The following is a 72089-nucleotide window of genomic DNA, read 5'->3' on the forward strand; positions in this document are numbered from 1 at the left end:
ATATATGTATATACGTACATACAGTATGAAGTAGAACAATATAAGGAACAAACAAATGTAAGACAAATAAAGTTACAATTGCAACAGTGAATAATATGATAATAACTGAATAAAGATAACATTGATTCAGAGGTTTTTTAACATCCATCCATCCATCCATCTTCGTCCGCTTATCCGGTGTCAGGTCGTGGGGGGAGCAGCTCCAGCAGGGGACCCCAAACTTCCCTTTCCCGAGCAACATTAACCAGCTCCGACTGGGGGATCCCGAGGCGTTCCCAGGCCAGGTTGGAGATATAATCCCTACTCCTTCACTTGGGGTAAGTGAAGGAGTAGGGATTATATTTCCCTACCTGGAGTAGGCACTCCATCGATTTCCTGCTGAGAACCATGGCCTCAGATTTAGAGGTGCTGATCCTCATCCCAACCGCTTCACACTCGGCTGCGAACCGATCCAGTGAGTGCTGAAGTTCACAGACCGATGATGCCATCAGGACCACATCATCTGCAAAAAGCAGCGATGAGATCCCCAGCCCACCGAACTGCAACCCCTCCCCACCCCGACTACGCCTTGATATCCTGTCCATAAATGTTACAAACAGGATTGGTGACAAAGGGCAGCCCTGGCGGAGGCCAACCCTCACCTGAAACGAGTCCGACTTACTGCCGAGAACCCGGACACAGCTCTCACTTTGGTCATACAGAGATTGGATGGCCCTGAGAAGAGACCCCCTCACCCCATACTCCAGCAGCACCTCCCACAGTATCTCCCGGGGGGACCCGGTCATACGCCTTTTCCAGATCCACAAAACACATGTAGACTGGTTGGGCATACTCCCAGGCTCCCTCCAGGATCCTCGCGAGAGTGAAGATCTGGTCCATTGTTCCACGACCAGGACGGAATCCGCATTGTTCCTCCTCAAGCTGAGGTTCGACTATCGGCCGAACCCTCCTTTCCAGCACCTTGGAGTAGACTTTACCAGGGAGGCTGAGAAGTGTGATATCCTGTAATTGGCACACACCCTCTGTCTGTCTCTGGCCACCCCGGTCTGCCACTCCTTTTGGCAATGTCCCAGACTTCCACGCAATGTTGAAGAGGAGTGTCCTGCTCCTTGAGGACCCTAAGACCACAGCTCCCAACCGCAGCTTCACCAATTGAAACTTTGAATATTGTCCACTCAGATTCAATGCCCCCAGCCTCCACAGGGATGCACGAAAAGCTCCGCCGGAGGTGTGAGTTGAAAGTCTGTCGCCTACTCCTGACATTACCAGTGTACCCGCACTATCCGTTTGGGCTTACCAGGTCTGTCCAGAGTCTTCCCCCACCCCCTGACCCAACTCACCACCAGATGGTGATCGGTTGACAGCGATCTTCACCCGAATGTCCAAAACATACGGCCTCAGATCAGATGAAACGATTATAAAATCGATCATTGACCTTTGGCCTAGGGTGCTGTGGTACCAAGTACACTTATGAGCATCACTATGTTCGAACATGCTATAGACAATCCATGACTAGCACAGAAGTCGAACAATGAACAACCACTCTGGTTTAGATCAGGGAGGCCGTTCCTCCCAATCACGCCTCTCCAGGTGTCTCCATCATTGCTCACGTGTGCGTTGAAGTCCCCCAGCAGAACTAAGGAATCCCCCACTGGAACCCCATGCAGGACTCCATTCAAGTTCTCCAAGAATGCCAAATACTCACAGTTTTTGTTTGGTCTAATGCACAAACAACAGTTAGAGTTTTCCCCCCCACAACCCGTCTGCTGCCCGATTCTGGTCCATCGAGGCACCCGCCCCCAGCGGTTGGATGGAGAGGAAGGTGCCACATTGCTTTTTCGGGCTGTGCCCAGCAGAAAGATGAGAGCTAAGGGGCTTCGGTTAGGGGGGTTGGGTTAAGGTATAAGGGTTAGGGGGTTAGGGTTAGGGGGTAGTAGTTAAGGGGTAATGGGTAAGGGTTAGGGGGTTAGGGTATGGGGTCAGGTTTGGGTTTAAACGCAACACCCGGGATGGGCGCTGCGAGGGGCACAGGCATAAGGGGACCACTGGTGTGAATAAAACACTTAAAAACCTTTTATTTCTAAGTTTGGTTTCATAAAAGCTGTCCAAAAGAAGGCCAGATATTTAAAAAACACTTGACAGGACAGACAGCGGGAGATTAAAATTTTAAGTGAAAGGTCACCTCCATACATGACCTGGCCTCTCTCCTGGAGACATTACAAAATGAATAAATCAAATATATATGGCCCGGCATCGCAATACAAAAGAAATTCTATGCCAATATTAAAATCATATTTTTTAACCTTGAAAATAACTAAAAACATTTAAAGGGGTTAAAGGGTTAGGGACACGTTAGAGACCCCCACCCTGACTACAGAGCAACAAGAAACACAATTTTTTCACCAATGTTGAGACTCTGAAGCTGAGTTTCATTTTCAGGCTGTGACAGAGTTGCTGTCAGTCAATTTTTTTTGTGTGTTAAGTTCTACCATGGCTAAGGAACATTTTTAGGGCTTTATAGGGCACCCATTGTGTTTTAATCTTTGCAGCTTGTCAGGACTTTAGATGTGTTGTAAAAGCCATATCTGTAAGCTTAGGAGAGTTAAAGGCTCTGTTGGGGACCAAGAAGCTGGTAAAACAGTGATTTGGCTCAGATTGAGTTGACTGCACAGACAAAGGGATCTTGGCCTACATGTGAATCCCAAAGGCAGTTCACCAAAATCCTACAGGCTGCTACTTAGAAGCAGAGTCCCTAAAATAGAGGTTTTTAATTCAACACATGGGGGCAAAGCAGACTGGGGATGAGACAAAGAACTGCTTCACACCTGTGACCAGGTTGCAGTTTTCCCATTGGCTGTCGGGCCCTTGAATGCACCACCCCGCCACTAGGAGGCGGAGGAAGGATAAAAGCTGTCCGCATTTGTGCTTCTTTGCTCTTTCCACGGTGACGTAGGTCACTATAGGAGGCACTCTAGTCCGGACTAGCTATCTAGCTAACCAGCATCACCTCGCTGGTCGAGTTTTGAGCTGGGACAACTTTATATCGGTCTGATATACAAAGGGGATCCAAGGAAATACTGGCCGAGTGTTTTCCCTCATCTGCAGCAGGTTTAATCAGCCTGGATTCAAGAAAAGGACTGCGTTCTGTTTCTTGTTTTGGTCGACCTGGATCACGTTCGTCTTCTGCTTCGGACGAAACGGATCATTAAACTCTGGCCAGAGTTTTAACTGACAAACAACGCACACAGTTAGGAGGTTTTTACACAGTTCTGGGCAGATATTAGGACTAGTGTGTTTTGGTTTGTTATTAATGAGCAAAGGGTTCGCTACCATTGTTGCCATTAATGTGATCTGATTTAATCATGTACTGTTCCATATGTGATTATATTGTATAACTGATCCATTATACCGTTTGATTATGTTGTGTTGAGTAGCTTGGTAAAACTGTAATTGCTACCTGCTTAACCACTCCTTTCGTGGAGTTAGTTACTGTCTGCGATAGAATCGCGAAATCAGCTGTTAGCAGCTGGAGTGGTTATAATGACCAAAGTTTCCCTCAGTAAGTCAAAAGTCTCAGAGTCTGTCCTAGCCCAGACCTGAGTGACTGAGGGGACTGGGTCATTATCGATAACTAAGATCAGAGTGTTTCTTTTCTTTCCCTCCTTTATTCTGTTCCTTTTACTAACCCACACACACACGGACACAAGCTAGCCACGTAGCTCCCGAGCCAACGTGGCTAATTTTAACCACGTGGAGTAGGCTTACGTTTGTATAGAGCTAACACAGGAACGACCATACCGGCTAAGCGTGCGCGTTGCCTAGCAACCCCTCGGCTTCTTCAGCCCTCTCCGCGCACCCAGCACCACTACCGCCCTCTTGAGGCTAAATAGTTTTGTGCAGCTCACAGGAGTAGCCATTTTGGTAGTTTTGTGTTAGAGCTATAGAACTACTACTCTCTCACACACACACACACACAAACACACACACACGCACACACACACACGGACACAGACGTGTCCATGCTGCCTTGTTTTTGCTTTTGTTTTTGGTTGTGATATTGTAAAAAGGTATAGAAGTTTATTATGGAAGGATTATTAATTAGCTACTGATAATTGTGACGTATAATAAATCGTATTATACTTAATTAGCAGTTGCTTGTGATTATTTGTGTATTTATGTTGTAATAATTGCTGGTCGATCAGGTCCGTGCTTGGAGTCACCCCTTCCTTTAGTTCCTTTTTAAAGGATTACCACAGAAATGAGACTGATCCACAGTTGATTATTGGTCCCTGACTTGCAGGGTGGTGCCCCGTTTTGATTGTTTGTCGATTTGATACAGTTATTAATAACCATATTCATAACTTTATTAATATTGATAAAACATCTTTTGATAATTTGCCAATGATCAAATCTGTACCCTAACGGAATCCTACACTCAGAGGAAGACACTGTCTGGCATGTGCCCTCACAAGTTTTCTCTCGCCTTACACAAAACCGGTTTGGTGCTTTATCACCAAAGTCATCCATGCAGAACAAGCTCTCGTGGTTTAGCTTCCAGTTTGAATAACTGGTGAAGAACAACAGAGAGAGTTTGTGAGGGAAGAGATGATATCAGAAAGAGTAATTCATCGGTTAATTTAATGGCGGTTGGATTGCTGCAGAGCTCTCTTGTCATGCCTCAAAACAACAAACTTCAGCTGATTAAAAATGACGCAGCCAGGCTCAGAACCAGGTCCAACAGGTTAAAACACATTTTAACATCACATCTGAGACTGCTTTCAACATTTACATCAGCACTTTTAATGGGACTGAAAGTAGACACTAAACGACTGAAAGCAGACACTAAATGTCTGAAAGTAGACACTAAATGTCTAAAAGTAGACAGTAAATGTATAAAAGTAGACATTAAATGTCTGAAAGTAGACACTAAATGTCTAAAAGTAGACACTAAATGTCTAAAAGTAGACACTAAATGTCTGAAAGTAGACATTAAATGTCTAAAAGTAGACACTAAATGTCTGAAAGAAGACACTAAATAAATGTCTTAACTTTAATAAAAGCTTAGAGAAATTAAACATCTAATCTCCTCCTGTACAGATGATGAGTCACTATCTCTAACAGCTTTTATATAATAATATAAAGAGATGTTAGATATGTCAGAGTAAAGTCTCTAACAGCTTTTATATGATAATATAAAGAGATGGTAGATATGTCAGAGTAAAGTCTCTAACAGCTTTTATATGATAATATAAAGAGATGTTAGATATGTCAGAGTAAAGTCTCTAACAGCTTTTATATGATAATATAAAGAGATGGTAGATATGTCAGAGTAAAGTCTCTAACAGCTTTTATATGATAATATAAAGAGATGTTAGATATGTCAGAGTAAAGTCTCTAACAGCTTTTATATGATAATATAAAGAGATGGTAGATATGTCAGAGTAAAGTCTCTAACAGCTTTTACACAGCCTGCCACACACACACACACATACACACACATCGATGCAGACAAACACACACACACAAACACACACACACACAGACACACACACAAACACACACAGACATACACACACACACACAGACGCAGACATGCACAAACACACAGACACACACACAAAAACACACACAGACACACACACACACACACACACACACACACAAAAACACAAACACACAGACATACAGACACACACAAACAGTTACAGACAGACGCAGACAAACACACACACACACACAAAGACACAGATACGCACACACACACACACACACACAAACAAACACACAGTTACACACACAGACACACACAGTTACACAAAAACACACACGTGTCTGTGTGTGTGTGTTAGGACAACAGGTCCTGACACATCTTTCCCTCCTCAGGTATGAGGAGATCTCACAACTTTTGTAACAGTTGAGACGTTATCTGTCTCTTCCAAAGAACATTCCTTCACACACACACACACACACACACACACACACAAACACACATACATATACAAACACACAAACACACACACAGATGCAGACACACACACACAAATACACGGATGCAGACACACACAAACACACCGACACACACACATACATACACACACACAAAAAAAACACAGACACACACACACACAGACATACAGACACACACAAACAGTTACGCACACACGCACAGACACACACACACACAAACACACAGTTACACAAACATACACACACACACACACACAGTTACACAAAAACACACACGTGTCTTTGATTGTGTTAGGACAAAAGGTCCTGACACATCTTTCCCTCCTCAGATAGGAGGAAGTCTCACAACTTATAACAGTTTAGACGTTAACTGTCTCTTCCAAAGAACATTCCTTCACACACACACACACACACACACACACACACACACACACACACACACACACACACACACAAACACACATACATATACAAACACACAAACACACACACAGATGCAGACACACACACACAAATACACGGATGCAGACACACACAAACACACCGACACACACACATACATACACACACACAAAAAAAACACAACACACACACACACAGACATACAGACACACACAAACAGTTACGCACTACACGCACGCGACCAACACACACCCAACAAACACACAGTTACACAAAAATACACACACACACACACACACATATACAGTACACAAAAACACACATCGTGTCTTTGATTGTGTTAGGACAAAAGGTCCTGACACATCTTTCCCTCCTCAGATAGGAGGAAGTCTCACAACTTATAACAGTTTAGACGTTAACTGTCTCTTCCAAAGAACATTCCTTCACACACACACACACACGCACACACAGACACAGACACACACGCACACACACACACACACATACACACACACACACACACACACATACACAAACACGCACAATGCCAGTATTTTCTCCTTTTGAAATCTCTGAGGTCCGCTCCAGGTAGGAGGTTTAACAAACTCTGAGTCTAACCCTGAACTCTGAGTTGTTTTACCCTGAGATGGAAACTCTGAGTTTTTGGTTCCAGAACAGCTGATTTGAGTTGGTTCAATCAACTCAGAGTATGTTCACTCAGGGTTACGCGCGTGCACAAAAGGCAGCATGAATGGAGCCATGATTCTACGATTCACCATGGTAACAACCACAAACAAAAGGGTCGGCGGAAATACTCATGCGCACAAACAGCGAGTTTGAACATGTGTTTCGTTAAAAAAGCAAGACAGCGGCTGCTGCTGCAAAAGAGAGAGAATTGGTGTGGGAGAAAATTGCTGCTCGAGTCAATGCGTACGCATTAACAGTGTATTAATTTCATATTTAATCACAGCTAACTTATAATATTACTGGTGAAAACTGGAATTGTGGGCTACACCTATAATTTTATTCAGGTGCAATCCTGCGGGCGAAAATGTAAACTATACTATTCCCATTCTGAGGCTGTAGCACCATGATCATTAACAGAACTATAAGTATGATCATTTATTTCTTTTTAATGGCTCTCACTGGTTTGTGTCCAGGGAACACGTTTAAAAAACGTTTCAGAGCGATCACACTTTTCTGACGGCTCTACATACAGTGGCTTTACTATTACAGTATGATCCGCTGCTGTTATAAAGAAAACTGCCGTTTGCAAAAAACGTAATGCGACACAAAGAATCTGCTGGGATGTTAAAGCCTGTCCACGATGTTGAACTAGTGGAAGGATAAGGTATCTACATATCTAATAGACTGTGATAAAAATACCTCTCAAATCGGTTATGTGGAAATGAAAAAACATCTATTCAGGACTCAATATCATCTCCCGACGTAAACACTCTGAATTAATACAGCTTTTCCATCAACGGGACCGTCGACAAAAGGACATGACATGTTTGAGAAAAACATTATTTTATAGTCTGCCTAACATAAACCAATACGTTTTTTTTATTCATGCAGATAACAAACTGCATTAAAATGCGCCTGATACAGACTGAATGAATGAATGAGGAAATGAGTTTCCCCTCCCTTTGAGAGGGAGGAGACTGAGAGAAACTCGAGGTTTCTTGAAGAAAACCTGCTCCTGACCAGGTTAGGTTTACAGACTCAGTTACCATAGTAATACTTTTTCTGAATACGTAAAACCTATTTTTCCTCATCTCAGGGTTAACCAACTCCGAGTTTTCACTAAACCTGCTTTCTGGAACGGGCCTCTGTTCTATGACGTAATGTGTGTTTGTGTTTTGGTCTGTGTGTTGGTATCAGCTGCCCAGTTTGACAGCCAGCCGGGTTGCCAGATATACCTGTAAACACGTAAATCCAGCACGCTACAGCTGTAACGGTAGTACCGCCATGAAACAAACAAACAGGATCAACGGAGGTAGATTCTACCCGACCTAAAAAAAACAGCATGTTTCTAACAGTTGCGTGACCAGAGACGTAACAAACCCCGGGTAAATATTGGAGATGTATTTGAAAGATGGAGACAGCTTAGAGCCCAAAAGGACGCAGAGTTGGCTTATTTCCTCCTGAACAGGTAGCTAAGGATTAGCTTTAAGCTAATTCATCATTGAACATTGAATTATATACTGTAGCTAGAGTACCCGAGTTGGTTAATCGCAAAAACAATTGAGACATGGCCAGGAAAGTGATATCGACTGGTCCTGGCTAACGCCGCCATGCTAACCCTGTTAACTGCTAACATTACCGGGGGACCAGGCAAGCAGGCCACGGCTGTTTACAACGTGTAGCCTGTTCAGCATCCATAGCCGACAACGGTGAATGATTTTAAAGGGGTGATAGAATGCAAAACCTATTTTATAGTTGAATAACGACAGTTCGGTGGGTAAATAGGACATACATAGAAGCTCAAAGTCCCACTGACACCCCTTTACTATGAAAATCTCATATTTTGAAACTGCCGCTGAAAACGGGCGAATCCCAACAAAGCTGAGTTGCTTACGCAAGCATCTCCAAATCCGGAACCTTAAGAGAACAGTCACGCCCCAACATTTACATAGGCTACACAACTGACCTGAGATCAGGTAGTCTTCTGAATCTAACTAGGTCACGCAGATCTCTGCTATTCCATTACAAAATTCACTTCTGAAACTTTTTTATGCGAGAAATCAACTATATAAAGCTCAAATATGGGCCGCTTTACGAAAATGGATGGCTAATTGCAAATTTTCTCTGACTGTGTGTCGGAGTTTAGTGCCGGTGTTGGTGCTGCCTGGGTTGCTACATCGCCACCCTGACCGCAGTGTCAGCGAGCTTGTTACGGCCGCAATCTTTTACCGCAGCCCGCAGGTTCCAGTTAATCTTATAATGGGTATGTGTGTTGAGTTATTTAAACAAACAATCGGGGAAATAAACGCCTCTTGTCCGCGAGTCTCATTGTTAGAGCCGCGGTGAGATGGAGTCCATCAATGAGAGCTAGCTAGCCTCCTCCTAACTCTGACATTCACAAAAACACATTCAATTGAAATACTAAATCGGACAAGTGTTAGCTAAGCTTTGTAAGACCTTGAGGAACCTGTAATATTCATGCCGTGACGAAATTCAAACTTTAAATATACTTTAGTTATGCGAAAGTGAGCAAGCTGCGGTATTTCCCCATTGTAATGAATGGGACATATAGCAAGCAGCTGTTTGTCCTACAAAGACGCCTCGCGTTCATAAAAATGCCTTAAAATCAAATCGGACACAACGGTTAGCTTTATAAGACATTGGGGAATGATGTTATATAAGTGGCGTGACGAATTTCAAACCGTAAATGTATTATTTATAGATATAGTTATGCCGGCAGCTGGCCGTGGAGCCCCGTAGTGCAGTATCCACAAAGGGTGACTTTGTCCTGGGTATGGAGCCCAGCAGGCTATTGCTTCCTCGTCAGACTGTGTGGAGCTCCTAAAGTCCGACACGTCTTACCAAATTTGCAATTAGCCATCAATTTTTGTAAAACGGCCCATATTTCAGCTTTATATAGATGATTTCTCACTTAAAAAAGTCTCAGAAGTGAATTTGGTAATGAAACATTGCAGTGTCTGGAATATGAGATTCTGTCGCTTCTCTAATGTGTGTGTATTGGGGATTCGCTCAACCAATCAGCGCGCGTCTCTAATGTCTGTGTATGGCAAGTCGCTCAACCAATCAGCGCGCAGCTCATCTAAATATTCATGACCATACCATATTTGGAAGAAAAGCTCTTGTTACAAATAGGGCCAAAACACAGGGATGCATAAGGGCCAATAAAATATCAACCAAGCCATTTTCAGCCCAACCAATGTTACATACCCCATTAGGAGACCATAAGGAACAGTGTGAAATACCCTATATAATCATTCTATCACCCCTTTAAGCCAAGAGAGGTTGGCTGTAAGTCAGGAAGAGAGGGCCGTGAGTTTGCAGTGTGTTTACCAATTGTTGCCGTAATTCTAAGCCAATAAAGTGTGTTCAGTCTGGTGGAGAGGACTGCGAGATTGTTGTGTTTTTAGCAGTTCTCCCCACAATTCTAAGTCAAGGAAGTGTGCCTGTCCGTCGGGTACAGTGCTCCGCGTGAGCAGGGGCTTCTATGACTGTCAATATAGCCAGCATCTAACGTTAGCTACTCCGCTGAGCTGTGGAGTAATGTCTGGCTATGTGAGACTAGCATCTAACGTTAGCTACTCTGCTGTGCTGTGAAGTAATGTCTGGCTATGTGAGACTAGCATCTAACGTTAGTTACTCCGCTGTGCTGTGGAGTAATGTCTGGCTATGTGAGACTAGCATCTAACGTTAGTTACTCCGCTGTGCTGTGGAGTAATGTCTGGCTATGTGAGACTAGCATCTAACGTTAGCTACTCCACTGAGCTGTGGAGTAATGTCTGGCTATGTGAGACTAGCATCTAGCAACATTGTTGGATGCTGCGGTCTCAACCTGGTAACCAACGTGAACTTGGAGTCTGGGGAGACGACTCTCTCCAGTATTTTGAATTGGTATTGCAGTAACTATTTTAAACACTATCTGTCAGTACTGCATATTGCACCTTTAATATTGCCCAAGTTGTAATAGTGCTTATGTGCCAGCTGATAGCAACCTATCAATAATGTATAATCTTGTATCAATAATAAGCTATAATACAACAACAACACTATCAAAACATTGCTATGATGCAGATGTAGATATTCATCAAATTCAATTGAATTTGACTTTTTCCATAAGTCATTTCCATTCAATAATACTTAATATGCATGAATACGTGTGGATGGAAACATGGGGAGCAATGACACAAGAAGATTCTAATCAGAAAAACAAGACAGTCTAGTTCTGAGAAACGGGAACTTGAGTTGTCTGACACGTCTAGATAAGATTATATCAGATTCACAGCAGAGTAACTGTGCCAGTATTGTTCCTAAACATGAGACACAACTTTCAGCTGCATTACAACACTTCTGGCATTGCCAGACCTTCCTCCACAGTGCTGCGGAGGAAGGTCTGACTAGTCCACAAAGCATTCTGGGATGGGAGAAAAACATGCTCTGTGTGACTGGTATTTCTTTAAGCCAATCACAATCGTCGTGGGCGGGGCTAAGCTCCAGACGGAGCCACAGTGCCTCTGCTAAATAATCTCAGGAAGGAACTTGTTTTGGTGGAACATGTGTACGTTCAAAAGTAGTTTTAGTCGTGCAACAGAAAACTCAGATTGGACAGATAGTCTAGCTAGCTGTCTGGATTTACCCTGCAGAGATCTGAGGACCAGTTAACCATAGTCCTCAGAAATCCACCAGAGGTGTGAACGCCAACACAGAGACAGAGGAAGGGGAGGACATCCGGGGGAAATGAGGGACATCTGGCGGCACCGGAGCAATCCCGGAAGTGAAACGTGGTCGATACAGACTAACCCAAATGAAGCATATCTTAACTATTAACCACATACGTTCTGCGTTTGACTCTGAGGTAGAGCGGTCACCCCATCACCTCACCTGGGTACTACTACTCAGTTACGTAGCATGAGTTGGTAAGATGGAAATCCCTCCCCAAGCTCCAGCTCTGGTACCTGACAGGGGGAAGAGCTCCTGGCGCTCCCTGAATCTTTTAGCTCGACTTTACTGTCTTTGAGAAGCTTTAGCGAGCTCTGTTATAAAGCCAGAAAGAAGATAAAGTGGACATAGGAATCATATGAAAATAATGATTCCATTTAGTTCCAACCATGCCGTGCTATAGCTGGTTGGGAGGGAGGTTAAATAACGGCCAAAAGTTAGGCTAAATCTTGTAGAGGGAAAAACTTGGTATTAAAAAGGGTTAAGTTTAGGTTTAGAGGTTTGTTGACCTCTGAACCCAAGATATCTGAATGACAATGGTTGTCTGGGTACCAAGGAGTTTCCTCTAAACAGACCAGCACACTTTATGACAATGACATGCAGTTTTCCTTCAGCTACCATCATGTTTTGGCAGGTTCAGTCCCAGGATCCTCCACATGTCAGAGGGTCCCTGAGGAAGGACCCTGATGCTGTCCCCAGATGCTGTCAGCTGTCTGCTGCTCCTAACAATAACGTTTATTTGTTTACATAACAGTAACTAAGTATAGTATCTTTTGGGTTTAATACGGCAATATGTGCAGTTTCTAGTTAGAGCATAGTGTAGGTGTTTAGTGTCTAATTAACTTGCTACTTAAGATCACATTATTTCTAATGGTCTTACTACGTCATATTAATGTTCTGTAAAATAAAGTGTGATGAAAGATTCTTATCAGAAGATCGTCTCGAGTTGTAAGAAACAGGAGGTTGAGTTGTCTGTTTACCATATATGGAGATGATATTCAGCTGTTTGTTTCAGAGACAACCCCTCTCTGTGGGAGGATATAAGACTGCAGATTATTTAATTTCTCAGTCTGAACATTCTTCAGATTTGCATCATGTCAGAGTTCTGCTCTTCTTCTTCATCTTCAGACTTTGTGCAGTTTAGCTTTTAACATTCAATCCTTTCTATTGAAAACAAGTCGACCAAAGGACAGCAGCTCCTTCCAACCTTTCTCCACCAACTCTAAAGTAAGAAAAACGCTGACTCTGTCTCCTAACATTCATTTTTGTTTTTGATGTTTTTGTCAACTTGTTTGTTGACTTTTCAGTCACTCAAAATTCTTGTAATTTTTTCCGACGTATTCTTCAGCGTCTGTAATGTTTTTATGTTTGTCACTCTTTGACATTTTTGTCGACGTTTTTAGTTGCGTTTTTGACACTTTGTTGACCCTTTCTAAAGAACCTTTAAGTTAAATGTGATGTAAATATAATTCAAATCACGTAGAATTATGTTCTATTCTTGACCCTTTTGATACTTTTTTCGGGGCTATTTTTACCCATTTTTTGGCACTTCTTTGACATTTCATTTTTTGACAGTTTTTCTTGCTGCTTTTTGACAAGTTTTGTCATCACTTTTTTAGTTAACTGTGATGTAACATAGTGTGTTTGTTATTGTGATATTCCAGGTATCTCTCCTTCTCCTGACACTAGAACTCATCTCTCTCCTGTCATTCAGGTAAATATACTTTATTAAACATTTGTGTGTGTGTGTGTGTGTGTCTGCAGACACACGACACACACACACACACACACACAATCACAAACACATGTCTTTGTTTCTGTTGGGACAACAGGTCCTGCCACATTTTCCCCTCCTCAGGTGTTAGGAAATCTCACAACTTATGTGACAGTTGAGACGTGTTGTTATTCTCTCTTTTCCAAAAATATAAAACAAATAAATCACCACATGAACACATCCCCCCCCCCCCCTTCGTCATCACCACCCACCCAGACACAAATCACTCACACACACACACACACACACACACACACATACACATAAACACACACACACACACACACACACACACAGAGGCAGACACACACAATCACAACCGAGTGTCTTTGTGTTGGGACAACAGGTACTGCCACATTTTTCCCATCCTCAGGTATGAGGAAATCTCACAACTTAATGTATGTAACAGTTGGGACGTGTTGTTATTCTCTGAGGTAAACTGTCTTTTCCAAAAAAACATTCCCTCACACACACACACAAACACACATCCATCAATCCATCTTCGTCCGCTTATCCAGGGTCGGGTTGCAGGCGAAGCAGCGCCAAAAGGCGACCCCATACTTCCCTTTCCCCGAGCCACATGAACCTGCTCAGACTGGGGGACCCCATGGCGTTCCCAGGCTAGATTCGAGATATAATCCCTCCACCTAGTCCTGGGTCTTTCCCGAGGCCTCCTCCCAGCTGTTAGGGCCTCCACTTAGTCATGGATCTTCCCAGTTCTCCACCCAGATGGACGTCCCTCCACCTAGTCTTGGGTCTTCCCGGGGGCCTCCTTCCAGCTGCACTTCCCTTCACCTGATGCTGTGTGGTCTTTAGTGTTTTATGCCCCCAACGTCTCCTCCCAGGCAGCCTAGTAATGGTTATGTTTAGGGTTAAGGTTAGGGTTAGCTGCCTGGAAGGCGCTGTTGGAGGCAAAAAAAAAGACAGCTTCCCTGAACACCGGTGTGTACCACGGTCTTTGTGGGTTACTGCCCCTTGAGGCACCTAAGACCCTAAGACCACAGCTTCAGCAATGGAAACTTTGAACATTGTCCACTCGGGTTCAATGCCCCCAGCCTCCACAGGGATGCACGAAAAGCTCCGCCGGAGGTGTGAGTGGAAAGTCTGTTGGACACGATTATAAAATCGATCGTTGACCTTTGGCCTAGGCTGCTCTGGTACCAAGTACACTTATGAGCATCCCTATTTTTGAACATGGTGTTTGTTATAGACAATCCATGACTAGCACAGAAGTCCAACAACAGACAACTACTCTGGTTTAGATCAGGGAGGCCGTTCCTCCCAATCACGCCTCTCCATGTGTCTCCATCATTGCCCATATGCGCGTTGAAGTCCCCCAGCAGAACTATGGAGTCCCCCACTGGAGCCCCATGCAGGACTCCATTCAAGGTCTCCAAGAAGGCCAAATACTCACAGTTTTTGTTTGGTGCATATGCACCAATTATATCTGCAATCATTCTTATTCTGGCTGCATCAGGACTTTATGGATTTCTTCTGCAGAAAGATTTAAATTATACTCCTGATGTTGTTTAACAAGTTCTTACTTTATAAAAACTAAAGACATACGCTATGTTAGGAAGGGAAGAGATGTTAGATATATCAGAGTAAAGTCTCTAACAGCTTTTATATGATAGTATAAAGATATGTTATGTATTTATATGATACTAGAAAATGCATTTCCTGCAGAAAATGTGTGTGAATGCTGAATAGCTAAATTGCTAAAGCTAAACTGGGTGAATAGCTTAAATCCTTAAGAAGTTGAAGTAGTGAGAATAGTTGGAAAAGTATGAATGGTTTTAATAAACTTGAATTTCATTGACAAGTTGAATAATACCACTAATGTAAAAAAGATGTGGAATAATTAAAAATCTTTTTTTTGAAAAGCTAATGCTAAAGCTTAACTGGATTTCTGGTTAAAATGTGTAAGAAGAAAGTGAAGTTGTAAGAAATGTGGAAAAGTGATAATTGTTCAAATTAATATAATTGTCTTTCAAAAGTTGAATAATAGCTTTATTCTATGAAACAGTGGAGCAGCTGTAGTAAGTGAGTGACATCCTTTCGGCACACCGTGGCACCACAGTGGTAAACGTCCGCAGACTGCAGTTCAGTGCGGCAGCGGCGTAGCACAGACCTCTCTTTTATTTTAAAATGAGTGGTGAAGACAACAACAATGGCCATCTTTACTTTAAATGAAATCAAACAAAGAGAAATGTTCTCACCTCGTCTTCAAATATTAAAAAATCTATAGATTAAATTACTTCCTTTTCCAGCTGATGTAATAAATATGCAGATGAGTAATCAGAATGTAATCACTGACGAACCATCATCAAATAGCTTTATTTCTCTCTCTCTCTCTCTCTCTCTCTCTCTCTCTCTCTATCTATCTCTACTGTACAATGACAATTTCAAGTAGCTACGTAGCAGTTCTGCTGGTATACAGCTGGACAGTAGTGTGTGTGATGTTAGCTGTTCACTGGACATGCTAAAACTTAAGGTAATTGTTAAACGTTGCTCCCGGGTTCAGCCACGTTATTTCTGAATTGTCATACCAGGGATATACTCATGCCCGGATAGCTCAGTTGGTAAAGCGGGCGCCCATATATAGAGGTTTACTCCTCGACGGGCCTGGGTTCGACTTTGCTACATATCAGTCCCCCTTCATGTCTTTGGCTGTCCTGTATAAATAAAGGCCTAAAAATGGCCAAAAAATTATCTTACCAATGCTGCATTAAACTTAAGGGTTTGCAGTGGTGGTGTAACTGGGGATTATGTTCTTTCTCGTTGGGGCATTTTGGGGGAATAAATCTGCTTTTGCTTCAGCATCATTCATGCTTTGTGTGGGACAGTGTTTGTGCCACGCTGTGTGATACACTCGGATACAGATATCAACTGACTGATTTCATTTTGTTACAGTTTTTTTCGTTTGCTAAACGACAGTGGGCACAACTGGAGTCACATGTGCAAATCTCTAACTCCAGTCTGCACAGCAGCAGTTCATGTGGACCAAACTCTAGTTCATTTTTCATTGCTTGAACACAGTTTTCAAAACTCTACACACTTATCCCATGACTTTAACCACAACGTGCAAAACACTGTAGATTTACAGCACTTTGTTCAAATGCTAACACACTGCTGTCAGAACTGTTAACCACACATTCAAAACAGAATAGATTTCAGTCTGGTGCCTATCAAACACTGCTGATTGCAATTTTAGCTGAAAGCCTAAGCAGGTGTCTTGTTTTAGACTAGTTAGTGAACATATACGGTATTTATACAGAGAAAGATCAGAAATACTTTTTTTGTATACAAACACCAAATAAGAATGAAACAATTCATATAATGTTCTGTTTGGGGGGAAAAGGTAAAAGAAAATACAAAATGTAAAACAACCAGGTAAGATGTCTGAGGTTATATACACAGCTATAAAAAAGTGAAAAACACTAAATCTTTACAATAGTAAAACTGCGTTCTTACTGTTTTTCAGAAAGTAATGGAGGTGAAAGCAATAGAAACACCACATTCATTAGTATTTAGAGATGATGCAGACATCCAATGTGATGAAGAAACCTTACCACATGATGCTGGAGAGAGGCAGGATTAGTCACACTATTCGTTGGTACTGTTATAATGTACCTTTAGTTTTTTTTTTTTTTTTTTTCAGTAATTCCATAAACTACTAGAGACAAAATACTATATTGAAGAAAACTGCAGATTTTCATTCCTTCTTGTTTACCTTATGTAAAAATTGGTATGCTATACAATCTATATTTTTTCCTTAAATAAACTGTTGAGTAGTGTCAAGTCACTCAAATTGTTCAAACTGAGAAAGTTTGTAATTTGTGTATTGGTGTTTGATGCTAGTGTTTTTACTCTCAGTGTGTTCTGAGTGACAGTGTGTGTTATCTCAGCGAGGCCTGTGCATAGTGTTTGAGACGTGTGTTACAGTTTTTTCCGATTGCTAAACGACAGTGGGCACAACTGGAGTCACATGTGCAAAACTCTAACTACAGTCTGCACTACCTACAGTCACCTGAGCTAAACAGTTCACATCACCTGCACAACTCATTCACAGCAACACAATTCTTAACACACATCTCAAACAGTATGCACAGGCCTCACTGAGATAACACACACACACACACACACACACACACACACACACACACACACACACACACACACCTGTCACCCAGAACACACTGAGAGTGAAAACACTAGCGTCAAACACCAATACAGAAATTACAAACTTTTTCATCTTTACAGTTTGAACAATTTGAGTGACTTGATACTACTCAACAGTTTATTTAAGGAAAAAATATAGATTGTATAGCATACCAATTTTTACATAAGGTAAACAAGAAGGAATGAAAATCTGCAGTTTTTTAAAATAAAGTATTTTGTCTCTAGTAATTACTGGAAAAAAAAAACTAAAGGTACATAACAGTACCAAAGAATAGTGTGACTAATCCTGCCTCTCTCAGCATCATGTGGCAAGTTCTCTTCATCACATTGGATGTCTTCATCATCTCTAAATACTAATGAATGTGGTGTTTCTATTGCTTTCACCTCCATTACTTTCTGAAAAACAGTAAGAACACAGTTTTACTATTGTAAAGATTTAGTGTTTTCACTTTTTTTTATAGCTGTGTATATAACCTCAGACATCTTACCTGGACATGTTGGTATCTTTGCTCTTTTACCTGTTTCTCTCTAACAGTACAGTGTAGAATTGTTTCATTCTTATTTGGTGTTTGTATACAAAAAAAGTCTTTCTGATCTTTCTCTGTATAAATACTGTATATGTTCACTAACTAGTCTAAAACAAGACACCTGCTTAGGCTTTCAGCTAAAATTGCAATCAGCAGTGTTTGATAGGCACCAGACTGAAATCTATTCTGTTCTGAATGTGTGGTTAACAGTTCTGACAGCAGTGTGTTAGCATTTGAACAAAGTGCTGTAAATCTACAGTGTTGTGCACGTTGTGGTTAAAGTCATGGGATAAGTGTGTAGAGTTTTGAAAACTGTGTTCAAGCAATGAAAAATGAACTAGAGTCTGGTCCACATGAACTGCTGCTGTGCAGACTGGAGTTAGAGTTTAGCACATTTGACTCCAGTGGTGCCCACTGTCGTTTAGCAAACGAAAAAAACTGTAATTAGGACACACGTGTACACAATAATTAATTAAAACGACACGTTTGCTGTGGAGTCAAACACAAAGTGGCTCTGTGGTTATTTCACAACTGCCTGATGCTGGTATTACAACAATTTAACTAGTGGATCTGCTGTGCGTAATTGTGGCTTATCAGTGACTTATTCACTCCTGTTTGACTTTTTTCCTGTTGAGGCTTCATTTTTTGGTTCATCCTGACTATCCTGTTATGATGAAGTTACCAGCTTGGACCTTTATTTAAAATCAAAATCGCAAATCGGAATTAAACCTGCAGCCTCTGACATCAAGGACAGAGCGTCTACCACTAGGCCACCCAGGCGCACATGACCAGTGAAGTGTGTGTGTGTGTGTGTGTGTGTGTGTGTGTGTGTGTGTGAGACTGTGTGTGTCTGTCTGTCTGTGTGTGTGTGTGTGTGTGTTTGTGTGAGATGTTCTGTTAATGTATATATATATATATATATATATTACTGTCTGTAATTGCAATTTGACTGTGTGGCAAAAATGCTGCGTCATGCTTACTAATCAGTGGCGATGTTTTTAATCCCACTGGGACCCCCCCACCTTTGTCAGCTATATAGGAGGCTGGGACAAAGGCAGCAGACGTCAACCTAACTCAGCTCACAGAGAGGAGGGCTATATACACTTCCAAGGTGAGGATGACATCCACGGCAGATCGACTGGCCCGTCAGCAGGACAGGGAAAAAGGCATTGGCACAAACAAGAAAGCAGTGAAGTTCTCCCAGCAGGATTATGAGACTCTGCGCCAGCAGTGTTTGAAGAGTGGACGCCTGTTTGAGGACAACTGCTTTTCAGCTGAGCCCACATCACTGGGCTACAAGGAGCTGGGACCAGATTCATCCAAAACCAAGGGGGTTGTTTGGAAAAGGCCAAAGGTAGGAAGCCTCTAAGAAAAAACACAGTAATGAAAACTAACCAAACAAATAAAGAACACTGTTTTTAAAATGATCCTATGGTTGGTGAGCTTGTCACTGACTTGACATTAAGTATTGTATTTCTTTCGTTTACTGAATTATGAATATTTAATCTTTTAAACTAAGACTTAAGTAAAAAACAATATACAGTATATAAAAAAAGAGAACCTGTACCCCGTTACTTTCTGCATCGCGATCAAAACACTTGAAAGCCACAGAAGTTTAAAGTTAAGATTCATACTGTATTACTATTCACCATAGTAATAATCTCTGGGAGAGAATTTACCTAAATGTGTTGAATCATGTGCTTATGAATTATTTTCATAGGGGTATTCTTAACTTGCAGCGCAGTCATCAAATCTAAATCATTAAACTGTATTTCTTCCTATTGTCTCTGTAGTGTGATACTGGAAAATCCAAAGAAAGATTTCTCAAAACTGCTCTAAAATGTTCAACTCTTTGATTGTTTGGTGCTCTATATAGGAGCTGTGCTCAAACCCAAAGTTCATTGTTGATGGAGCCACAAGGACGGACATTTGCCAAGGATCTCTGGGTAAGTGAGGGGAAAGAATGAATGGATGGATGGATGGATGGATGGATGGATGGGGTGTTTTGGATTTCCCTGGTCTATACCCCTCCACCCATTCGGCCACTAAACTTGTGGTGGTTTGTGGCCACATGCTGTTTACAGCGTCTTCTACACTACGGTAAATGCCACATATTGCTGAATCTCAGAGCATCTCTGATTTTACTGTGTAGGTGACTGCTGGCTTATGGCTGCAATAGCCAGTCTGACTCTAGACCAGCAGATCCTGGCTCGTGTAGTGCCCCAGGAACAAAGTTTTACTGAAGGTTACGCCGGGATATTTCACTTCCAGGTCAGACAAATACCCTTCTTATCTGACTTCTAACTTTTTTCCTGCCATGTCCGACCATAAAATGATGGCTCATGGTAATAGGGTAAAAAAAGCAATGAAATAGTGTACTTTTGTGTTTTGTACTAAGTTGCCCTTATTGCTTGTAAGAGAGTTTTTCAAGGATAAGAAAATAAGAACTTTCAATGCGTCACAATCGCTCATGAGTCATAAAAGAATTTGACGTTGAGTTTACTGATGGGAGTATTTTCTTCTCAGATCTGGCAGTTTGGTGAGTGGGTGGATGTGGTGATCGATGACCGTTTACCAACAAGAAATGGAAAGCTGCTGTTTGTTCACTCAGCGGTGGGCTCAGAGTTTTGGAGCGCGCTGCTGGAGAAGGCCTACGCCAAGTATGGATCGTTCTTTATTTGCTTCTTCCAAACGTTAATCCAGTGAAAATGTACAATATATAGTTGGTAAATCTGGTCACATCCCTCTGTGTCTGACAGGTTGTATGGCAGCTATGAGGCCCTGACAGGAGGATTACCTACTGAGGGTTTTGAGGATTTCACAGGAGGGATTGCAGAAGTATACTACTTAGACAAAGCTCCACCGACGCTCTTCCAAATCATGCAGAAGGCCATGAGCCTGGGTTCACTACTTGGTTGCTTTATTATTCAAGTAGGTCTTATTTTCATACTAATTTGCTTATTTTCATACGGATTTGCATGGTTACCTGCAAGCCAACACACCAACTGTAGTAAAGTACTCATGTCATCAGATTGAAGTGTTGTTCTTGGTGTTTTCAGAAGACCAGTGCCGAGACAGAGGCAGTTACACCTCTCAAACTTGTCAAGGGACATGCATACTCAGTCACTGGTGCAGAGGAGGTATATGATTATCTAAACTGTCAACATTATGCTGTTCTTTCAACTGCATGCAAATGACATTGCCTGCCGTTGCTCTCTCCCAGGTTCATTTCCAAGGTAAGCCGGTTCAGCTGGTTCGCATCAGGAACCCATGGGGTCAGGTGGAGTGGACTGGGCCTTGGAGTGATGGGTAAATAATTACGTTCTAGATCCATTAACCATTAGCTACCGTTATTTCCAGGATTATCCTAAAAGCACAATTTTACTTTTTTTTTATCACAATTAGGTCCATTGAATGGAACCATATCAGCAAAGATGAGAAATCAAAGTTGAACCATGTGGCTGTTGATGGTGAATTCTGGTAAATCTATTGGCTTTAACCATTCATTTACATGAGAATAAATGTAATATTTTACTTATTGCAACTATTTAAGCTCAGACTAGAAAAAGTGATGGACACAATGTTCTTTGTTGAGAAATGTGTTTCTCTCCTTAGGATGTCCTATTCAGACTTTATCAAGCAGTTCCTCAGGCTGGAGATCTGTAACTTGACCCCAGACGCGCTCACGTGTGATAAAGTGGGCCACTGGAACCACTACCAGTATGAAGGGATGTGGAGGAAGGGATCTACTGCAGGCGGCTGCCGCAATTTCTCAGGTAACAGAGAAACCATATGTATGTCTGAGCAAGATGTTCTGTTACACTTCATATAAAGAATTACACTTTTGTCTGTTCCAGCCACATTCTCGTCCAACCCTCAGTTTGTGGTGTGCCTGGAGGATGTGGATGATGATCCCCTGGATGGGAAGGATGGATGTACCTTTCTGGTTGGGCTCATGCAAAAGGATGGGCGACAGCAGAAGAAGCTCGGCCGCAACCTTGAGAGCATTGGCTTTGCCATTTATAAGGTGCCATAGAATAATTTGATGTTTCACTATCATGAAATCGGAGCTCTGTATTTGACTTATTTTTAAACAAAATAATTCTCCTGTCTGTTTCCTTTTTACAGGTCCCAGATCAGGTCTGTCTTTGTTATATCTCTTACTTGAAAAATTTGAAATGCAAAACACGTGTCACGAGTATTGCTTAATTGCATTGTGATTTTCTGGGTGGTTTCTTGACATTTCATTTATAAAAGGCCTTTTCTCCTGTTAATCTTCAGTACAAAGGCCAAAGCAATCTTCACCTGGGTCCAGATGTCCTGCTGCGACAGAGACCTGTGGCCACGAGCTCCTTCGTCCCTACACGGGAAGTGTGCAACCGCTTTAAACTTCCTCCAGGAGAATATGCCATTGTTCCCTCGACCTATGAGCCTGACAAGAATGGCAGCTTCCTGCTCAGGGTGTTCTCTGAGAAACCGGCTGCAGCCAGGTATTGTGTTACAGTAACATACAGACTGATTGATGTCTGCAGGCTGATGTAGACCTCAGAGCTTTGCTGTAATACAGCCATCTAGTGGACAAAGCTCAGAGACCAGCTCCTTCTCTGGTCAAAGAAAAGTCTTAAATTCACAGTCAAAACTTACTGTTAATGTTATTTTCTTTCACGCCAACAGAGTGTGTTCAAGCTATGCATTTCTTTTTTCAGTCCACTGGAGTTTCAGTGCACATTTTTTTCTGTCTCTCTACCAGAAATGTTTAGGGCTCTGGAGAGAGCTGACACAGGGGAGATTGAGCTGGATATGCAACAGGTGTGTAAGACGATAAAAAAGCTGCTGGTTTGTTGGCACTTCTAGTTTAGACAGCTTGCTGTATAATGTTGTTTCCTCTTACAGTGGCTGTGCCTGGTGGTCCTCTGACTCTGGAGACAAGACAACCGAGATGATACCTGCTGGAGGATTAACAATACATTTATTGAATTCACCAAAAAATCACATTTATTTTTTACAAACTAAGTATACTCAATGACAGTTCACATGCATTCTATAAGTTCCAAATGCTTGAACATGGCTAAAATGTGTTTGTTAATTTGAATCATATTTGCTGAACATAAACATGGGGACATGTTGTATCAGTCACATGTATTATTCCATTTTTAAATCTTTTTTGTGTGCAGCGGGAACAATTCTGTCTTGTTAGTTGGTGTTTTTGCTCTTTTAGGTGTTGCAAAACTTCTGTGAAATGCAAGAAAATAAAGAAACTAACAAACTATGGCCTCTGGACTATCAGACTATAATTTATAAAACCTTGCACAGATCAGACACATATGGTTAAAATAGTCAGAGGTGAATTAGTTTTCACTGTTTATTGATGGGGAGAGATTATTGCAGTATTGCAATTGCAGTAACTATGGTGTTAAGTAGGACCAAATGAAGTATAAATATAATTGTGATTTCATTCCACCAATCTAATCTTTTGTGGACCAGCACACGTTTCACATTCATCCATCTGGGCCAATCACGGGCCACCAATCACAGCCAGAGGCAGAGTAATGAGACAGGTGAGCAAGAGATCATGTTTGGCATGAACAATAAAGGGTGTGAAGACAGTGGAGCTACACATACGGCACAGAGCCTGTCTAAACACACACACACACACACACAGACACACACATACACACACGAGACAGTCGTAAATAGACATAAAGTTTTAATCTTTTAAAATGTCCAGCATTGCAGCTAAACTTCAGCCCAGCTGAGAGAAATTGCAGAAGATAGGATCCAACTCTCAGGCGGCCAAATACCTCAACCAGGAATTTGAATTTCTGAGAAAAAGCTGTCTGGAGAGAGGACAGCTGTTTCAGGGTGACTGCTTTGATGCTCTGCCCTCCTCCTTAGGCTTCAAAGAACTTGGACCAAATTCCTACAATGTTCAGGGCATCACTTAGAAGAGACATAAGGTGGGTACAATACGTAGATGGAAACAAACACCAAAAGATTCAACACAGTCTCACTCCCTACTCATCAAATGTCTGACGCATGGTCAAGGACCCCTGGCGTCAAGTTCCAACAAAAGAGGTGTACCTTTTGCGTTGTTTTTCGACGTGGGCGTCCGTCAGATAGACATTCATGTTAATCCCTCTCCGTCGGATATAGACGAAAGGAAATCAATGTCCATCAACGGTGATGCCATCACTTTATGCGACTATTGACTATAAATAAGGACACTAAATGTCTGATGATGTCATAGTTTATGTGACACATAATCATTTGTGATCTCACAGAGACATTTCATGATGTCAAATTACTGTGACTCAATCAATGACACAATAATGATGTCACTAGTGATTGAACTAAGTTTTTGTTGCAAAGGATCTGTGATATCATCACTGACATCACTGACTCGTTACCTCACCCCATGTGAAGGCAGCATGTTACATCATCAATCACATCATGGTACATTGTCTCTATGAGATCATAAATGATGATGTGTAACATAAACTGTGACATCATCAGTGACATCACAGAGCATTGTCTTGAGAGTTTATGAATAGGACCCGTTACTCCCAAGTCAATACGTAATTGTCCATACAACTCAGGCGTAAGAAACATGCACTCTTAGGGCTGCGTGGCATTGTCAAAAAACAACCTGATGGGAGTAGAGGGTCCTATTCATAAACTCTCAAGACAATGGTCTGTGATGTCACTGATGATGTCACAAATCCTTTGCAACAAAAACATTGGTTCAATCACCGTTGTGTCATTGATGGTGTCACAGGAATTTGACATCATGGAATGTTGTCTCTGTGACATTCCATGATGTCATTCCATGATATCATTCCATGTTTACAGTAATTATAATTTTATATAGAAAAAAATATATTTTTGCTAATATACTGTATCTTCATTAGAATTTATGACAGTATCTTGTTTTATGTTGATCAGACAGCTGTTTGTGTAGGATATTAATTGTAAGAATGGCTTTGTAAATTCTTCATATCATCTATGAGAGGCAATATTTAGATTTATTTTATACAATGGTCTCAGGTTGACGTGTGTCATCCACCTCGAAATGAAAACTGGCTGAAAACACACACAGACACACACACACACACACACACACACACACACACACATACACACACACACAGACACACACACACACACACACATACACACACACACACATACACACACACAGACACACACACAGACACACACACACACACAGACACACACAGACACACACACACACACACACACACACACACATACACACACACACAGACACACACAGACACACACACACATACACACACACACAGACAGACATACACATACACACACACACACAGACAGACAGACACACACACACAACAACACAACACAACACACATACATACACACAGAGACACACACAACACACAAACACACAGACACAACCGCGACACACACACACAACAATACAAGCATGATAACGCACGCTTATGTTGCACGCTGAAGGAAACTGAAACTAAAGTAACAAACACTCTGAAAACTGACTCAAAGTAAAGTGAAATGAAATCTAAAAGTCTAACGTAAAGATAAAGCTGATAGATTAAAGTCTCCGAGCTGAACATGCAGAGTCTAAATTAAACGCTATCAGTGGTGCTGACACGACAGAAAAACACAAAAGTCAAACGTCTTGTTCTGAGAAACAGGAACTGAAAGTAACAGTTGCTGAATATGTTTTAATACACTTAATACATATTAACTGTATTACAGTTTTTCTGAATTGCTAAAACACTAAATCCCATTGTAAAAACTAAACTGGCAACTGCCAAAACTCTATTATCAAATCAATCACACTGTTGTCAAAATCTTAAACACTATTCATCTGTTGAATCGCCCATTTACCAAAACTCTAAACACTCTCTCAAACACAGAACACAACTTTGCAGTGTCATACACTTGTACCCAGAATGGTGCACACAGGCTACAGAAGTTAAACACAACTAACACAATGTTCTCATCCTTTACACACTACCACTCAAAATTGAAAACACATGTGTCCAATCAGTGCACACAATTAGAAAACAGTATTTAAGCCTAGTCAAATGCAAATGGAATGAGTTGATCCAACAATGGAGCAGAACAGAGGAAGAGGTGGAAGAGGTAGAGGTAGAGGTAGAGGTAGAGGTAGAGGTAGAGGTAGAGGTAGAGGATGAGGAGTCTGTGTCAGAGGTGGTGGGCGAGGACAAAGACCAAGCAGATCAATAATTTCAAATGACATTCGAGCAACTTTCATAGATCATGTTCTGGGGCATGGCATGACTATGAGGGAGGCAGGGCAACGTGTGCAACCAAACCTAAGCAGGTTCTCAGTGGCTTCTATAATCCAGACCTTCAGAGAAGAAAACAGATAAAGTATACTTGTCTCAGAAAGGGGACAATGAGACATAACTTTTCCATGGTACTGTGTTTTTAAAACATTTACTGAATATATATGTCAATAATGTGTGTGTATGTGTATACTTCTAACTAAATAAGGGTTCTTTTACATAATTGAAAGACGGCCCGCCGAGGGTGGAGGAGGCACAACGATGTTCTCACAACACCAGGAGACACTTATCGTGGATATGGTCCGTCAGAACAATGCAATTCGACTGCATGAAATACAGCAGCGGATTGTAGAAGACAACGTAGATTTCGAGGGAATAAATAGTGTGAGTCTGTCAACAATTGATCGTCTCCTGCAACGCAACAAGATATGGATGAAACAAGTTTATCGGGTACCATTTGAGTGAAACAGCGAGAGAGTGAAAGAGCTACGATGTCAATATGTGCAAGTAAGTAAACTCAGTACTTGAAAGTACTGTGTAGTTTGGGAAGCAGCACATGTATACATCTTACTGTGTCATTTATGGAACTAAATGTAGTTTTCACTGTGTACAGAGAATCTTTGAGCTTGACTCAATGGCTATGCCTCATGAATACATTTTCATGGATGAAGCTGGATTCAATCTAGCCAAAAGGAGAAGAAGAGGTCGCTATCACTATGGGGTTCTCAACAGTCATGTTACTGTTGGGTCATACAACACCGAACTGCTACTAACATTCCTGGATGGTCTACGGGGTGCTCTGCTCGAGCAGAGGGAGCGCGAGCAGGCGGAGCGTCCCATGTATGTTGTCATTTGGGACAATGTGAGCTTTCACCGTGGTCCGAGAATACGCGACTGGTTTCAAAATGAGCAGCATTTTATTAATGTCTTTCTTCCACCATACTCTCCCTTCTTAAACCCTATCGAGGAGTTTTTCTCGGCATGGAGATGGAAAGTGTATGACCATAACCCTTACACACAGGAGAACCTAATTCAAGCAATGACTGGAGCATGTGGCGACATCAGCGTGGAATCTTGCCAGGGCTGGATTCGGCATGCTAAAGGATTCTTTCCCCGTTGCCTTGTAAGGGAGAACATAGCATGTGACGTGGATGAAGTCCTGTGGCCTCACCCAGCAGAGAGGCGTGATCCTGAGGCAGAATAAATGCTGTAAACAGGTCTTATTTTTTTTTTTCGTTCCATAACTTTTGTTTCTCTTTTCTGCTGCAGTTTTTTTTAAAGCTTTATTTTATTTCTTTTTGTTTAAATCTGAGTACAAGAATAAAATTATTCCTGCTATCCCACAGTGTTTTGCATTTATTTATGTAGTGTGTAATGGTTGCTAAGTTGTGTTTGCACATTAGCTGGTTTTGTGTGGGTTTGATTAAAGTTAAAATGGTTTTGGGTCAAATGTTTGGTTTTGCAAGAGGAGTCAGAGGTTTTGTGAATGTAGCTTGAAAATTGGGTTTTGTGTTCACAGTTTAGAGAAAAGGAGAGCAGGTTTCAAGAAATGTGTCTTAGCAATTCAGAAAAACTGTAATACACTTTCCTGAAAAACACTTACAGTTTGTTTGGATTGCTTACACACTAAAATTAAAAGTAGTACACTATTAGCAAAACCTTACACTCAAGAAGCAAAACATCAGCCCATATTTGCACAACTATAAGCACATTGTCAACCTCACACTTATTGCAAAACTCTACACACAGTGATTTGCAAAACACTAAACACACTTAACATACATTACACACAAAAATCGATCATGAAGTCACTTCCTTGCAATACCAAAGCACTGACTGTCAAATTACCGCACCATCCAACCAATTGGTTCAACACAGTCATCAGGTGTGCAAACACTTGTTTGCTTAATTGTAGACACACCAATCAGGTGTGTAAGCACTATAAAAAGCAGCAGGTGAGTTCATCGGTCTTCAAGCACAATGGAAAGAGTCAGAGAAAGAGTAAGACGAGGAGGAGAACAAGGAGGAGGAGGAAGGGGAGGAAGAGGAATCAACAGAGGAGGAATCTGTCATATAATGATGTATTATGTGCCTGTTCATTACTAGGGGTTTTACGGTAACTCAGTGAATGAGTGAGATCTCGCTATAGTCTTGAAGGTTATCGCGAGGCTGGTGTGGATATACTGACTAATGGCATGTGTTCAAAATAAACGAGAGCTCCGGCTAAAAGAGTATAAGGCCTCCGGTATTCCCATTTTACAGAATAAACAGAGGAAGAGGAAGAGAGGGAGGTCATGCTGGAGGTAGAGGTAGAGGAAGAGGAAGAGGAAGACAAGAAGGTGCTCAAAGAGGACCGAATCTGACAAATGAGATCCGCGCAACACTGGATGACCACGTTGTCAACCACGGCCTGACGCTGAGGGAGGCTAGACTGCGAGTACAGCCAAATCTAAGCCGATACACAGTGGCAAGTGTGATAAGAACATTTCGACTGGAAAATAGGTATTGTGAAAATATCATCATATCAAAAACATCTGCACGGTTTCAGTAACTGCTTACAGTACTGTATTCTGTGCACTATCAGCACTTCTGTTACCTTTTCCTGTGAAATTACTGTACTACTGTATACTGTTTTTTTTCTACATAGGATTGAGGGTCAGGAACGACAAGAGGGAAGGCCGCCTATGTTCACAGAACAGCAAGAGAGGGAGATGGTAAACATGGTTTCAGCCAACAATGCTCTAACACTCAATCAGCTCCAAACTAACATTGTCAATAACCACGCCAGTTTCAACGATATCCATCAGGTCTCAACATCAACACTGGCACGCATCCTAAAAAAAAAAGGATGCGTGACGTAACGTAGTGTGTGTGTTATCATGTGATATTCCAGGTATCTCTCCTGCTGCTGACTCTAGAACTCATTTCTCTCCTGTCATTCAGGTAAATATACTTTATAAAATGTCCCAGGGCAATGTGGGGGTAATATAACACCCAGCCATTACACAGAATGGGGTCCTCCACCACCATGCCCATATGGGCCCTTACAACACAGCACTCATACTTACATTCTTGGACCAATTGCACAACATAACAGCAGCAAATCAAATCGATCATATGCAATACATTGTTGTCTGGGACAATGTGTCTTTCCACCGCTCTGCTCTGGTTCAGAACTGGTTTCAGCAACATCCACGTTTCACCGTCCTATATCTTCCACCATACTCTCCATTCCTCAACCCTATAGAAGAGTTTTTCTGGGCATGGCTGTGGAAGGTATATGATCTCCGTCTCCAGGCTGAGGTACCCCTCATCCAAGCCATGGAGGAGGCCTGGGACCAGATGGAGGTAGCAGCAATGCAAGGATGGATTCGTCATTCAAGACCTTTCTTTCCAAGGTGTCTTGCTAATGACAACATTGCCTGCGATGTTGATGAAATTCTCTGGCCAGATCCAGCTAGGCCAAGACACAATGTCTAGTTTTGTTGTGTTTGTTTTTTTTTACAGTAAACTTACAGTACAATACGTAAAGTGACATTTTGTTACAGTATTATGAATCTCCATGTCCACATTTTGGGCGTGTTGAGAAATAAATAAGTTTCTTCAGTCTGCAACATTGGTCTGGTGTAGTGTTTGGTGAATTTACATTATATTTGTACTTTGTTGATGGTAGCCTACTCTAATCATAGGGAAGTAGAAGTGCTGAAAGTGTTTTAGGTTTATCACAGAAGAGTGTAACTCGTGCAAACAGAGTATAGTAATGTGAAACGTGTGTGTTTCATATGGTAACAAAGTGTGGTTTCTAAACAAAAGTGTATAGTTTTTACAAGAGTGTTTGATTATGTAAAGGATCTGTAGTGTTTTGCTAATTGGGTGTGTGGTTGTGCTAATTGTGTGTAGTGTTTTGCTAATTGGGTGTGTGGTTGTGCTAATTGTGTGTAGTGTTTTGCTAATTGGGTGTGTGGTTGTGCTAATTGTGTGTAGTGTTTTGCTAATTGGGTGTGTGGTTGTGCTAATTGTGTGTAGTGTTTTGCTAATTGGGTGTGTGGTTGTGCTAATTGTGTGTAGTGTTTTGAAAACACGGGTCCTGTTTTGAAAATCGTGCTTAAGCAATCCAAAAAAACTGTAACAGACTTTCAATGTTTTTTTTCTCGACAGTTTCTTCTTTGTCCAAACAAGATCGTCTCTGTTTACCAAAATCTATTGAAAGCTTGTTATCTACAGGCAGCTCTCCTACACTTTCTTTTTTTTTAAGAACATTTTTTGGGGGCTTTTCCCTTCATTATATAGCGACAATGGATAGACAGGAAAGGGGGAGAGAGATGGGGGATGACACGCAGCAAAGGGCAGCAGGTGATTTGAACCCGCGCCGCTGCAAAGGACTCACCGGGGATTTCCACTAGATGCGTAACGGCTGCGGACCGGCTCCGCTGCGTGTCTGCTGCGTGCTCCGCCGTCCGTCAATACCCACCGGGTCCGGATTTGTTGTGGAGCGGCTGCAGCCGTGACTGACGCTGTAGTCAGGAGGACCCACAAGTTCTCGCGAATTCACGTAGAATAGAACCACCAAACCAACACCAGTTAGTTTCCATCCAGAGGAGTAGAAGGGAAACAGCTCTGAGCTGTGTTTTCAAGGTGCAGTGCAGGAAATATGATCCACCGTGAGCACGGTGTATTTTATTTTGAAAATTAACCGGATATTTATTTTGTTTCTGTGCTCGACTTCCTGTCCCGCACTATCTGCCGTGTGCTGAATTGCTGCGGAGCTCTCCGGCGTCCGTCAAAAATAGAAGCTCTGCGTATCTGCTCCGGAGGGCTGCGGACTGACGGAACTGGGACGGAGTCGGGACGCAGACGTTCCGCAGTCTGTGGAAATACACACACTGACTTTAATGGAAACCTAATGACTCCGGAGACCTTCCGGAGACGTTCCGCATCCAGTGGAAATTGCCGGTCAGCCTGTATGAGGTGCACGCTCTTACTGGGTGAGCTACATGCCGCCCCGCTCCTACACTTTATAATTCATCACTAAGAGTGCTCCCCGGTATAGAGCAACCTGTCAGCGTCTGAAGCGACGGAAAGGCGTCCTTCAGCGTGTTTGTAGAACGTACCAGGGAGGGCAGCAGCTCGTATGAAAGGGGGAAATACCTCGTAGGGAGGTTTGTTGGGGGGGGGGGGGATCAAACACAGGACTTACAGCCAGGAGACCGGGGATCAGGTCCTGCTTGTCACCTTTAATTTGCTTTCTTCTTTAACCATCCCCTTCTTCCCGCGTGTCACAGAAGCGTACGCCCACCCACGACCTTTTCCTAACATAACTGTGTCAAAAGGGACACCAATAAATCAGAGTAATCTGTTATTACCTGATGAATCAGAGTAATCTATTACTACCTGATGAATCAGAGTAATCTATTAATACCTGATGAATAAGAGTAATCTATTACTACCTGATGAATCAGAGTAATCTATTAATACCTGATGAATAAGAGTAATCTATTACTACCTGATGAATAAAACACACGTGACAGTTTAACTCTGGGTCTGTTTTTAATACCGTCCTGTTCAACAGAGATGGTATTTTTTGACACTTCATGCTTTTATTTTGAAATTTTTGTTACTTTTTTGAGGGTTTTGTTGCTTTTCTCACTTGTTTCTACATTTACATTCAAACTGGTATTTCTATTGTAAAATAGCCTTTTGTTTTCACTATTCTTTGTTAACCATGGCCTGTGCTGTTTCACTGAACATTTTAATTAAAAAGGATAGAAAAAAAATAGCATTTTGCTTACATTATTCACACATTACATGTTAAAGGATCATAGTATAGTTTCCCGTGTGTCTGCTCGTGTGTTTAGCGTTTAAAGTTTGTGATGAATTATTCCAGATGGTCATGTTCTCTAACCTTGAACTGTATCTGAGATGATAACACAGCCAACACTGGAGATAAGTCAGTAACGTTTATTAGAGCACTGTTCACAGATATACGTTATGAAAGACATGTTATCGTTAGTATTGTGTGTGTGTGTTTGTGTGTGTATGTGTGTGTGTCTGGGTGTCTGTGTGTGTGTGTGTGTGTGTGTGTGTGTCTGTGTTCTGTGTGTGTGTGTGTGTGTGTGTGTGTGTGTGTGTGTGTGTGTGTGTGGCGTGTGTGTGTGTTAGGTTTTACAGTGTATTACAAACGCACACAAACACACATACCCACACACACACACACACACAAACACACACACACACACACGCACACAGACACACACACAGAGACTTTAGTAAAGTGATTACTATAAAGTAATACAATGAGTAAAAGACATAAGAATACAACAATAAAAACAAAATCAGACAGCATAAAAAGTCTTCTTCTTCGCCCAGAAAAAGAAAATATATAGAAATTGGAGATATTGAAATATGTTTTTGAAGCGTGAAGGCTACCGTAGCTGTAATCCGTACTTGGAACTGCGTTGTGCGAGAGATATGCGATTTATGATTTCCATGCTACATGGGAGTAATTTTCACACATTGGACCTTTAAAGTAGTTTTAAAAATCTGTACTTTGACTTTTCCTTAACCCTTGTGTTGTCTTCTTTGCGACCATGCACTTGTTGCCCTCCGGGTCAAAACTGACACGGTCTGTTTAGCTGGTTTTATAAAGCATAAACCATAGTGTTTATTCCAACTCATAACCACTAGGGTTACACTTATTCTTTGCAGTGATGGTCAATAACTGCATTTATACGAAATACACATGAAGGTACAGGGCTGTTCAAGTACATTGTAATTTTGTGTTGCTCTAAGAAATACAATTTAAAAATTACAATGGAAATATGAAGCTGTAAATATATATATATATATATATATATATATATATATATATATATATATATATATATATATATATACGTATATACATTATGAAGTAGAACAATATAAGGAACAAACAAATGCAAGACGAATAAAGTTACAATTGCAACAGTGAATAATATGATAATAACTGAATAAAGATAACATTGATCCAAAGGTTTTTTATCATTTATCATTCTCTGGAAACATATGTTGTATAAAGACTATGAGGAATATGCCTGGCTGTTATTTGCTGTTTATACCATCATATAGGTGAATACTCCATTCTGATTCCTCAGCCAAAGCAAACAGTATAATGTGTGTTTTTGCAGACATAGGCAGGGAAAAGGTACAGGTGGCTTTTTGGTGACCTATAGTTTCCCTCCCTGTCTCCTGGGTAACCACTGCCGAAAAGTCTGATTTCAGAGCCAAGCCCTCTCTGTGGGAGGATATAAGACTGAGAAATTATTTCATTTCTCAGTCTGAACATTCTTCAGATTTGCATCGTGTCAGAGTTCTGCTCTTCTTCTTCATCTTCAGACTTTGAGCAGTTTAGATTTTAGATTTCTACATTTTTGGACCTTCGTACCTGAAACTTTCTCCACCAACTCTTCGGTAAGACAAACTCTGACTCTTCTCCAACTTTTAGTATTTTATTAACTTCTTCAGCGTTTTTTCTGACACGTTTTGGTCGCATGTAAAAAAATTTTTTTCAACGTTTGTTGTTGGTTTTTGGACAGTTGTTTTTATGTTTTCCTTTGTTTTCAACGATTTTTCCCCCCTCAACAATTTAGTCACTTTTTTAACGTTTTGGGCACTTTTTTGACTTTTTTTGTTGTTTTTTCTAAAGAACCTTGAAGTTAAATGTAATTGTAACGTAGTGTGTGTGTTATCATGTGATATTCCAGGTATCTCTCCTGCTGCTGACTCTAGAACTCATCTCTCTCCTGTCATTCAGGTAAATATACTTTATATTATTATTCTGTCTTTAACACATTAAAACTTCTCTGATTCTGTTTCAGCTGCATAGACGAAAACACAAAAGGTTAATTTTTTCATTTTCAGTTTGATGGTCTCAAACATTTCTCTGTCTGCATTCTGGTTGAAATAAACTCTTAATTTACCCATTTACATGTGGAAATATGCTGGCTCTATACACGCTAAAAGTCCTGATTATTTACATGGAGTCTGGTGGAAATATGCTGGCTCTATACACCCTAAAAGTCCTGATTATTTACATGGAGTCTGGTGGAGATATGCTGGCTCTATACACGCTAAAAGTCCTGATTATTTACATGGAGTCTGGTGGGTTTGGTGATGGTGATTTTATGTTAAACTAAAATGATCTTAGACTCAGTTCTCTAACAGCTTTTATAACTCTGTGTTCTCCAGATAATCATGAAGATCTCTATCTTTGCCTGTGTTCTGCTGATCTCTGCTGCCTCCGTGCTCTCTGTGGACGATCTAGATGCAAGTGTTCAGAATTTTATAAATCAGCATATCAACCAGAACATGGATCCTAACTCCTGTGACGCCCTGATAAAACAGAGAAAAATCAGTAAAGCCTATAGTAATAAGTGTAAGAAGGAGAACTCCTTCATCAGTGCAACGTATGGCGAAGTCACAAAGATCTGTGGGGATGAAGGAGAGCCGTATGAAATAAACAATCGTATTCTGAGGATTAGCCTTAAAAAGTTCACCGTTGTTAATTGTAAATGCAATGACAACCTCACGTTTGACTACTGTGGCTGCAGAGGCTCTCGTCCCAACCTCAGAATTGTAATCGATTGTGATAACAATGGTAACCCTGTTCACTATGAAGAAGGTGTAAATATTCTCAACTGATGAATGGATCAGAGTAATCTATTACTACCTGATGAATCGGAGTAATCTGTTACTACCTGATGAACCAGAGTAATTTGTTACTACCTAATTAATCAGAGTAATATATTACTAACTGTTGAATAAAAGACATGTGACAGTGTAACTCTGGGTCTGTTTTTAATGCCGTCATGTTCACTCATTCAGAAAGTAGTCTGGCTATGAGTAATGACTTAATTTCCACCTCTGGTTTTTTGGATTTCTTTCACATCAAGTCTAATCTTATCAAAACCTCCCGATTCACTGACCAAACTCTACATTTTTAAAGAAAGAAATCACACACCTTTACCCAGCTGTCAGATTAGTATAATGGAGTAAAAAGTAGAATATTTCCCTCTGAGATGTAGACGAGTACAAGTAGTAAGGAACAGAACTCATGTAAAGTACAATTACCTCATTAAGTGTTACCCAACTTAGCTTTATTTCAAGGCTGCTTTTCATATTTGTTAGACTGACTATTATATATAAACAAAAACATAAAATATGACAGTAATAGAGTTATGTACCAATAGTGGTTGATGAAATGTGTTACTTAAATTCTCTGAAAATTGCCCAGAGTTTGGTTGGTGACTGATAAATGTGGTGCAGTAGACTAAAAAGTCTGTGAAATACTCAAGTAAAGAACAAGTACCCTTACATTTTGAACTTAAGTACAGTACTTTGGGTAAATGTACTTAGTTACCTTCCATCTCTGTTTTTTGGGAAATCTTTTACGTCAAATTGAATCTTATCAAGACATCCTAATTCCTCCACCAACCAAACTCTGTACAATTTTCTGCTTATTTAGAGAAAAAAAATCTGTCTCCAGCTGTCAGATTAATGTAGTGGAGTAAAAGTCCAATATTTTCAACTGAGTACAAGTACCTCAAATTTAACTAGTTGTACTTTAGTTTAACTACACTTCATTCAAACAATGAAGCATTTAATTTAAAGAAGAAACAAGTCGTTTATTTATTTACTGTATTTATTTTTTCGTTTGCTAAACGACAGTGGGCACAACTGGAGTCACATGTGCAAAACGCTAACTACAGTCTGCACAGCAGCAGTTCATGTGGACCAAACTCTAGTTGGTTTTTCATCGCTTGAACACAGTTTTCTAAACTCTACACACTTATCCCGTGACTTTAACCACAACGTGCACAACACTGTAGATTTACAGCACTTTGTTCAAATGCTAACACACTGCTGTCAAAACTGTTAACCATACATTCAAAACAGAATAGATTTCAGTCTGGTGCCTATCAAACACTGCTGATTGCAATTTTAGCTGAAAGCCTAAGCAGGTGTCTTGTTTTAGACTAGTTAGTGAACATATATGGTATTTATACAGAGAAAGCTCAGAAAGTCTTTTTTTGTATATAAACACCAAATAAGAATAAAACAATTATACACTGTACTGTTTGAGAGAAACGGGTAAAAGAGCAAAGATACCAATATGTCCAGGTAAGATGTCTGAGGTTATGTACACAGCTATACACAATATCTTTACAATAGTAAAACTACGTTCTTACTGTTTTCAGAATGTAATGGAGGTGAAAGCAATAGAAACACCACATTCATTTGTATTTAGAGATGATGAAGACATCCAATGTGATGAAGAGAACTTGCCACATGATGCTGGAGAGAGGCAGGATTAGTCACACTATTCTTTGGTACTGTTACGTACCTTTAGTTTATTTCCCCCAGTAATTCCATAAATTACTAGAGACAAAATACTATATTGAAGAAAACTGCTGATTTTCATTCCTTCTTGTTTACCTTATGTAAAAATTGGTATATTATAAAATCTATATCTTTTCCTTAAAGAAACTATTGAGTAATGTCAAGTCACTCAAATTGTTCAAACTGTAAAGATGAGAAAGTTTGTAATTTGTGTATTGGTGTGTGATGCTAGTGTTTTTACTCTCAGTGTGTTCTGAGTGACAGTGTGTGTGTCTCAGTGTGTTCTGAGTGTTTGGCTGCACTGACCCTGATCTGAGACGTGTGTTAAGAGTTGTGTTGCTGTGAATGAGTTTTGCAGGTGATGTGAACTTTTTAGCTCAGGTGACTGTAGGTAGTGCAGACTGTAGTTTGAGTTTTGCCCATGTGACTCCAGTTGTGCCCACTGTCATTTAGCAATCGGAAAAAACTGTAATAAAGGGTCCGGGGCCCTTAGAGGGTTCTCAGAGTCACTGCAAGTTGTTGAAGACCCCTGGTTTAGACCACATGTGTTAAACTCGGGGACTGTGGTCTGAACCCAGCCCCTCGCAGGTTTTGATCCGGCCCGAATATCAACTTAGGTTCAGAATAAGTTTTGGCCTGAAAACTGAAATCGGAGTTTGCATTTTCCACATCAGATTTGGGGATAATAAAATGTAAGAGACTGTCTGAGGGGGGGTCCAGTACATACAACAGAGTTGCAGGCTGTAATATGGGCTCTGCAGTGGTAGAGGAGGTGAAACCACGGAGAGCAGTGATGTACTCAGACTCTGCATAAGGTCTGATGACACTGGGGGAGGGAAAGGTTGGAGCAGGTGAGGAGCAGAAAATGGGGGATTATAAAAAGAGGTTGACTTAACTTCTTCAGGACATGAACACCTGTTTCCTGGGTGAAAGTCTTGTGTTTTCTCTCTTAATGAAGAGAGATAAATGTGTGTGTGTTTGAGGATGAGTTGAGAATTGTTCCACCAGATGGCGCCCTGACTCTCTTCCACAGTTTAGATTCTGTCAGAAACAAGAACACACTGAACACAAGTGGAGCACTAACTAAAATAATCTGTTCAACTTCAGCTCTGATCTCTACATGTTTGATGTTTATGATGATTTTAATGTCTCCTGCTTGTTCATGGTTGTGTGTTACCAGTTCTCTGTGTTCTCTGTCTAGTCTTCTATCCTTGTGTATGTTTCATGCTTCAGTTTCCTCTTTTACTTTGTAGTGTCTGTTGTTCTTGTTCTTCATGTCTTGTTCTACTTCCTGCCTTGTGTGTTTCCCCTCCTCTGTGATTGGCTGCTCTGCCCTGATGTGTCTCACCTGTTGATCAGCCCTCATGTCACCTGTCCCTCGTTTCTCCCCTCGTTACCTCATGGATTTAGTCTCTGCTTTCTGGTTCTGGTGTTAGTTTGTCGTCATACTTTTGTCAAGAAGTCTGTACCTGTTCCAGCTGTTCCTGTGGTCCTGGTATCTTCCCTGTGATTGGACGGTCATCACCTTACATGTATGTTAGTTCTCTTTGTGTTCTTTATTGAACTCTGTCGTACCAACTGCAGCCTTGTCCTCACCTGTTCTGCTTTTGGGTCGACAAATCCAAAAACTTTGCAGCAAAAAAATTGACAAACAAAAACAAATGGAAAAAAAATCGACAAACATCATGGTTGGAAAAAAGTTTTCATTTAGGTCGATGGAAGACAACACGAGGGTTAGCTCATATATACAGTTTCACTCAACACAGCAGCCGCGGATTTGACTCCGACTTGAGGCCCTTTGCTTGTCTGCAGATAATTAATAAAGGTAATGCATCAGTCAAACTATGTTCCACAGACATGCTCTAAATGTTGTTTCCAGTTTAAGATAGATCGCTGTAGCATGGCACCTCACTAACTCACTCTCTCTGTTTTTCTGTTGATAGAAACGGAGAGGAAGAGGAGTCAAACATCACCGCTGTCAGCACTGTGACAAATCCTTCACAACTGCAACCTCTTTACAGATTCATCAGAGTTCACACTGGAGAGAAGCCGTACAGCTGTGATCAATGTGGGGCAGCTTTCACACGCCAGAAAAAACAAAGTTGGTCAATGGGAAGTCACAAGAGTTAAGTGGTTTGGGGTCCTTCTGTAAATCATTTTGGGGTACAGTTTGGTTTTGGAGAATTCTACAAGCAGCAATACCACAGGCCAAACTATCAGCCCATTCCAAACAGGCACATTGTGAACAGGCTCTGTACTAGTATAAATGAAACAGACAGACTGCTATGCATGATGACACCAACAGATGAATGGTGAAGGAAGATTGATTCAAAGTAGTGAGTGATACAGAGTGCACTTTCCTTATTAGCGGGGGGGGGTTAGGAACATTTTCGTGTAGTGTCAGCCCCCCCCCCCCTAAAATTGGCTTAACAACGTCCGTTGTTTTAATGCAGAAATGTTGCATATAGTACCTTTAACCAGTATATTCAGTAAGAATATGTCTGATGTAACCCTAATATCTTCCTTTTTTGATTTTCTACAGAATGCTGAGCTTCAAGTTGTTTGTAAGTACGCTAATGATTATAGTTTTTTTAACAAAAATACCTAATGTAAGAAGTTAATTTCAACTATGTAATTGATTTTTCCACAAGTATTTTCCTCCACAGAACAAAACCAAACAAGTCCCTTTACAGGACACCGTGGACAAGTTCCAGTACAAGATGTCCTGTAAAGAACAAGGCATTGTGGGTCTGCAGTGAGCTGGGAATCCCTGCCTTAGTTCACGGCAGACTTGTCAAGATGTATCAAAATCACAAGGTATGTATTTTAAATGGTCTAACCGGAGATTCAAAACTAACTATTGTGGTGTGTTGTGGAGATGCCAGCACTCTCAATAACTTTCTAAAAGAGGAAATGACTTTTACATGTTTGAGCCCATCATTGTTATGCTATTGTGCCATTAAGGCACAATAATGTTGATGTGTACTTCATTTAACTTGGAGAATACACATTAATAACAGTCTTGTTCTGTGGTGTAACAATAGCTAAGCATAATGTTGAACACAGACAGACAGACACACACACACACACACAGACATACAACAGGCTAAACAGGCTTTCCAACAGTAAACGATTTATTGCCAAAAAGCATTGTTAACACAGAGAAATAATCTACCAAACACAAATGTCCTTACTTTTTGTTTTAAGTTTATTTGAATCTGCAGATCTCTTTTTTTCCAGAATGCCTTGACACTTTCGTTGCACTCTTTTAATAAAAACCCTGAACACAATGTGATAAAGCCTGTTTCACCACAACATATTTTATCTGCCTTTGTGTCATCTTATCTTACACATATTTTGAAATAAAGTATTACAAAATGCAGGGAAATATATTACATACTGCGTTCAGTGTTTCAGACATCTGCTACGGAGCTTTCTGCTGCTCTATCACAGCTCGCTCGTATCAGTCGTTAGTAGATGTGTTTAGCAGTGTTGTAAAACAGCAAAAAAAAACTTCTTTTGGACATACTTATTTCCATTTCATCATTCAAAACCATCATATCATTCTTGTTCACGGACATATGCAGTTGCTTCTCTAGATAATCATTTTTCCAGCTAAATATTTGAATGATTTCTCCCTCTCTTACTCACGCTTGTACATATGCACTTATCTCGTTATAAGTATTTGTCCCTTCCCCTAAGTGGCTATGCCACTTGTCAGGCCCCCATTGTAAATAAGAACCTGTTCCTAATGATTTGCTTGTGAAAATAAAGGTAAAAAAGAAGAATACTTACAAATTGCAATGCTAAACTTTTGATAGCATTTGGAACGAAAGGTTCGTGAGAATAGGCTGCATAATGAAGTAAAAATGTATTACATTGTGACGTTATTACATTGTGACGTTATTACATTGTAACGTTATTACATTGTGACGTTATTACATTGTGACATATTATAACGTAATGTGTTGTTACAAGGTTTTTCCCACTTTGTGTTCCCCAGATAACCATGAAGATCTCTATCTTTGGCATTGTGCTGCTGCGTTCTGCTGTCATGCTCTCTCTGGACTTTGTGAGAGAAGATGAAGAAAGTCCGGCTGCAAAGTTTAAGCAGCATATCATCGAGGTGATGAACAGTAATGGCTGCACCAACATGATGAATGACAGAGGAATCACAGACTACAACGGAAAGTGTAAGCTGAAGAATACCTTTATCAGAGCGCCTATCAGAACCGTCAGAGACATCTGTGTGACTGGAGGACAGAAATAAAATACTTTAATAAAAAGAAACCTGGTGTTCGTAATCTCAGAAAAAGCAGAGCTCGCTTTAACATTGTTGTCTGCAGACTGACGGATGTTACTGCCAATCCTTGTGAGTATGATGGTGCAGATTATAACAGGTACATTGTAGTCGCATGTGATTTTAAAGGAGATCCCGTTCACTTTGATAGTTTTCTGTCTTATTAACCAGCTGATGAATCAGTGTATGACCTCCATAAGGAGAAGATTCCTGATTGGTCCATCTGAGCTTTCATTTTCTCAAAGGCAGAGCAGCATACCCAGGGCTCGGTTTACACCTATCACCATTTCTAGCCACTGGGGGACCATGGGCAGGCTGTGGGAACTCACATTAAAGGTGCTCTTAGCAAAAACAGCCAATAACTAACAAGAAGGATTTGTTGGGAGGGGGGTTGTGGGGATTTATTTTTTTATTTTATTATTTCAGGACAATACACCTATGTTGAACATGTACAGCAGTACACGTAAAAGTGCCAGATTGTAGCCCAAAGGCTAATTTCCATCTGTAGTCCATTTGGCAGGTAGAAATTACGATAAAAAGGACAAAAGATATACACTAGTAACATTTGCTATGTAAAACATAGTAGAACAGGACAAAAGAAAAGAAAAACAGGACAATTCATTAGTAAATGTTATAACAGGGACACAACATACATATGCTCTACTGAGCTAATACGGTACAGCATACAGTCAGAGGTGATTGCACGTGTGGTTAGTTCTAAGCCACATCTTTACCTGGCTCTTAAAGGTGGCCAGAGTGGGACATTCCCTTATAGTTGGGGGTAGTGTGTTCCATATTGCACTACCTTTAATAGATAATGCATTATGGCTAAAAGAAGTTTTTCTAAAAGGAACCTCACAGTCCCTGTTTACAACAGATCTAGTGATCCGAGTCTGTCTGTATTTAATAAACTCTTGCAATGGGGGTGGCGCCAAGCCATGTAGTACTTTATAAATTAAGCATATTGAGGAAAATCAAAAGTCAGTAAGTTGTATTTCTCCAAGATTTTGCAATGATGATAAGAAAAAGGTTTTTTATCTAGAGTATAGGATAGTGCGCTGAAGAACGGAAGGGAGAGGGAGGGGACATGATGAGGAGGAGGGAGGGATGAGATAGTTTCACTTTTTTTTAAATACTTTGAACTTCAACAAGAAGTAACGTCATCCAACATCGCTTAGAGCACCTTTTAATGTTGAAAAAACAAGTAAAGTGAAATTTTCATGCCATGGGACCTTCATAGCGGCATGGTCAGCGTGTGTTAACAAGTGTTGTTAACAAACCAAAATGTCGTCTTATTGTGAAAATCTGCTCCAGTTGCAGCTCTTCCTACCTGCTTCCTCAAGGTGTGTCTGTCATTCATAACAGAAAACCAGTTACCTTTCTCTCCAGGCGTCGAGTCAACACTGGACGGTTTAAAGAAACTGTAAGTTCATTGTTTGAATCCTTTTTTTACGTTTAAATGTCCTTTCAGATTCTGTTACAGTGCATTTTCAGCTGACAGTCATTATTTAGCTTTTTATGCTTTTTTCAACGTTTAAATGCCTGTCTGTGTGTTGTGTGTGTGCTGTGTGGTTGTGTGTTTGTGTAGTCTGTGTGTGTGTGTGTGTGTGTGTGTGTGTGTGTGTGTGTGTGTGTGTGTGTGTGTGTGTGTGTGTTGTGGTGGAAGTTTTCCGTGAAGCAGCAGAGTTTAGTAAATATCAATGATCTTAATGAAAATGAATAAAGACTGTTTGAGAATTAAAGCAAAGTCTGGTCTTTGAGTATTTATTATATTTTGCAAAATAGAGGAATACAGTTTCAAAGGTACAATCACCACGTCTGAAAGAGCATTTCTAACCTAAAGTCTAAACATCCAAACATCATGTAGTGAAAACCTCTGTTAAGCCCCCCCTCTAAATGTATCTTCTAGCATGGCCATAGCTGATCACCTTGCCCTCTGCTCTCTGTTCCTAACATTAGCCTAAACAACAATTTATCTCAGGAGACAGAAACGTACGTAGTTCTCCCTGTCGTAAACAGTCATCGGCCTTCTCCACTTCTATCTAAGCAAAAAGACAACAATGTGAGAAGGTTCAGGCCAGTAGAACTAAATAACTCTACTGGGCTATAGTTGACGGCTGCAGCTGTTTCCCTCTCTGGTGCTTTAAAAGTCTAAGAGGAAGAAACAGGATTTTGTGGAGGTTTAAAACAATCTTTAAATGAATGGTTAATATCATTAAACAAATGGTTAAAATAAAATTTGCCACCACAGTGTGTGTGTGTGTCTGTGTGTGTGTGTCTGTTTTCACATAGTCCTGACACTTTAGTCTGGTTTGACCCATTTTTTTTGTTATTAACAAAACGTATTTTTATTTTATAACAAAATACAAAACATAAAATCACCACATTAACACATCCCCTCCCGCTTCGTCATCACCACCCACACAGACAAAAATCACGCGCGCACGCACACACACACACACACACACACACACACGTCTTTGTTTGTGTTGGGACAACAGGTACTGCACATATGTCCCCTCGTCAGGTACGAGGAAATCTCACAACTTATTAGACAGCTGAGACCTGTTGTTATTCTCTGAGATAAACTCTCTTTCAAAAACATTTCCTGTTGTAATGTAATCTCCACTAAATCCATTTTCACATAGTCCTGGCACCTAAGTATTTCTGGTTTGACCCGTTTAGTCAAGTTTTTTGTTTGTTATTAACAGCACATTGTATTTTTCATTTTATAACAAAATACAAAACATATAAATAACCACATGAACACATCCCCCCCCATTCATCATTACCACCCACCAACTCTGGTGCAATGTTCCAGCCTCCACAGGAGTGCATGAAAAGCTCCGCCAGAGGTGTGAGTTGAAAGTCAGTTGGACAAAATAAATAATTAAAATCAATAAAATGTATATATATATATATATATATATATATATATATATATATATATATATATATATAAACGGCCAAAAGTTTGGACACACCTTCTCATTCAATGTGTTTCCTTTTTATTTTCATGACTATTTACATTGTAGATTCTCACTGAAAGCATCAAAACTATGAATGAACACATATGGAATTATGTACTTAACAAAAAAGTGTGAAATAACTGAAAATATGTCTTATATTTTAGATTCTTCAAAGTAGCCCCCCTTTGATTTTTTATTAATAAGGGAAATAATTCCACTAATGAACCCTGACAAAGCACACCTGTGAAGGTAAAACCATTTCAGGTGACTACCTCATGAAGCTCATTGAGAGAACACCAAGGGTTTGCAGAGTTATCAAAAAAAGCAAAGGGTGGCTACTTTGAAGAATCTAAAATATAAGACATGTTTTCAGTTATTTCACACTTTTTTGTTACAGTTTTTTTCCGATTGCTAAATGTGCTATGTGCAAAACTCAAACTACAGTCTGCACTACCTACAGTCACCTGAGCTAAACAGTTCACATCACCTGCAAAACTCATTCAAAGCAACACAACTCTTAAACACACGTCTCAAAACAGGCTCAGTGCTGCCAAACAGTATGCACAGGCCTCACTGAGATAACACACACACACACACACACACACACACACTGTCACTCAGAACACACTGAGGGTAAAAACACCAGCATCAAACACCAATACACAAATTACAAACTTTTTCATCTTTACAGTTTGAACAATTTGAGTGACTTGACACTACTCAATAGTTTCTTTAAGGAAAAGATATAGATTTTATAATATACCAATTTTATGTAAAGTAAACAAGAAGGAATGAAAATCAGCAGTTTTCTTCAATATAGTATTTTGTCTCTAGTAATTTATGCTCTGTTTAGCAATCGGAAAAAACTGTAAGTACATAATTCGATATGTGTTCATTCATAGTTTTGATGCCTTCAGTGAGAATCTACAATTTAAATAGTCATGAAAATAAAGAAACACATTGAATGAGAAGGTGTGTCCAAACCTTTGGCCTGTACTACATATATATATATATATATATATATATATATATATATATATATATATATATATATATATATATATATATATATGTTATCCTTGTTTTGCTAAATTCCACCACAGCTAAGGAATGTTTTTAGGGCTTTATAAGGCACCCATTGGGTGTTGTAAAAGCCATATCTGTAAGCATAGGAGAGTTAAAGGCTCAGAGGGAAACGCTGTCTGGTACGTGCCTTCACATGTTATCTCTCGCCTTACACAAAACCGGTTTGGTGCTTTATCACCAAAGTCATCCATGCAAACCAAGCTCTCAGGGTTAAGCTTCCAGTTTGAATAACTAATGAAGAACAACAGAGAGAGTTTGTGAGGGAAGAGATGATGTCAGAATGGCCTTAGAGTAATTCATTGCGGTTGGATTGCTGCAGAGCTCTAGACACTAAATGTCTGGAAGTAGACACTATATGACTGAAATTAGATATTAAATGACTGAAAGTAGACACTAAATGTCTGGAAGTAGACACTATATGTCTGAGAGTAGACACTAAATGTCTGAGAGTAGACACTAAATGTCTGAAAGTAGACACTATATGACTGAAATTAGATATTTCATGTCTGAGAGTAGACCCTAAATTAATGAAAACTAACTCAAACTAAAGTTAAATCCCAATGTCTAAACTAGACTAAAAGCTAAGAGAAGTGAAACCTCTAATCTACTCCTGTAGGGATGATGTGTCACTATATTATGTTACCTGCGGCTGACCCTATGAAAGATGAAGTGGGTGTGTATTATATTATAAGATTTTACAGTATAAAGATCAAGGAGTTCTCAGACTTTTCTATCTCTCTCTCCTGTCATTCAGATAAATATGCTTTAGATTAGTATTCTCTCTTTAGCACATTTAAACTTCTGATTCTGTTTCAGCTGTGAGGACAAAGCTTTTTTGTCACTTCAAAGTTTCTGTCACATTTTTATCTCTTTTTTTAGACATTTCTGTAGATGTTTCTCTTGGATTTTGTTGCCTTGCAGTTATTATTCTTTACTGCAACTTAACAGATTGTTCCCCAAGAGAAACTGTTCAGACGCTACACACTTTGTTCCTGAGAGGACGCAACCCTGGGGGGAACCAGTGGAGGAAAAGAGAACATCAAATAAGATGCTATTCACTCTCACGCGTTGAGACATGTTAGTTAAAAAGTTTATCAACCCACAGATAAGATTAGGATCAATATTAAAAGTACTCTTTAAGGTCCTTGTTAAAATACGTGGTTGGATGCAATTAAAAGCTGAAGAAAAGTCAATAAAAGCAGCCGCACAAAAGTCTTTGCACCCTCAAGATGTGTATAGATCAAATAAAACCGAGTACATGCTGCATCTTCCACTCCCCGTTTTGGTCTGTAGGCAAATTGAAATGGGTCTAGTAAATCCTGTACAGAGTTCAAAAGTTCATCCTTCACGATCTTCTCTTATGTCTTCATAAGGAGGGACGTGAGTGCCACAGGCCTACAGTCATTAAGAGAATCTGGAGTCTTATTTTTAGGCACCGGAACAATAATTGAGTCTTTCCAAAGGTGAGGATCAGTGTGGAGATGTAAGGACATTTTGAAAATAAAAAAAATGTCTGCCAGCTGTTCAGCACAGTTCTTTAAAATACGGCCTCCAATACCGTCCGGGCCAGGACTTTTCCTTTCCTTAATACCTCCAAAGAGTTTTAGGACCTTGTTTCTGTCAACCTGGACATTACTGTGCCTAGGGGCAACGTAATTAAAGACTGACAACTCCTCACTAAATTCATAGATATTAAAACGATTATAGAAAGTGTTCATTTGAGAGGGCAAGGTCTGACATGCCATTGAGGGACACTTCTTAGATTGCATCCCCATCATAGCTTTCACACCTCCCATGCAGGATTTGAGTTGCCTGTGCTCAGCATGTTCTCAACTTTGTCCTTTATAATTAACTTTAATTAAAAGTTCCTTTTTAGCTTGTTTTTGAAATACTCTGTATTTAGTCATGTTACCTTGGTTGAAGCTAATATTTCATTGATTAATTATGCTTTTAACAGATTTGGAAAACCAAGGTTTATTATTTGGATATATGGAAATGAGTTTACGGGGAATGACTAACTCCTCACAAAAGTTTATGTATGCGGAAACCGTCTCTGTAAGCTCATCAATATCCTTACATTCGTTTTTAAATGGATCCAAATCAGTACAGCAGTAGCATTCCTGTAGACACTGGATTGAGTCCTCTGACCAAACCGGAACCAACTTTCGTTCCGGCTTGTTTCTCTTCAGTACTGATTTGTAAGACGGAACCACATGACGGAATAAACAGAGTTGTGATCAGATATGCCGAGTGGAGATCTGCTGTAGGATTTATAAGCACCTTTGACGGATCCATAACAGAGGTCCAGCTTTTTGGTGCGTCGTGTTTCACAAGTGACATATTGATTAAAGTTACACAGGGACCTCCCTGGTTTACAGTTATTAAAATCGCCCATGACAAAGTTTGGTGCTTCAGGTGAAATCCCCTGAAGCAGCTCCACACACTTCACCATAGCCCGAGTCGCTAAATCAGCATTAGCCTTCGGGTGAATATAAACAAGTGTTACAAATATCTGTGGGAATTCCCTGGGCAGATAAAAGGGTCGTAAAGATACAGACAAAAGTTCGATATCAGAAGTACACAGTTTTTCTCTGACGATCACCGTATTGCACCATTTCTTATTTATGTAAAGACATAAGCCTCCACCAAGTGATTTTTCCATCACTGTGGAGTCTCTGTCAAGACGGACAGGCTCCCCAAAACAGTCCAACTCAAAATCAAAGAGTGGATCCCGATCGTTAAGCCACGTCTCTGTCAAGGCAAGGAGACAGGCATTTCTGTATTCTGAAAGGAACTTTACTTTTGCCTGAAGCTCGTCCAGTTCTGCTAACTCTAGCGCATTTACATTTTGAGTGTAAACAAAAAATGTCGATTGATGTGCATTGTGCCTTTTAAATAAATTAAATTAAATCATCAGACAGTTAGGAGACATTCACAAAACTAAAGACATATGCTACGTTAGGAAGGGAAGAGATGTTAGATATGTCAGAGTAAAGTCTCTAACAGGTTTTATTAGATTAGATTCAACTTCATCATCATTGTGCAGTGTACAAGTACAAAGACAGCAAAATGCAGTTGGCATCCAACCAGAAGTGCAATAAGAAGCGGAAAAGTGCAATGTCATATACAAAGTAAAAACAGGTGGTGCAAAGGCAGGACAATACATATATTGCAGTATAATAAGAGAAGAATAAATATGGCTATGTAATATGAACAATGTATGAACAACAGATATGTGCAATGTGGTAGCAGTGACATTATACTAATATAGATATATGCATTGTATTAACAGAATATATAATAAGAAATAATGTATAGATATGGATATACTGAATGAACCATATAGACAGATATGTACAGTATGTAAAGCTATGTGCAGTGTGGTAACATAAGAATAGTAAGAATAAGTTTGTGCAGGATGATTAGTATGAAGAGCAGTAGAATATGGCTATGTATAGGTGTAATTATATATGTAATTATTATCTCTGAATACATAAATCGAACAGTATGGGTGGGGTAGGGTAGTGCAAATTGTCCGATGGGTGTGTGTGTGTGGGGGGGGGGGGCTTAGTAGGTTAATTATCACCGGGATGCAGAGTTAGAGTTCAGTAGGGTGACAGCCGCAGGAAAGAAGCTTCCTCTAAACCTGTTGGTGCGGGGAGACCTGAGACCTCTCCTGGACGGGAGTGGGGGGAACAGGCTGTGGTTGGGGTGAGAACAGTCTTTGATGATGCTGCGCGCCTTACGCAAGCATCGCTTGCCCTGGATAGTCTCGATGGAGGGGAGTGAGGAACCGATGATGCGTTGGGCAGTTTTCACCACCGTCTGCAGAGCTTTCCGGTCACGGGCAGAGCAGTTGCCATACCAGACTGTGACACAGTTGGTGAAGATTCTCTCGATGTTGCAGCAGTAGAAGTTCACCAGGATCTGAGGTGTTGAGGGTCCAAGAGAGGTCCTCAGAGATTTGAACACCCACAAACTAGAAGCTGGTGACACGCTCCACCTCAGTCCCGTTGATGAGGATGGGGATGTGTTTGCCAGCTTCAGACTTCCTGAAGTCCACAATGAGCTATTTGGTCTTCTTAGTGTTGAGAGCCAGGTTCTTGTCAGTGCACCACGATGATAGGTGCTGGACCTCCCTGTAGGCCGTCTTATCGTTGTTGCTGATGAGGCCAATCACCGTAGTGTCGTCTGCAAACTTCACAATGGTGTTAGAGCCATGTACAGGTGTGCAGTCGTAGGTGAAGAGTGAGTAAAGGAGAGGGCTCAGCACACATCCCTGTGGTATGCCAGTGTTCAGGGTGATGATTGAGGAGGTGTGATTATCTAACCTAACAGACTGAGGTCTGTTGGTTAGAAAGTCCAGAATCCAGTCACAGAGGGAGGTATTGATGCCCAGTTCAGAGTTTGGTGATCAGTTTGGAGGGGATGATGGTGTTGAATGCTGAACTAAAGTCAATGAACAGCATTCTTACATAGGTTTTGCCATTGTCAAGGTGGGACAGGGCAGAGTGAAGTGCCGTAGAGATGGCATCTTATGTGCTCCTGTTCAGATGTTAGGCAAATTGGAAGGGGTCCAGTGAAGGTAATAAGCAGGTCTTGAGATGGGCCAGGACCAGCCTCTTGAAGCACTTCATTATGATTGCGGTGAGTGCAACTGGACAGAAGTCATTTATGCTTGTTGCAGTGGAGTGTTTTGGCACCGGCACAATGGAGATGGTTTTAAAGCACGCAGGGACAGCTGCCTGGACTAATGACAGATTGAATATGTCAATCCAAATCTCAGTCAGCTGCACAGCACAGGCCCTGAATACAAAATAACGTGAGTATTTCACGAACTGGTGTGTGACAATATAAAGTCTCTAACAGCTTTTATATGATAATATAAAGAGATCGTAGATATGTCAGAGTAAAGTCTCTAACAGCTTTCATATGATAATATAAAGAGATGTCAGATATGTCAGAGTAAAGTCTCTAATAGCTTTTATATGATAATATAAAGAGATGTCAGATATGTCAGAGTAAAGTCTCTAACAGCTATTATATGATAATATAAAGAGATTTTAGATATGTCAGAGTAAAGTCTCTGACAGCTATTATATGATAATATAAAGAGATGTTAGATATGTCAGAGTAAAGTCTCTAACAGCTTTTATATGATAATATAAAGAGATGTTAGATATGTCAGAGTAAAGTCTCTAACAGCTTTTATATGATAATATAAAGAGATTTTAGATATGTCAGAGTAAAGTCTCTGACAGCTATTATATGATAATATAAAGACATGTCTCTGTCTGTGATCCTACCCTATCCTCCCCTCACCTTTGGCAGCTATATAGGAGGCTGGAACAAAGGCCAAGGATGACATCCACGGCAGATCGGCTGGCCCGTCAGCAGGACAGGGAACGAGGCATTGGCACAGACAAGAAAGCAGTGAAGTTCTCCCAGCAAGATTATGAGACTCTGCGCAAGCAGTGTTTGAAGAGTGGACGCCTGTTTGAGGACAACTGCTTTCCAGCTGAGCCCACATCACTGGGCTACAAGGAACTGGGACCATGCTCATCCAAAACCAAGGGGGTTGTTTGGAAAAGGCCAAAGGTAGGAAGCCTCTAAGAAAAAACACAGTAATGAAAACTAACCAAACAAGTATGGTTGGTGAGCTTGTCACTGATTTGACATTAAGTATAGACTTTGGAAAGCAGAAGTAAAAGACAATATACACTATATACACTTACTATATATATAAAAGTGTAGCTGTACCTCGTTACTTTCTGCATCGCATTCTGCAACACTTGAACGCCACAGAAGTTTAAACTTAAGCGTCATACTATTCACCATAGTAATAATCTCTGGAAGAGAATTTACCTAAATGTGTTGAATCACATGTGAATTATTTTCATAGGGTTATTCTTTAGTTTCAACGTAGTCATCAGATCTAAATCATTGAACTGTATTTCCTCCTATTGTCTCAGTAGTGTGATACCGGACAATCCAAGGAAATATTTCTCAAAACTGCTCTAAAATGTTCAACTCTTTGATTGTTTGGTTCTCTATATAGGAGCTGTGCTCAAACCCAAAGTTCATTGATGATGGAGCCACCAGGATGGACATTTGCCAAGGATCTCTGGGTAAGTGAGGGGAAAGAATGAATGGATGGATGGATGGATGGGGTGTTTTGGATTTCCCTGGTCTATACCCCTCCACCCATTCTGCCACTAAACTTGTGGTGGTTTGTGGCCACATGCTGTTTACAGCGTCTTCTACACTACGGTAAATGCCACATATTGCTGAATCTCAGAGCATGTGTCTGATTTTACTGTGTAGGTGACTGCTGGCTTCTGGCTGCAATTGCCAGTCTGACTCTAGACCAGCAGATCCTGGCTCGTGTAGTGCCCCAGGAACAAAGTTTTACTGAAGGTTACGCCGGGATATTTCACTTCCAGGTCAGACAAATACCCTTCTTATCTGACTTCTAACTTTTTTCCTGCCATGTCCGACCATAAAATGATGGCTCATGGTAATAGGGTAAAAAAAAAATGAAATAGTGTACTTTTGTGTTTGGTACTAAGTTGCCCTATATTGCCATGCTGTGACATGCAGAGTATAGAACATATTATTCAAGGATCACACAACTGTCTTGCTCATGAGTCATAGAAGTATTTGACGTTGAGTTTACTGATGGGAATATTTTCTTCTCAGATCTGGCAGTTTGGTGAGTGGGTGGATGTGGTGATCGATGACCGTTTACCCACAAGAAATGGAAAGCTGCTGTTTGTTCACTCAGCGGTGGGCTCAGAGTTTTGGAGCGCGCTGCTGGAGAAGGCCTACGCCAAGTATGGATCGTTCTTTTTTTGCTTAATCGAAATGTTAATCCAGTGAAAATTTAGAATATATAGTTGGTAAATCTGGTCACATCCCTCTGTGTCTGACAGGTTGTATGGCAGCTATGAGGCCCTGAAAGGAGGAAACACTACTGAGGGCTTTGTGGATTTCACAGGAGGGATTGCAGAAGTATACTACTTAGACAAAGCTCCGCCGACGCTCTTCCAAATCATGCAGAAGGCCCTAAGGCTGGGTTCACTGCTGGGTTGCTCTATTAATAAAGTAGGTCTTATTTTCATAATAATTTGCTTATTTTCATACAGATTTGCATGCTTACCTGCAAGCCAACACACCAACAGAAGTAAAGTACTATGTCATCAAATTGTTGTTCTTGGTGTTTTCAGAAGACCAATGCCGAGACAGAGGCAGTTACACCTCTCAATCTTTTCAAGGGACATGCATACTCAGTCACTGGTGCAGAGGAGGTATATGATTATCTAAACTGTCAACATTATGCTTTTTTTCAACTGCATGCAAATTACTTTGCCTGCCATTGCTCTCTCCCAGGTTCATTTCCAAGGTGAGCCGGTTCAGCTGCTTCGCATCAGGAACCCATGGGGTAACAAGGAGTGGACTGGGCCTTGGAGTGATGGGTAAATAATTACGTTCCAGATCCTTTAACCATCAGCTACCATTAGTTATTTCCAGGATTATCCTAAAAGCATGATTTATTCTTTTAAATCACAATTAGGTCCAGTGAATGGAACAATGTCAGCAAAGATGAGAAATCAAAGTTGAACCATGCGGCTGACGATGGAGAATTCTGGTAAATCTATTGGCTTTAACCTTTCATTTCTATGAGAATAAATGTAATATTTTACATATTTTCCCCATCACCAAAGCAACTATTTAGGCTCAGACTAGAAAAAGTGATGGACACAATGACCCTCATTTATCAACCTAACGTAGAAACCAGCGCAGATATGAGCGCAGAAATCCTCTTACGACAGGCTTCACGTGTGATTCATGAAACGTTCGTATCACACCAGTCAGAGTGTAAGAATGGTCGTACATTGATAAATGCAGCGGCTGGAAACGATCGTCATTTAAATATCACACCCCATTATATTCTCATTTTTGAGGCCTCGCCCCTGCAATTTACGACATGGCGAGTTCTAATCCGGCCGAGACACGGCACTTTTCAGAGGTGGAAATTGAAATCCTGATATCTCAGGTTCATTTGTTCTAACGTGTGTACTATTTGGCAGCCTGAAAACTGGTATTAAAGGCTGTAGAAAGAATGCGGAATGGAAAGAGATCACTGATGCGGTCAACAGTGGTGCCATAGTAAATCAGACACCAGCTGAAGTTTATTTAATTTATACATGCTTGACATATATATTCTATAGTCCTAATTATAGGCTTCTATTGCAATCTCTTAGGCCTACATGTAGGTGTTCTTATATTTAAATAAACACACGGTAGCCGTCTGGAGTTTATGCAGTGTTTTTTATTTTACTTGTGTTTTGTTTTCATGAGTCAGAACGAGGCAACAGCTGAGGGAGAGTATGTGTTCAGACTAGACGTGAGATTTTATCGCAGTCTACGCTCATGTTCAAATTGATAAATGCAGAGCTTTGCGTAGGAATCGGCGTACGCCCGTCGCCTGTTTAAGGTCGTACGCACGTTTCATAAATGAGTGCGGCCACTGTTCTTTGTTGAGAAATGTGTTTCTCTCCTCAGGATGTCCTATTCAGACTTTATCAAGCAGTTCTCCAGGCTGGAGATCTGTAACTTGACCCCAGACGCGCTCATGAGTGATGATGTGGCCCACTGGAAGCATTACCAGTTTGAAGGGACATGGAGGGTGGGCTCTACTGCAGGGGGCTGCAGCAATTTCTCAGGTAACAGAGAAACCATATGTATCTCTGAGCAAGATGTTCTGTTACACTTCATATAAAGAATTACACTTTTGTCTGTTCCAGCCACATTCTCGTCCAACCCTCAGTTTGTGGTGCGCCTGGAGGATGTGGATGATGATCCCCTGGATGGGAAGGATGGATGTACCATTCTGGTTGGGCTCATGCAAAAGGATGGACGACAGCAGAAGAGGCTCGGCCGCAACCTTGAGAGCATTGGCTTTGCCATTTATAAGGTGCCTCAGAATAATTTGATGTTTCATTATCATGAAATCAGAGCTCTGTATTTGACTGATTTTAAACAAAATAATTATTCTGTCTGTTTCCTTTTTACAGGTCCCAGACCAGGTCTGTCTTTGTTATATCTCTTACTTTCTCTGAAATTTGAAATGCAAAACACAAGTGTCACGAGTATTGCTTAATTGCATTGTGGCTTCTTGACATTTCATTTATAAAAGGCCTTTTCTCCTGTTACTCTTTAGTACAAAGGCCAAAGCAATCTTCACCTGGGTCCAGATGTCCTGCTGCGACAGAGACCTGTGGCCAAGTGCTCCTTCGTCCCTACACGGGAAGTGTGCAAGCGCTTTAAACTTCCTCCAGGAGAATATGTCATTGTTCCCTCGACCTATGAGCCTGACAAGAATGGTTGCTTCCTTCTCAGGGTGTTCGCTGAGAAACAGGCTGCTGCCAGGTATTGTGTTACAGTAACATACAGACTGATTGATGTCTGCAGGCTGATGTAGACCTCAGAGCTTTGCTGTAATACAGCCATCTAGTGGACAAAGCTCAGAGACCAGCTCCTTCTTTGGTCACAGAAAAGTCTTAAATTCACAGTCAAAACTTACTGTTAATGTCATTTTCTTGCACGCCAACAGAGTGTTAGCTATTTTGTATTCTCTTTTTCACCTGGTTTGAGTTTCCACACTTTTTTTTCTGTCTCTCTACCAGAAATGTTTAGGGCTCTGGAGAGAGCTGACACAGGGAAGATTGAGCTGGATATGCAACAGGTGTGTAAGACGATAAAAAAAGCAGCTGGTTTGTTGGAACCTTTTTTTTACACAGTATGCTGTATAATTTTGTTTCCTCTTTCAGTGGTTTTGCCTGGCCATCTTCTGACTCTGGAGACAAGACAAGCGAGGGCCCTTTTGTAAAACATGCTGGAGGATTAACAATACATTTATTGAATTCACAAAAACAAATCATATTTTTTACAAACTAAGTAAACCCAATGATAGTTCAGATGCACTCCAAATGCTTGAAAATGGCTAAAATGTGTTTGTAAATTTGAATCATATTTGCTGAACATATACATTGGGATATGTTGTGTCGTGGAAGTTTTCTATGAAGCAGCAGAGTAAACAAATATCAATGATAAAAATGAAAACGAATAAAGACTGTTTGAGAATTAAACCAAAGTCTGGTCTTTGAGCATTTATTATATTTTGCAAAATATGAGAATACAGATTCAAAGGTACATGCAGTACAACTGAATGAGCATTACTAACTAAAAGTCTAAATATCCAAACATTATATAGTGAAAAAACTCCGTTAAGCCATCCCTCTTCAAATATCTTTAGCATACTGTCACTTTCTTAAGAAAAATACCATAGACAGTCAGATCATCTCTCAACCTTCCATTCTGCTCCTGTGTCTCCTACATTAGACTAAACACCTGCTTATCTCAGGAGACAGAAAGAGATACGGTTCAGACAGTGTTATAGCCTTCTTCACTTTATCTGCGAGAAATAAACAAATGAGGAGCTGCAATTTCTTTAGCGAAAATAACTTATGCTATTGCTCACAGTCTACAAGGCCAGCTCTCTCACTGGTGCCTTTAAGTCTACAGGAAGAAACAGGATTATGTGGAGGTTTAAAACAATCTTTAAACAAATGGTCAATATTAGCAAAGACAAATGGTTAAAATAAAATTTGCCACCACAGTTGTATCACTCACATATATTATTCCATTTTTGAAATCTTTTTTGTATGCAGCGGGAACAATTCTGTCTCATTAGTTGGTGTTTTTGCTCTTTTAAAACTTTTTTAAAAAAAAAAGAAAAAAAAGAAACTAACAAACTATGGCCTCTGGACTTTCACACTATAATTTATAAACCTTGCATAGATCAGATACATATGGTTAAAATAGTCAGAGATGAAATAGATTTCACGGTTTATGATTGTTTGAGATTATTGCAGTAACTATGGTACGGTGTTCATTTTAGGACATCCTCAGATCTCAGACACAGGTGTCAGACTCAAAAGAAAAGGCATCAGGTCACAGGCGAATCGGCCTCGGAGTAGCCTAAAAGTCACTCAGTCTCAGAAAAGCCTATGTCATTTTCAGACAAAACAGCATTAGGTCTTGGAAAAAACAGCCTCGGACCAAAAGTCAGTCTCAGAAAAATCTCTGTAAAGTCTATTAAAGTCAAGTGTCAGACCAAAAAGCGTCATGTCTCAGAAAAATCTCCCTCAGCTAAAACTGCTTCAACCCAAACTGCCTCAGCGTCAGAAAAACCTCTGTCAGCCTCAGACAAAAACAAAGTTGTCAGAGATAACGTTGCCCAGATGAGGGAGCTGTTGACTAGCTTTCTGAATTAGCTAAAGTAGATAGCAGCTTTTACAGTGAATACCCAGCCTCATGTCAGTTCGTGAAATGTTCACGTAATTGAATCAATTGATTTGTGTACTCGACATGTTTTAGTTTTTGTCGGATATCAGCACTTTTTTTAAACTAATTATTTTTAGCCCTATGACCGCTGTTTTAAATTAACATGGTTAATATGTATTTAACGTTGTTGTTATTATTTTGGTCTTATTGTCAGGGATGCTGGATTGCTTTGTTGTTCATTGATATTTTTAAAACTGTAACGCTACATTTATTAAGATACCACTCTCCTACGTCCTACAGGACCTCGGGAGAACAACCATGTGAGCGGGCGGGCACAGTCTCGTGGATCTGCTCGCTGCCATTATGCACGTTCATCATACCTAGTTTAATTACTCTGGATTCGGCTACTCATGAATTTTAAAAATGTTAAAAAGATGACATTTTAAACAAGGACCCTTTTAAGTGTTCGGGCTGGTAAGTTGATGTATCCCAAAAGAAATTATCCGCTGAAATACAGAAGTTTATTTTGTCCCTACAAAGTCTATGATAAAATTCTTTCTGGGCCAGAGGGTGTAGTTCCACCGTTATCCGTTAAGCCCATGGTGGCTTTAAGACATGGCACTCATCCAGTGGGCTTGAGACAAACGGAGGGTAAGGCAGCCGAGGAAGGGAGGAAGAGAAGAGAGAGGAAGTGATTCGTTGAGAGAGATTCTGGATTCTGATTGGCTAACGGGAACTTAATGTTTCTCGTTACACTGCCACCTATAATTACTAATTTATAATTTATACCCTATTGGGAAATTACAATTTACACTCTATTGTTATTACACACTACACACAGGCCTGAAATACACACACATGCTCAGGTCCTTTACATGCACTAATGGAGAGATGTCAGAGTGAGGGGGCTGCACCTGCTGAACAGGTGCCGTTAGGCAGTTCGGGGGGGTGTTGGTGCCTAGCTCAAGGGCACCTTGGCAGTGCCCAGGAGGTGAACTGGCATCTCCCCAGCTACCAGTCCACCTCCGTATTTCGGTTCGTACGAGGACTTGAACCAGCAACCCTCCAGTTCCCAACCCAACTCCCTACGACCATGTGTAAAGTTAGTCTTATTCACTACTTCCCAAAAGTTTACTCAGTTGTAAAGAGGGAGTTAGATTTTTAAGTGGCATGTACTTCCGTATGCCAATTTTAGTGGGTAGTATGAAAGGGCAAAAATCCACGTAGGGAGGTTGGTCGGGGTGGAGGATGGGCCGAACTCCACAGGACTTTTACAGCTTCAGTACCCCTACAGGTTGTCTCATTGGAACGGCAGCTGCAGCTAAAAGTTACATAGTGTTGCTTTAAGTGAACCATAATTATTAAATACATATTAACAAAAATTAAGCAATGAATACATTTAATTTTAGGAGCAGTTTCCGAACTATTCCGTGGCCTTTGGGGTGAATAAATATTATTTACATTAAATTACCGGTACTTTTTGAGTAAAATTAGAAGAAGTTTGTCAGGACTGGTGCGAAGGCAGGCAAGGTTGGGACCCAAATGCAGTTTAAAGAGTTTTAATAATGACATGCAACACTAATCCATAAATCAAGGAAATCCACTACAGGTAATGCAGAAACAAAACAGAACAAACAGCAAACAAGACAAGACAATCCGACAACAGACAAGGGAAACAAAGAGACTAAATACAGAGGGTACCGAGGACTAACGAGGGACAGGTGACACAAGGGCTGGGAAACAGGTGAAACACATCAGACAATCACAAAGGCGGGAAAACCAAAAGACAGGAAGTAAAACCAGACAAGACAGAAAACCAGACCTTCAAAATAAAACAGGGAACAGAGCAAAACAGAAAAACAAGACTACCACAATAAGACAGAACACGGAACAAAATACCAAAACCCTGAAAAGTTAGGACTTGTCTTGACTAAAACTCAAGGTCGGGGAACTATATGTTTATGGATGATCACAAATCTTCACCCGGGTAGAACATAAAAGTAGTGATCATTAATGGCGCATGGAAACATGTTATTTTTGGGAAATTTGGTTGAAGAGCCATGTTTCTCATGTAGGAACTTTGAAAACAGGTCAAATTTGACCCAAGGACAGGGTTAAAATAACAAACATGCTGAAAACTAACTCAAACTAAATTTAAATAAAATTGAAAAGTCTAAACTAAAGATAAAGCTACTAAAAGTTAAAGCTCTGATCTGCTGTAGGGATGATGGGTCACCTGGGCAGCTCTGAGTGGGCATGTTGAATATTATAATTTTATAATAGGTTATCTGCTGCTGACCTTATGAAAGATAAAGTGGGTGTGTATTATAATATAATATTATAATACTTTACAGCATTAAGATTAGACTTTTCTATCTGTCTCTCCTGTCATTTAGGTAAATATACTATTGATTATTATTCTGTCTATAACACATTTAAACTATGTATGTTTATTTCTGAAATCATTCAGAACTTATTCTGGCTGCATCAGGACTTTATGGATTTCTTCTGCAGAAAAATTTAGATTAATAATCCTGTGTGCAGTTATTCTGTGCTGTAGAAACTCCTGATGTCACTTAACAAGTTATTATATCATCAGACAGTCAGGAGACATTTTTAAAACTAAAGACATACACTACGTTAGGAAGGGAATAGATGTAAGATATGTCAGAGTAAAGTCTCTAACAACTTTTATATGATAATATAAAGAGATGTTAGATATGTCAGAGTAAAGTCTCTAACAGCTTTTATATAATAATATAAAGTGATGTTAGAAATGTCAGAGTAAAGTCTCTAACAGCTTTTATATGATAATATAAAGAGATGTTAGATATGTCAGAGTAAAGTCTCTAACAGCTTTTATATAATAATATAAAGAAATGGTAGATATGTCAGAGTAAAGTCTCTAACAGCTTTTATGTGATAATATAAAGAGATGTTAGATATGTCAGAGTAAAGTCTCTAACAGCTTTTATGTGATAATAATAAGAGATGTTAGATATGTCAGAGTAAAGTCTCTAACAGCTTTTATGTGATAATAATAAGAGATGTTAGATATGTCAGAGTAAAGTCTCTAACAGCTTTTATATGATAATGTAAAGAGATGTTAGATATGTCAGAGTAAAGTCTCTAACAGCTTTTATATGATAATATAAAGAGATGGTAGATATGTCAGAGTAAAGTCTCTAACAGCTTTTATATGATAATAAAAAGAGATGGTAGATATGTCAGAGTAAAGTCTCTAACAGCTTTTATATGATAATATAAAGAGATGTTAGATATGTCAGAGTAAAGTCTCTAACAGCTTTTATAACTCTGTGTTCTCCAGATAACATGGAGATCTCTATCTTTGCCGGTTTTCTGCTGCTCTCTCTGTGCTAACTGTGCAGTTTTGGTTCTGTCCTTAATTCCAATAGTATTAGCATTAGGGGGATTGATGATAACAAGTTTGAACAAGAGCATATCGTGGCTAACCTATGCACCCAGGTGATGATGGACAGAGGATTTGATGTCCTCGACAAAACCACCTGTAAGCCGGAGAAAACCTTCATCAAAGCTCCAGTGGACGAGGTCCGAGCCGTCTGTGGGGGGAAAGGAAGTGGAGTCAGCAAAGAGAACTTTAAACTGGTTGAGTGTAAAGTTGATCCTGCTCATAACAAGCCTCCCAACTGTCAGTACACGGTGGAGGAGGTGGAGAAGAAAATCCTGGTCACCTGTGTCAAAAACAAACCTACTGAGTTTAAAATAAAACAGTAATCTGTTACTACAACTGATGAATCAGAGTAATCTGTTACTACCTGATGAATCAGAGTAATCTGTTACTACAACTGATGAATCAGAGTAATCTGTTACTACCTGATGAATCAGAGTAATCTGTTACTACCTGATGAATCAGAGTAGTCTGTTGCTACCTGGTGAATCAGAGTAATCTGTTACTACCTGATGAATCAGAGTAGTCTGTTACTACCTGGTGAATCAGAGTAATCTGTTACTACCTGATGAATCAGAGTAATCTGTTACCACCTGATGAATAAGAGTAACTTGTGTGCAAAACAAGCAGAAAAGTGCAATTATTGGTTGACCTTTGTGTACAAATCAATAACTGGACACACTCCTTATTTAACTACACTTTTAGCACCAAGATTTTTAACAAGGTGTGTGTGTGTGTGTGTGTGCTGTGTGTGTGTGTGTGTTTGTGTGTGAGTGTGTGTGTCTGTGTGTGTGAATATGACTCATATCAAGAAAAACATAATAATGTTGGGCAAACTGCAGCTATTTTATTAGAATAACTGACTAAATGTTACTAAACATAGCGTAAGTAAACTTGAATGGGTAAACGGAATCATGGGAGTTGTAGTTTTTATTGTTAAACACCATCGCTGATTAGAATCTCTTCAAGGACACGTTTACCCATTCAAGTTTATTTACGTTATGTTTAGTAACATTTAGTTAGTTATTCTAATAAAATAGCTGCAGTTTGCCAACATTATTATGTTTTTCTTGATATGAGTCATATTCACACACACAGACACACACACTCACACATACAAACACACACACACACACACACACACACATACAGACACACAGACAAACTGACACACACACTTACACACACACACACACAGACACACAGACACACACTCACACACACACACACACACACACACACACACAGACACACACACTCACACCCACAGACACACAGACACACTCTTCACCTGTAGTGTGTTGCATGAAATGCCTGAATTATTCAATTCATATCTTTTAAGGTTTACAGTTTATCACAATCGCTAACATCCTTTTGTCCAATCTGTAGTCACATCTAGCCCAACATCAGTGTGTTCAGGCCATCCCATTAACACAATTCATGTTGTATCCTCAACATATGCAGTCAGTTAACCCAGGGACATCAGGGTGAAACATTGCTGATATAGACTACCAGTAACCTAACGGTAATGTTCAGGTAACGTTGTTGTAAAAGATTAAATACTTTTAATTCTTAGCTCACCAGAGCATCTTAAAGTGACCTTGCTTTTTGTACAGCATGGGTTTTATTTACTTTCTTAATTTAAAATAATAATAATAATTCATCACATTTATATATGACACTCAAAGTGCTTTGGGAAAGGGGAGGGGGGGGGATTACTCTCTACCAGCACCAATGTGTAGCACCCACTTGGGTGACAGGTAGGTTTATACCCTGTACACCTGTCCAAATATACAGTATATTTTGAGGTATTATGGAGTATAACAGTGGCTTGCTAATGAGTGTGGTGGGAATTCTAATACATAGTAGGTGAGATCTGAATTAATGCTTCTGTCAACAAAGTCTTTTAAGTCTTTATTCTTTGTGCTAAGAAGGTTCAGTACATCCCAGAATAATCTGAGAGAATGAACAAAGGAAGGAGAAAGCAGACGGTACTTTGATTGCTGGGCAGGAAAAGGCCTGATGGCGACAGAACTGAAAGGCTTGGGGGAGGGCTTGTCTGAACTAACTCTGTGGTTATCATAGATAGATAGATTTGCTAACCTCTCTGATGACTATGGAACTTTTTTAGATATAGATAGATAGATAGATAGATAGATAGATAGATAGATAGATAGATAGATAGATAGATAGATTCATTTCATTTTTCATTTTTTATTTATTAAACAGGAAAAGATTAAAGACAATCGGGCCTGACTCAGTGTAAAACTGATTTTCAGCAGGTTCCTGCTCTGCAGAACATAAACACCATATACACAACAAAAACTCCTAGACAAAAACAGTCACAAACACACAGACCAGGAGAATGAGCAACAGGGCAAAGCCATAAAGCTGACTTAATGGTCGCAGGTAAACCTCTCCATTAAATAGCGAACAAATGTTAATTTAAATGATGTTATTGACGTTAAGGTTCTGATGTGCTGTGGAATGTCATTCCAGACTTTAGTGAGCACATAGAAAAAAGATCTCTGTCCATAACAGTTTCTAAAAGCCGGTAAAGGTAGAAGTCCATATGTTGCAGATCTCGTAATACGCTTGGACCTTGAACTAGGTTTTGGAACCAACGTAGACAGAGCAGCTACAGTGTGACCATTTAAAATTTGATAATACAGTTTTATCCCAAGGCTTAATTTATAATTCTCAAATGTCAAGGCATTACAGAGAGATAGTGCAGTACAGTGGTGAGTCCATACAGGAAGCCTAACATGTAGCTTATAGGCTTTGTTATAGAGTCTTATTACTGGTTCAAGAACAAAACAATACGACAAAGTGGACATAATGATGGCATGAAGATAAGTCTTTGAAACAGAAAGCAACAAATATGGTCTAATTTTACTATAAACAAATAACTTTTGGTTTAACTTACTGGTTAGGGTTCGGACATGCTCACAATAAGTAAGATGTGAGTCAAGAGAGACTCCAAGATACTTATAAGTGGATACAACTGAAAGTTTTTGATTAAAAAACATGATGGGATTAGTTATGGATAAATGTCTCCTAGGTGAATAGAAGTACATGCATTCGGTTTTCTTGGTATTAAGTGGTAAATGATTCTCTTCCAACCAGTTATGTAAAAGCTGGAGATCTGTATTAAGTTTGTGATTAATTGTATCAATATTTGAGCCTGAAAAAAAAATAACAGTGTCATCCGCATATAGCAGAGAGCTAGAAAAATTAAACACATAAGGAAGATCATTAATATACATAAGGAAAAGTAAAGGACCCAAAATACTGCCCTGTGGAACTCCCGTGGAACACACTCGTGGCTGTGATGTTACTAAACCGATTTTCACAGTCTGAGACCTATCACTTAAATATGATCTAAACATATCTAGATAGATAGATAGATAGATAGATAGATAGATAGATAGATAGATAGATAGATAGATAATAGATAGATAGATAGATTTGCTAAACTCTCTGATGAACTTTTTTAGGGCTTTATGTTGACCAAACTGTAACTGAGAAGACTATAAGAGACATGCAATAATACAATTAAAGATATTTGACTTTTTGATTAAATAAAACATGTTAATAAAATCTAAATGTCTGTCTCTGGATGTGATTCTCAGTTTCCAGTGTTGGGCCTCAGTGAAGTTGAGTGTACCGTTTTTCTATGAAACTGTCTAACTATATGACTATCTATCTATCTATGAATTTCAGGAACGTCTTTCTGTCCGTCTGTCTGTCTGTGTGGGTGTTATGCACATATCTCTCATACCGTTAGTCCAATGGATTTCAAACTTGACAGGCGTCTAGCTATGGCACGAGTAAGTGCAGTGCCAAGTGTGATGTTGTTTGGATTAGAAATGCAAAATATATCATTGGTAAAACAGGCACACATTGGCTTTTGCCTCACTAGCCGCTGGCCACTCCCCCTCTCACACTGAGCTCAGCACAAGACCCGACACAGAGAGGGTCGAAGAAAGCTGCGGAGCTTTTTTTTGTGGGATCAAACCCACAAAAATGTGGGGTGTTACAGCCTGACCCCACAGTCACATTTGCTACAAAAGAGAGCGACATGCACTCGCTTGTGGGCGCTCCTGGGCATGCCTAGCCTACTCCTGGTGGCTTGGCAACAGTAAATAGAAATTCTCCAGTGCTACCTTCAAGCACGTCTTAAAAGTTACTTCAGAGGTATTGTTAAGTCACAAGAACGATGTTTTTGGATTTAAAAGTATTTATTTCTCGATAAAAGTAACAAAATATATGAGATAAAATGCCAAACATATCAGATATACACAGAAATACGATGTCCTGAAGCGTTTTCTGCCATCTTGAATTATTTTCTTCGACTCCAGCCACTGACCTACGTTACACTGCCCTCTCGCTATCTTCACTCCGATTGGCTGTCGCTTTGTCGCATCGCTCAGCATTTGCATAAAATAGACTTCTTGTCTATTTTGGCCGCGCCTTGCTCGTGGCAGCGGTGAGCTCGTCGCTTGTCGCTGGCAAATGGCCACTCCCATTGAAAATTAATGGCAGCCTGTCGCTTTGTCTCTGTCTCTTGTAGCTAGTGTGACTGTGGGGTTAGACTCTTTTCCTGTTATTGTATTAAATTGTTGTGAGCTGGCAGAACATAACGTAATCTCGGAGATTATTCCTTCACAGCGCTGTGCAATGCAAGAAAATCTCAGAGCTGAACCGGGCACATCAAAACTCACTCTGGATTACTGGGTTAATTAAGTCTACTGCTAATTTACAACACTAACAACATTACTGTCGCCAAAATATCCCCGTGAATCAAATCCCCTACTTCACCGTTAACCATCAAGCCACTTAACCTGTACCACACACACACACACACACACACACAAACAGTCGGGTTCTGGTGGTTGATTGACGCAGATATGTTCTGATTAGCTCTCATAACGGGCCGGGTAGGTAACGCACTGCCATGACTCCAGTCCTTCCTCTGATGTAGACACAGCCTACACTCTAAGTCAGTACTAGGCTATACAGTGTAGTAAGTGGTTCTGTAAGTCATTTTGGGGTAGCCTACAATTTGGTTTTGAAGAATTCTACAAGCAGCAATACCACAGGCCAAAATAATCACCCGTTCCAAACAGGCAGATTTTCAACAGGCTCTGTACTATTCCTGATATTTGAAATACCATTGAAATTCTGTTGATCTATGGACAGGATTTCAACGTTGTTTAAATATTAAAACAGGGTGTAAAATGATATAGAATCAACATCAGATTGAAATGTTGATTTAAGTTCCCATAACTGTTTGCTATCTGGGATGGTAACCACTATTTGGCAAGGCCACTATGCTACAACGCATCCATGACAGAAGATAGATAAAAAGTGTTTATTTATTGTTAAAACATTTTATTGTTTGAATTTAAATAATAAAAAAACCTTTCACTGAAAAGTTATATATGTTTCATTATTAGTAGCCCTTGAATAAAAACAGTGAAGTCTTGCAAACTTGATTTCTACATTTGACTTGGTGTTGAATTGCATATTAACAATAAAATAAAATCTCCCTTTAAACACTTTTGGCTTGAAGTAATGAGAGTGTAAGGTAAAGCCTTTCTACAATATGATTGCTGCATTAGAAAAGAACAGCAATGGTTAGCAGTGGGATGGTACTGAAATATTGTTTTGTTCATCAGGAAAAGAGAACCCTCACTATACTCCCTTTACTGTGCTTTTTGCATCTTGTTGTACATTAAAAACCAATAGGTTATGATTCCAAAAGGGGTTATCTGTATAGGTAGATGTGAACAGCTTATGACTTGGCCTGAAAAAAGTTCACTCAAAAGATATTTTTTTTCACTTTAATCCCTGCGCAGAATGCACGGAGCAAAAGTCTGCTGTCCTGCTGCCGGCAATCCTGACTTCTTGTGCTATCCTCATCATGTTTTTCTGCCGCAAACACAACCGTTGTCTTGGCTGCACCAGCCATATAATGCTGTGGCTGGCTGGCCTGGTGTGCAGGATTTGGGAACCAAATCGAATCATTCTCACAATGGAATCACAAAGGTGTCCTCCTGTATCAGTCGGTGGCACAGCAGCACTGTAGTCTACTCGGGGTTACAATAGTCTATATCGGGGGTGTTCCACTTCCAGGATTTTTCCGTTGCCACTGAAAATTCCACCAGATTTCCCTCTTTTCCCCCGATGTCCTTCCCCTTCTTTCTTTGTGCTGCCGTTCTAACCATGTTGGGGGGGGGGGGGAGTTAAACAAAAACAGGACTTTCCCCCAGGAGATCATGGTTTATATCCCATGTGAAATTAAACTTAATGACTAACATCCTTATCCATAATATATACGTATCTATACACTCAAAGAAATATACCTGGGCATGTGTTTTGGTTAGCAAATTAGGTGTTTACCTACATTACATGAATTAATGGTGTTTATCTTCCTTAAATTAGTGATTCTTGTCTGTAAAACGTGATTAAAAGAAAATTCTGATGAATTATAAACACACAGATTAATGCAATGAGAAGCGGATTAATCTGCCTGTGCTTTGTTATTTGGACTAATATACTGTCTGGACCTGAGTTACCCAGCAGACCTCAAATGCACTTTCAAAGTGATGCAGAAGATTCTCATGAATCTGGATGAGTAGAGCTCGTCGTCCAAAATACAATTCCAAAAAAAACAAGCTCATGGAGCAAATTTGCTTAAAGTAAAAGTCTACAAGGCAGTGTTTTTTTTTTTTTTTTCGCTTCCTAGTTTTCACAAGGACTTTTAGTTTGCTTAGTGGAGATGGACTGTTAAAAATTAAAATGACAGTCATCCACAAATACTGAAAGATTGTATAATGATGTTTACTTCGATTGCACAAGGATGTTTACTTCGATTGCACAAGGATGTTTACTTAGATTGTATGAGGATGTTTACTTAGATTGTATGAGGATGTTTACTTAGATTGTATGAGGATGTTTTTTATTTTTCATTTTAACCTTTATTTAACCAGGTAGGGCGTTGAGAACAGATGGCGACCTGGCCAAGAAAAGCATAAGCGTGCAAGACAACATACAGTTTCACATTCAATACCGTACAAGAATACAGAATACAAAAGGCTACATAAAATACAGGTTATTATAAAGCCAACGCAAAGTGAGGTATAAGTAAGTCGATGGATATGCGAAAGTGATATGGTAATAACACAATATACATGAACAGACAGTCTATATAAATGCTGAAATGTAGTAAAGAGTCAATATACAGTTAGTGCAAATTGTGGTCTAGTTAGTGATTTAGGTCATTAGATGTGCAAACATTCTATGACAACAAAGGTGGGGAGAATAACAGTTGGGCATGCCAGGGCAGATGGAAAGCAGTTACATCTCCTTGGTCACCCCAAAAGTCCACACCTCCTTTTGACCTGCAAATGACGGGGATGAACTACAAAAAACCCTGAAACTCAAAACCCTTATTCCACTAACTGCCTTAAAAGCACGACTGTCTGAGCTCCTGTCTGATTACTGTACACGCTAACATCATTCATGCACTGTTTTGCACACCCTTATTCCCAGGGGCGGATCTACAGGGGGCAAGGGGGGGCAGCTGACCTCCCACTGTAGGGCCTTGCCCCCCCAGCTGCCCCCCTAACTTTGGTGTTCAAAAAACTTTGCTTGTAAAAACAAACTGCCACTATGTGCACAGGCTTCTTAAAACATTGAAACAAACAATTAATTTATATTAATTCATAATAAATAATAATTGTAGATGTAATCTTAGCCCCCTGCCCCTCAAATACTTAGCTACGTCCCTGCACACAGCGAGTCTGCTGCGGTGTGGTGGCCCTACATCACGGCAAAGACTGGAGCGACTTAGCTGCCCCCCCCGAGCCTCTGAAAGTGAAGTCAGCTTCCCCAGGTGAAGTTAAAACACACGTTTCATGTAAAGTTACATTTGTAGTAATTATAATGTCTGCTAAAGGCAAGTCAGCATCAAAAACAGTGCGTCCATTACGTTAGCCAAAAGTCAAATTGCTCTCTTGTGACCTATAAGAGCATTCTGCCCTTTGATTAGTTTGATTTCAGTAAAGACAAGAAGAGCATAATACAAAATATTACAAACTGGCATGTTTGAATTCATAACGTTTACAGAGGGTTTCGGTGGTGTTACGTTACAACACACTACACAGTGCTTGCTGAGACTGATCATTTGTATATGATTTTGTAAATGTTGTCTTGCACGCTTATGCTTTATTCTTAGCCAGGTCGCTGTTGTAAATGAGAATCTGTTCTCAACGGCCTACCTGGTTAAATGAAGGTTTAATAAAAAAACAAATTTTGTGATTTTTTTCAACAATCTTTTATCATTTATTGTCTTTAAATGCTATAAAACAGGAGGGTTAAACACATCTTCTGTTAACATGCTCACTGTGCTGTTATTAATAACTCATCTCACCTTACCGTCTCCATTTGCTCTTTAATACTTTTGTATTTCTTTATAGTTTTATTTAACTATTATATGTTTTTACTCTGTATTATATCTACTTGTTGCTGTTTTTGTGATGCTGCAACACCTGCATTTTCTCTCTTGAGGACCATTAAAAAGCTTACTTTTTTCTCATTTTAAATGATGCATTAACAGATTCATTTGCTCAGGGTGAAGAGATACACATACCTGAATATTCAGGGAGGTTGTATTTCTGAACTGTTGACAGCAGCATCAGGGAAAGATTTACTAGATAAACCTTTTAAGTGTTTATACAACAGGTACGAAAAAAGACACTCTTAATCTTTCCCCTCATCAGGTATGAGGAAATCTGAAAACAAACACACTCACACATTATCATATGAATGTATTTATTTTTTGATGCTTCAGATATATTTGGGGTGTTGAGTCTGAAATAATGTTGTGTTCACTGGTCCCGCCTGACAGAAACCTGCATGGATTGGGAGGATGGAATCACACTACTACGCCCACGTAAACTAGATTCAGGATGAGCCTATATATATTTTGGAAGATAGACAGAATTCTGAACGCTGCTGGCCTCACTTCCAAAAGCAGAGCCAAGAGGTGTAGTATACGATACTGACAATTATCAACAGCCCCTAGTGCAGACCAACTAACGCTACGCTCGTTACTGTAAGTACAATAATACCATCAATAAAACCTTTGTGAGTAAAAAGTCAATACTTACCTGTCAACAGCCATAAACACGTAGCAAACTTCTAAAAGTACTTTTTACAACTTGCATATTTACAGTGCCAGCACTTAAAGGGAAATTTCACCGCTGGAAAGCTGAATATATCTTTAAATTGGGTCACTTATGTAGTAGAAATGTGAAAAAAAAATTGAAATTGGTGCCTTCTAGGCCAAGATAAGACAGAAAATGTGTTTTTAGCTCATATGGATGAAAGACACCAAATCGCAGAATCCACTTGCTTTGCTGCTGTATGAGGCCACTCCCAAGGCACGCATGCCCTTTACAGACAGACAGTGAGACGATCAACTCAACAAGTGTGTTTTATTGTCATTTCAACCATATACACGAAAAAACGTTTCACCGTGGCTCAAGTGGTGTTACACATTTAAAACATGCTTTTTTTTGCCACAGCTGATACATTATCCGGACTTCTTTCAGCGGATTGATTGATAGCTCCAGAGTAAACAGAACTGTGTCCATGGCAACGCTCTACTATGCATGGCAACCAACCCGGTCTCACGCCAGGTCGTGTAATAGTCACGTTATTTTGATTCATAAATTCGTGTACAGGTTACGATTTTGACGTTTTTTTCGTGTATATGCAACGACTTTTGAACGTGTACAGGTCACGCTTTTCGAACCTGCTCTGGGGGATGCGACTACGGGGAAATGAGGCGCCACACGGCGGCCAAAACAACCACGGGCCGCCTCTCGCAGGACACGATCCCCGGCCGCAGGGGCACACAACAATGGGGAAATGAAACGCCACAATAACGAGACGGTTGGGGTTGAATGCACATAATTGTTGTTCTAAAATCCCCAAGACTGTATGGCTGCAGCCTGGAGCGTCCCATATCATGCCGTCCCGTCTACTTTTCAAAATAAAAGCTTGCGTCCCAAATTTTGAGAAGGGTCTTGCAGCCGTCGCTCACGCCACGCCCCCTGCTCACGCCACGCCCGCTCACGCCACGCCCCCGCTGGCACGCAACTTCCGACTTTCAGGGTTAGTTTACAAGACGCAGTTTGACCATGGATGTATTAAAGCCCATGTTGCAGGTTAACCACCACTGTTGATTCATAGGTACATATAGCACTCAATATATGTATATCATTGTTAAAAATGTCTCCAAATAGTGTTAAAGGTAAACTTAGAGGTACTGGTAAACGTAGAAAATAAAAAGCATCATGCTAGCTATATGCTAGCTATGGGCTAACTTGCCAGTCCCACCTGTGAAACCCCCCGACAGTTGTAAACATCTTGATTAGATATCTCACGTTTTGATGGTAGCCTACTAGCTCCAGTAACAACATATTTGCCTGGTGTTTATTTATTACTTGGACGGGGATGTTGTTCAGCTTTTCACAAGTTTAGACATCAAGCTAATGCTACGCCGACGTTTCGCTAACGTTAGGGTTAGAACGTTAGCCTAGACGGCTAACTAGGTAAATATTACGACTGCCTTCGAGTTTTTTTCACATTGTCAATATAGTATGGCGTATAGTGCTCCTTTGAACCATAATGTTATTGAATGAAACGTTAAACTTCGCTCCTACTAAATGAGTTTTTGTAAGTTACACACAAAGGTAACTGGCTATAGTTAGCCTGTACGTATGTTAGCGGACATTAGCTATGTTGCATAGCCAGCCAGCAGCTTCGGCAGTAGTTTCGGCGAGCTAACAACGACAGCTAACACATCCATATGTCTCAATTTCAAACATCACTGCAGATTGATTGCTTTTAGCAGCAGAGGTTAATTGTGGGCAACATACTGTTGTGGTTAGCTCGCCGAAACTACTGCCGATTGCCGAAGTTGCTGGCTGTCTACGCAACGTTAGCTAATCCCGCTAGCATACGTACAGGCTAACTATAGCCAGTTAGCTTTGTGTGTAATGTTACAAAACACCTATTTCATAGGAGCAAAGCTTAATATTTCATTCAATAAAAGTATGATACAAAAGGAGCACTAACGCCACATGTCTTATGTTGACAACGTGAACGCAGCCCAAGGAGTTGTAATACCGGTATTTAACTAACGCGGCTTAACGCGAGCAAACGCCTTAGCGGTTTAGCTAACTAGCTAAACTTGTGAAAAGCCAACAGCATCCCCGGCCCAGCTGGGTTTCACTTTCCCTCCAATATTATTACACACATAACAAAGACACATTGACTCGGTCGAGACCAAAAGCCATATTTTTCCAGAACAGTGGCAGAAACCGTGACCAGGACAGTGAAAATATTGACTAACGTTAAACATTGTGTTTTCGTTGTTCCTGATTGTTTACATGCTTAGCTAAATAAACGATAGATGTATTTAGCTAGACAACCAAGGAGATTTAATCATTGTGTCGTGTAATATGTCTGTGCCTTCCATAAACTGTCTTTAATGAAACATTTTGTAACCTTCTCTAGATCCTAATATTGCCAGAGGTGGAAACGTGATTCAGTCCTCCCTGTATCTGAATGCCATCCCCAAAAGGGCCATTGATTGAAATCGTGCTAGCAACTGGGCACAAGGATCCTGTACCCACATTAACAATGATTTTAAACCATGGTGGAGACTGGACCTCCTGAAGACATATCAGATCAACACTGTCACCATCACCAACAGAGGAGATTGTTGCTCCGAGAGAATCAATGGTGCTGAGATCCACATTGGAAATTCCCTCGATGACAATGGCAATGATAACCCCAGGTAACTGCACTTTCTGTCTTATATTAGATTTAAACATTTAACATTGGTATAAATTACAGGAGTTTAGTGCACTGGATATCTACATACTTCCCTAATAGAAAGCCATAGTTTT

At 40.2% G+C, this 72089-nt stretch overlaps 2 protein-coding genes and 2 long non-coding RNA genes across 8 annotated transcripts; all 4 read left to right on the forward strand.

The window, feature by feature from the left end:
• Positions 1–19280: 19280 nt before the first annotated feature.
• Positions 19281–23542, forward strand: LOC120562762 (calpain-2 catalytic subunit-like). The gene is made up of 14 exons (XM_039806651.1): positions 19281–19627; positions 20150–20219; positions 20426–20544; positions 20800–20933; positions 21033–21204; positions 21333–21413; positions 21497–21582; positions 21679–21753; positions 21889–22049; positions 22131–22300; positions 22402–22413; positions 22555–22763; positions 23024–23082; positions 23167–23542. The coding sequence occupies exons 1-13, from the start codon at positions 19391–19393 to the stop codon at positions 23031–23033; spliced, it is 1536 nt and encodes a 511-aa protein (XP_039662585.1). The 5' UTR covers positions 19281–19390; the 3' UTR covers positions 23034–23082; positions 23167–23542.
• Positions 23543–33832: 10290 nt separating this feature from the next.
• Positions 33833–35401, forward strand: LOC120562780. The gene is made up of 3 exons (XR_005639839.1): positions 33833–34040; positions 34334–34383; positions 34818–35401. It is a non-coding gene; the product is annotated as an uncharacterized LOC120562780 (long non-coding RNA).
• A 2987-nt stretch (positions 35402–38388) lies between these two features.
• On the forward strand, positions 38389–41258 carry LOC120562772. 4 transcript variants are annotated; one of them, XR_005639829.1, is made up of 6 exons: positions 38413–38500; positions 38735–38793; positions 38912–39093; positions 39511–39532; positions 39635–39785; positions 40972–41258. It is a non-coding gene; the product is annotated as an uncharacterized LOC120562772 (long non-coding RNA). The 4 variants fall into 4 exon arrangements; XR_005639831.1 differs by having other exon boundaries at positions 38417–38500; positions 38738–38793; XR_005639830.1 differs by lacking the exon at positions 38735–38793 and having other exon boundaries at positions 38389–38500.
• A 1328-nt stretch (positions 41259–42586) lies between these two features.
• On the forward strand, positions 42587–55474 carry LOC120562761 (calpain-2 catalytic subunit-like). 2 transcript variants are annotated; one of them, XM_039806649.1, is made up of 15 exons: positions 42587–42691; positions 50655–50921; positions 51382–51451; positions 51648–51766; positions 52023–52156; positions 52256–52427; positions 52550–52630; positions 52713–52798; positions 52897–52971; positions 53889–54049; positions 54131–54300; positions 54401–54412; positions 54547–54755; positions 55013–55071; positions 55157–55474. In XM_039806649.1, exons 2-14 carry the CDS (start codon positions 50685–50687, stop codon positions 55020–55022), a joined length of 1536 nt encoding a protein of 511 aa, XP_039662583.1. In that variant the 5' UTR covers positions 42587–42691; positions 50655–50684; the 3' UTR covers positions 55023–55071; positions 55157–55474. The 2 variants fall into 2 exon arrangements, with proteins under 2 accessions (XP_039662583.1, XP_039662584.1); XM_039806650.1 differs by having other exon boundaries at positions 42614–42691; positions 50663–50921.
• The last annotated feature ends 16615 nt before the right edge of the window (positions 55475–72089 follow it).

The sequence above is a fragment of the Perca fluviatilis genome, chromosome 7, assembly GCF_010015445.1.
Source record: "Perca fluviatilis chromosome 7, GENO_Pfluv_1.0, whole genome shotgun sequence".
NCBI classification, from domain to species: domain Eukaryota; kingdom Metazoa; phylum Chordata; class Actinopteri; order Perciformes; family Percidae; genus Perca; species Perca fluviatilis.

What these genes read in the sequence shown, in the direction of transcription:
- LOC120562762 (XM_039806651.1), top strand. Translation starts at nt 19,391, where the DNA reads ATGACATCCACGGCAGATCGACTGGCCCGTCAGCAGGACAGGGAAAAA. An exon ending in CCGGGATATTTCACTTCCAG is followed by an intron (nt 20,545 to 20,799) that starts GTCAGACAAATA and finishes TTTTCTTCTCAG; the next exon opens with ATCTGGCAGTTTGGTGAGTG. An exon ending in CTGGAGAAGGCCTACGCCAA is followed by an intron (nt 20,934 to 21,032) that starts GTATGGATCGTT and finishes TGTGTCTGACAG; the next exon opens with GTTGTATGGCAGCTATGAGG.
- LOC120562761 (XM_039806649.1), top strand. Translation starts at nt 50,685, where the DNA reads ATGACATCCACGGCAGATCGGCTGGCCCGTCAGCAGGACAGGGAACGA. An exon ending in TGGGTTGCTCTATTAATAAA is followed by an intron (nt 52,428 to 52,549) that starts GTAGGTCTTATT and finishes TGGTGTTTTCAG; the next exon opens with AAGACCAATGCCGAGACAGA. An exon ending in CAGTCACTGGTGCAGAGGAG is followed by an intron (nt 52,631 to 52,712) that starts GTATATGATTAT and finishes GCTCTCTCCCAG; the next exon opens with GTTCATTTCCAAGGTGAGCC.